The sequence below is a fragment of the Condylostylus longicornis genome, unplaced genomic scaffold (genome assembly GCF_029603195.1).
Source record: "Condylostylus longicornis isolate FDR11 unplaced genomic scaffold, ASM2960319v2 ptg000072l, whole genome shotgun sequence".
NCBI lineage: Eukaryota > Metazoa > Arthropoda > Insecta > Diptera > Dolichopodidae > Condylostylus > Condylostylus longicornis.
Genome location: NW_026578040.1, coordinates 1,253,025 through 1,325,113, shown reverse-complemented (window position 1 = coordinate 1,325,113; position 72,089 = coordinate 1,253,025). Strand labels below are relative to the sequence as shown.

At 26.7% G+C, this 72,089-nt stretch overlaps 1 protein-coding gene across 10 annotated transcripts; it reads left to right on the top strand.

Annotated features, from left to right (window-relative positions):
* The first annotated feature begins 42,454 nt into the window (after positions 1–42,454).
* On the top strand, positions 42,455–71,405 carry LOC129612492 (sodium/potassium-transporting ATPase subunit beta-2). 10 transcript variants are annotated; one of them, XM_055526126.1, is made up of 8 exons: positions 56,934–57,278; positions 58,902–58,980; positions 59,100–59,267; positions 68,004–68,144; positions 68,276–68,395; positions 68,474–68,766; positions 68,862–69,030; positions 69,122–71,405. In XM_055526126.1, exons 3-8 carry the CDS (start codon positions 59,126–59,128, stop codon positions 69,223–69,225), a joined length of 969 nt encoding a protein of 322 aa, XP_055382101.1. In that variant the 5' UTR covers positions 56,934–57,278; positions 58,902–58,980; positions 59,100–59,125; the 3' UTR covers positions 69,226–71,405. The 10 variants fall into 10 exon arrangements, with proteins under 10 accessions (XP_055382092.1, XP_055382093.1, XP_055382101.1 ...); XM_055526127.1 differs by lacking the exon at positions 56,934–57,278 and adding an exon at positions 57,318–57,475; XM_055526117.1 differs by lacking the exons at positions 56,934–57,278; positions 58,902–58,980; positions 59,100–59,267 and adding exons at positions 42,455–42,595; positions 43,578–43,792.
* The last annotated feature ends 684 nt before the right edge of the window (positions 71,406–72,089 follow it).

The following is a 72,089-nucleotide window of genomic DNA, read 5'->3' as shown; positions in this document are numbered from 1 at the left end:
TTTTTGTGAAGTTTTGATGGAATTGCTTGACAGGTTCAGGTACTTGCCATAAAACTCCAAAAGCTTATTTTACATATTTGGAAAAATAATAAAGTCAGATTCATGAAACTTGGCAGTTGTGTGTCCGATAATAGATCAGATATATTTGTGAAGTTTTAGTGAAATTGCTTGACAGGTTCGGGTGCTTGCCATACAACTCCAAAAGCTTATTTTACATATTTGGAAAAATAATAAAGTCAGATTCATGAAACTTGGCAGTTGTATGTTGAGTTATAGGTCACATATATTTCTGAAGTTTTGGTGGAATTGCTTAACAGGTTCGAGTAGATCCCATACAAGTCTAAAAGCTTATTCTTAATATTTGGAAAAATAATAAAGTCAGATTCATGAAACTTGGCAGTTGTTTGTCCGATTATAGATCAGATATATTTGTGAAGGTTTGGTGGAACTGCTTGGCAGGTTCAGGTACTTACCATACAACTCCAAAAGCTAATTTTAAATATTTGGGAAAATTATAAGGTCAGATTCATGAAACTTGGCAGTCGTATGTCCAATTATAGGTCAGACATGTCCGTGAAGTTTCTATAGAATGATTTTAGAGGTTCAAGTAATTGCTACACAATAACGAAAGGTGCAGGGTATAATTCAATCGGTTTATACCGACTGAAACGTTTTTACTTGTTTTAATAATAATTGTCCTATGTGTCAAATAATATCAGTATAGAAACTGAAACACGAAAACAAAACTATGAAAATGTTTTACACAAAATAGCATTCCAAATAGCACCGATGATGATTACAACACCAATGACGACAACAACAGTAGCAACACTGTGTGTATATTTATGTGTATTTATGTTTCAAGTGGGTTATAAATGTATATAAGTGGATGCTTTTTATTGCTGAATGCTAAAAATATTTCTTGTTCGCGTTGAGTTCCCAATTTAAAAAGAAAAAAAAATGCTTAGTTCTGTTTCATATCTGCATCTAGAGCAATATATTAAGAAGTCAATATTCTGTAAGTTATCAGGTTATTCTTTTGATATTTATAACTAGATAAGGATGGTTTTTTATTTTTCAGTTCATTCTTTATAACAGCTAACAGCTATTTAATAGTTTAAACAATTTTGTTTTTTTTTCTTGCTTTTTTTACGATATACTTTTCTTTATCAAGATCAACGAGTTAAATCGTTTTATATGTACACATGTATAAACGTAAAGCAAAAACGAGAAAGCAGGGGAACAGACATTTATAAGTAAAAATGGTTTTTCAAATATGTGAATAGGAAATGAAATGAAAAAATAATTTAGAATTTTAAAATAAATTTTTATAAGCAAGAAAAACTCAAGATTTTAAATTCAAGCATCTTTGCAAATTCAATATACTCCTTGCTAATGATGTATACATGCACATAAAATAAAGTTTATAAGGATATAAGATTGATCCAAAATTTCTATAAGTTGTAGTATATAATATGATTATAAAAAATATTTAATAACATAAAAAAACAAAATGCCACGATAAAACTTTTAAGTAAGTTAATGCTGTTTACATAAAAAATTTTTCTATATGAATTGCATTGTAAAAGATGGTAAGTAATTGTTCAAAGTAATTTCAAAGTTAAAATAATAAATAATTTTTAAACTGCAGCAAAAAATATGAATTCATCATCAATCTCAAACAAAAAAGGGAGCAAACTCAGCTAGACTTTTAGGAAACCTGTTTTGTGCAATTTTTTTTAGTATAATTATCCTTTCCACTTTATAAATCTCCGGTTACATTTTGGTTTCCAGAGTTGAATTATAATTTTTTGTAAATTATAAGTCTTGTTTAAAGTGCAAGAATTAACAATATAATAAAGTTGGGTGAAACCAGGTTTGTAATGCAGCACTTTTCCCTTCAACAAGTGAAAATACTGTTTTTAAAAACAATCTAGCGATGTGCTACATTATTAAAATTACTTTCATTGATACACGAATATATTTCAAAGTTGCATATATTTAAGATGAATGATTTATGCAGCCTTTGAAATAAAACAAAAAAAAATTTCCAGAGGTGTTAACGTAATGCTTGATTTTAAGGGTTAATTGCGTGAGTTAAGAAAAACAATTACATTTTTTAATGGAATGGCTTTTACCGTTAGCTTTTTGCATTTATAGGCATTTGAAAAAGCTTACAGTTTTGGATATATAAGGGGTCAAAAATTCAAATTTTACAAATTTCAAGAGGCGATAACTTGAGAAGGGGTGGGGATGGAAATAAATTTTCTTTTAACGATATAAACTGTTTATTAATTTTTAAAAGCTGGTAAAATTTCAGACTCATACAACCTGAGCAAATATAAACGTTTTTCATCTATGGAATTTCATAAAATTCTTACTTTTTCTTCGTGCCACGTGCAATACCGTATAATTAGCATGTATTTCAACATACAAATTTTTATTATATATCTGTTGGATGGTTGCAAATCCGGACATTTGCACTGCGGGATGGTGACTATCAACAGTAATCTTAAGTTTAACAAAAAAAAAGAAACTGCCACAAAACGCCCTAAAATATTTATATAACGTCCTAATTGTTTTGAAGGTTATGTTTTTTTCTCAAATTTTCTTTTATTTTATTGATCAACTAAACTAAAATAAAATAAACTATATACATTTTGTTTTTTTATTACCCATCTCATCTCATTATATGTCACATCTGTCTTTGCAATAACCCCTTACTATTTTAAAAATTGCAAGTTAAATGTTTTCTCATACGACACAACAATATGCAACCGCAATCTAAATTCTTTTTTAATTCAAAGCAAATAAATAAAGTCTAACATACATTTGTACTACGAAAACACGGCATGCATATTTTTTTTTTTTGTAGAAAATGCTTGTGTAAATGGAAATTTAATGTAATGATTCTGACGTAAATGTACTATATTCTATTATATTTCCTCAAATTCCACACTTACATATTTAAATGTAGTATAAGAGACCATATCTGAAACTAATCAAAAGCTTTTTAATAGAAAATTAATTATTCCTATATTTTAATCATAAACAGTTATATTAACTTATAATATAAACAAATACCCATAGATAGAGATAAGAACAAGCATATTCATATTTGTAGCTATGAGCACGTGTACAATACTTCAAGAATTGTATATTTACATTAAAAAGAAAAATTTTATATTTTTCTCTTTTTAGTAATACTTTAGTTTTGAAATTTGTATAAATCTCTCACATTTGTATAAATATATGAATTAAAATTTTTTTATAAAGAAGAGATGAATGCTTTTCTATTTTTTGATATATTTGCTTTTTTAAATTTTTAACCCATTAAATAAAATTTCCAAGTTATGCTTAATAAATTTTCTTTACATTTCGAAACGAAAAAAAAAACAAAAACCAAATCTTTTTTGTCATTTTCCTCTTTTTTTCGTTTTCCTTTTTGTTGTTTTATTCTAGGAACATTTAATAGTCCCTTTAATGGATTTTCGATATTTACGGAAAATAAAACAAAAGCATAAAATTAAAAAAATATATATATACAATAAATACAATATGGGTATATACAACTTTTTATACTTAATTACTTTACTCCATAGACGTATAGAAATATTTAATGTTTGCTTACGTAGATATATAAATCAATATATAAAAGTAAAACTACCTATATAAAATAAAAATAATAAATTATTATTGTTGTTATTGCATAGAAATCAGACAGAGAAAAAGAGATGAATTGATTTTACAGTTGATTTTGTTTTATTTATATTGGTAATAATTGTGTTAATAAAGACATATTTTATTTGCATACAACTAGGAGTCACTTATTATGAAATATACTAGGAATTCAGAATAAAAGCTGTTTATAGTGAAGAGGCGATTAATTAAAGATCAATATGGTTATGATTCCCATAAAAAATAAATTATTGTATTTACGATTTTCTGAATTTCTGAGAGATAGTCGTACTGTCGTAATAACAATAATTAAATTTGTATTAAACTTTTCATATATCTTTCTAAAATAATTATAATTTAAAATCTCGATATAAACCGGTTGATTAAAATAAACGATTAAATGGAATAAAGGCGGTCAGTCAGTAGGTCATACTGGGATGAAATGATGTTTTAGAATGCAAATCATAGTTGAACCATATAAATAGATTTAATAAAGTATTAATACATGTCGTTAGTATAAATTATTATAAATGCGTTAATGCATGACTTATAAGGAACATTAGAAATTACAATATAAAATTTAATCACCATAGCCATACGTGAACTATAGAATAAATAAATTTATTATAGGTAATAATTTTGTAATTATTAGAGTAATATAATAAGCTTGTTGTCTTGAAAATATAAAACACATCACAAATTTTTTACCACTCTATAGAATTTCAATAGAACGTTTTGTTTTAAAAGCAATAAAACGCTAATTAATGGCAACTCATAAAAATTTTTATTTACTCTTTTTTTTTTTATTTGTTACAGTTCTCGCTTTTTATATTTCAGCTTATCGGGTTTTTTCATTTTACGGGTATTTTTAGCATTTTTCCACAAATATTTTTAAAACAAGTAAAAACGTTTCAGTCGGTATAAACCGATTGAATTATACCCTGCACCTTTCGTTATTGTGTAGCAATTACTTGAACCTCTAAAATCATTCTATAGAAACTTCACGGACATGTCTGACCTATAATTGGACATACGACTGCCAAGTTTCATGAATCTGACCTTATAATTTTCCCAAATATTTAAAATTAGCTTTTGGAGTTGTATGGTAAGTACCTGAACCTGCCAAGCAGTTCCACCAAACCTTCACAAATATATCTGATCTATAATCGGACAAACAACTGCCAAGTTTCATGAATCTGACTTTATTATTTTTCCAAATATTAAGAATAAGCTTTTAGACTTGTATGGGATCTACTCGAACCTGTTAAGCAATTCCACCAAAACTTCAGAAATATATGTGACCTATAACTCAACATACAACTGCCAAGTTTCATGAATCTGACTTTATTATTTTTCCAAATATGTAAAATAAGCTTTTGGAGTTTTATGGCAAGTACCTGAACCTGTCAAGCAATTCCATCAAAACTTCACAAAAATATCTGATCTATAATCGGACACACAACTGCCAAGTTTCATGAATCTGACTTTATTATTTTTCCAAATATTAAGAATAAGCTTTTAGACTTGCATGGGAGCTACTCGAACCTGTCAAGCAATCGCACCAAAACTTTAGAAATATGTCGGACCTATAATTGGACACACGACTGCCAAGTCTAATGAATTTGACTTTATTATTTTTCCAAATATTTAAAATAAGCTTTTAGACTTGTATGGGAGCTACTCGAACCTGTCGAGCAATTCCACCAAAACTTCAGAAATGTATTTGAGCCATAATTGGACACATGATTGCCAAGTTTCATGAATCTGACTTTATTATTTTTCCAAATATTTAAAATTAGCTTCTGGAGTTGTATGGCAGGTACTCGAACCTGTCAAGCGATTCCTCTAAAACTTCAAAAATATATTTGACCTATAATTGGACACATGACTGCCAAGTTTCATGAATCTGACTTTATTATTTTGCCGAATATAAAAAATTTGCTGTTGAAGTTGTATGGCAGCCACCCGAACCAGTGCAGTTATCCCATTATAATTTTTATAGCATGTGTAGAATATAATTGGACACATGTGTACAAAATTTTATATTTATACCTTTATTAGTTTTTGAAATATTTAAAATAAACTCTTTGAGTTGTATGGCAGCTACCCGAACCCGTTGTCCGAATTAATCCAATAACAATAGGGCTCGTCCTTGGCACAAAAGAAAAAACTTGTGAAAGTTTGGTGTCGATTGCATTATTCGTTTTTGAGTTATCGTGCGATCGGACGGACGGACGGACGGACGGACGGACGGACGGACGGACGGACGGACGGACGGACGGACGGACGGACGGACGGACGGACGGACGGACGGACAGACGGACATGTCTAAATCGACTCAGAATTTTACGCTGAGCAAGAATATATATATATGTCCATACCGCAGATGACTCCTTCAAGTAGTTACAAACTCCATACCAAAGTTAATATACCCTTCACGAAGTGCAGGGTATAAAAAGGTGCTTATTAGTTTAACTCTGTCCGTCTGTCCGCCCGCCTGTCTGTCCGTCCGTCCATCCGTGGACATGTTTGCAAAACTTCTACATCTTTGAAGATAGAAAGCTGAAATTTTATATGTGCATAGATCTATACCAAAAACTTATTCCCGTATAGAAGAAAATTTTTACCTATCTCTCCGCCTCTAAAAATTATATCCCTCAAATCCCTAAAAATGTCATTTTTTAAATTTTTATTACAATGAAACCATAAGCATTTTTCAAATTTTGCAAACGCAGAAAAATTGTGTCTGACTTCTTCTATCGCGCATATCTGAACTTTAAAAAAAACAAAATGGCCGTTAAAATTTACCGCTATCTAAAATCCGATAGATTTTTAAAAAGTCTTTTTTTCGCAAGCTTTTTCAAATTTCTATAAACGCAGAAAACTAACGGTAAATGCCATGACAATAAAAAATATAATTATTTTTCTTAAGTCACGCAATTAACCCTTAAAATCAAGTATTATGTTAACACCTCTTTAAATTTTTTTTGCTTTATTTCAAAGTTACATAAATCACTCATCATAAATTTATGCAATCTTTATTAAAATAGTTTCGTATACGAATAAAAGTAATTTTAATAGTGTAGTAGGTATACCTAGATTATTTTTAGAAGCAGTATTTTAATTTGTTGAAAGGAAAAGTGCTACAGTACAAACCATTGGTTTGACCCAACTTTATTTCACTTCACTACAATAAATCTACATAAACCGATTTTATTCTTTCGTTTTTTGTTATTTTTTGTTTTATATCAGTATAGATGTATAGTGTGAAGCGATATCCCATTCCAAAATATAATATACATGTATATATAATAAAGAGGTTTCGATAAAAGATCTATTCTAAGAACATTGAAAATTGTGACGAAATAATTTGAAAAAAGATTTTTTTCAATGAATCGGAACAAAACTTGTCAAGGTTTTTATAAGAATGTATTGGAAAATACGCAAACCACAACAGCACAAAATTAATAAAACAATAAATTCGGAACGAACCTATGTTTGGTAAAATAGCACTTTTCCTTTCAAAAAGTAAAAACGCTTTTTCTTTAAAACATTCTGTCGCTAAATTATTCTCCTTAACATACATACAAAAAAATCATTGCGCACTTTTCGGAGAAGGAAGCAGTAATAAATAGTCGAAACTCACGGTCATTAAGGTGAATTAAGAGAACAAATAGTATGTTTTGATGACATGACATATTCCGTTTGCTTTAATAGATACATATTTGCAAAGTTTTTTAATTATAACGCGCTAAAAATTGAAAATTTATCAATGACGCAGGCTAAAACTGGGAAGGATAGAAAAAAATTTCTTTTTAAAATTATTAAATAAAATAAGTTATTCACTACGTCCAAAAAAATCCTAAAACTTCGGACTTTTACAGCTTAATATTTATAAAATAGATTTGTCAAAAAACAATATTCTTATAATTTTAAGGGGCTGACTTTCAGGATATTTACGTATAAAATTTTAGCTTTCTATCTTAAAGGATCTCAACATTTGTTGACTGAGTAATTAAGCACAAATGCAAGAACGGATGAAAACAAAAAAATTAATAATTATTCTTTTTTTCAATTTCGTTGAAAAAGTGCTAAGTAAGAATAAGAAATTTTAAAAATTGATACGAGTTAAATATAATTCACTTCTTCTCCTTATACAATAATATTGAAGAGACGATAAAAAGAATTTAAAGATCATGATTCGACTTTTCATTTTTGGTTTATTTTTAACAATATTTTTTGGTTTCAATTTTAATTTTATTTTGTTTTACCTCAGTTTTTGTTTTTGATTTTTTGCTTCTTTTAAGGATTAATGTTAAAAGCTTGTACTAGATTTTTCTTATTCAACCTAATCGAATAAAGATATTAGTGTTTTTTTCTGTCTTTTTGTTTCGTTTTTATTTATTTATTTTTGATTCCTCTATTTTATGTATAAATAAAATGGAATATTGTTTGTTCTAAATTATAATTTTCCTTCTTGGGTAAAAAAACCCTTAAAAAGGGCATCTTCCATATATAGCCATTACTTTTAATGTAAGAAGAAATTTTCTTAAATAAATTTTTGATTGGAATGAAAATTTTACATTTCAAAGGAAAGATTTATTATTTTGCAAGAGTGATGATAATGGTGGGTTCTGATGCTAAAAGAAAATTTAGAAGAAAATTTAGATTTATTTTTCTTTTATTTTTTTGGAAATTTTTGTCTTTTATATTTTTTTTGGTTTTTTTTTATTTTTTTGAATAAATCACTAAGAGAAAATTAATTGCAATTACAATTTTATTTCAAAACTTTCAACTTCCTACGTTCTCGTTTTCTCTCTATATTTATAAGTTTTTTTTTCATTTTATAATTAAATAAAATTTTCCTTTCATCTTTGAAGTAAATAATTTAGAAAGTTATAGAATAATAAATTTTCAATTTAGGTTAGCTTTCATATAATAAAAAATGTTCTCTTAGCTAATTGCATTGCTCAAATTCTTAATTAAAATATAGTTTATTATTTTATATATGAAAAATTCGTTTAAAAAAACAAGCAAATAACTATAAACCTTGTAGGTATATAACTTTTATCTATAATGTACAAAAAAACCTGAATGGCACACACATATAAAAATAATTACAGTAGGTGCCTTTTAAAATAAACAGAATAGTTTAATGTTAATTCCAGTTTAATCCAGACTTTTTTCTAAAATCATGAAAAGCATGACTTTAAACTTATTACAAAAAAATCAGATATTAAAGTAACAAAAACTTTTTACTAGAACCATTTCCGGAGTTTTAATAATTTTCATTTAAAATACATTTTAGTTTTCAATACGCACTTTCAAATTAATTGCATAGAATTCATGGCTTCTATCTCATTATAATTTCATAAATTTTAAGTTATAATTTATAAATTTTAAATACAGACCTTATTACACTAGCAAAGTTTTAAGCCTTTTCAAAGGTTTTGTTTTAAGTTAAATGGCTAGTATTTGAATGAATAATATTAATTTGGGATAGTTTTCTAAAAGAATCTCATACGAAAATAAATAGAAATTTGCTAGATATTTATCAATGGTTCTTACTTAGCATTGATTAAGCTCTTATCATTGATTAAATTACAAGAGAGAACTTGTAACTGAATTTATAGAATTAAGCAAATTAACCTATATAATATGAACATGAGATTAAAAAAATGGCAAATAAACTAATATTTATAAATGTTCAATTTTGGTAGTGATAAATTATTAAATAAAAGATTTAACTTGAAATATTTTAAAAGAAATTAGATTCATTTTCATGAAATGATCAATCCTTTCTTCCACAAATTAATAAAAAGAAAAAGTATATCAGTTTCAAAACTGATTTCCATCACTGGTTATTTATTCATATTGCACTCTTCTAAACAAAAATAAAAAAAAAAATTAATGAAATCTTTTTTCACATTTTCAAACCTTTAATTGATAGTGGATTCCAGATTATATCTGAACCTATCAAAACCATCAGAAAGAAAAAAAATAACCACAATGACATAAAAATACACAAATTTTGAATTTGAATCAAAAAAAAATTATAATTAAAAGAAAAAAATTCATTGAAAACTTTTTTCATTAAAACTGAATTAATTATTTTATCAACTTTCCTCGCATAATATAATAAAAACAATCAAAATAAAAATAATAATTATAACAACAGTTGTTATAATTCTATAATAGTAAAATGAATAACGACGAGAAAATTGAATTTTGTGCCACCATTGTAAAATGCAGCATTTCAATTCATTTAAATCATTCATTTGTATCATCAGTCCTACCTCCACTCCACATACTTGCCTCTTCAAAATAGCTTTAAAAGTGGAGTTACCTCACTTTATACACATATAATATATATACAAGGTGATTCAGAAAGGTATACAATAAAATATACTATTGGTTAGAGGGAAATTGGGTAAAAGTTTTGTGCCGGACTAGGTGCGAAATCTCAACGGTTTCCGAAATAAAGGGATTTTAACGAATTTTCACGAAATTTCTACTTATCCGGGCTTTTTTGATTATAACTTCTATTCTGAAAAAGGTAGGAGCTTCAAACAAACAAATTCAGAAAAGCCTAGTAAAGGGCTTAAAATAGACATGGTGGTTAATTCTGTATTTTATGTATCTTCGGAAAACAAAACATTCGAACTTTAGGGAAAATTAAATTTCAAAAATCGTTTCAAAAACTGTTTGTTTGAAGCTTCTATCTTTTTCAGCACCGACGTTATAATCAAAAAAAACTTGGATAAGTAAAAATTTCGTGAAAATTCGTTAAGATTCCTGGAACTCGGAAACCCTTGAGATTTGGTAGCCAGTCTGGGACAAAAGTTTTACCCATTTTCAATCTTCTATCCAATGACATAGGTTGTTGTATAACTTTCTGAATCACCCTATATATACATGTATATATTAAATACGTTTATTACATACACAATAATTACTTCATTTCTATATTGTATAAAATAAGGAACGGAAGTTTTTTTCTTAATTTAATACCTCCTTTTTTTATTCTGAAAATACTACGTTTTTTTAACTAATTCTATTTACAAGGATATGAAAGTTATAGAATGGCAAAAACCTCATCATTTGAATCACAGATTCTCTCCTTTTATTATAATATTATTCTCATAATTTTATTCTCACTCTCTCTTTTCTCTTTCTTCCATTTCTTTTATATTTATTTGTGTATAATACTATACTTAGTACTATAGTTTTAAATATATTTATAAAGTTTTTGTCTGAAATTAGATTTTGAATTTCATATTTGAATTCTTATACATAATATAATAATTTATTATATTATATAAAATGACCTTTTTATGCACTCGTATTGCGATAAATTCTTATGCTCTAATAGCACAATGTGAACACCTAAAGAACAAAAGAAGGTGTAAATGAAACAGGTAATAAAAAAATTTTTTAATATGTATCATGTAAATGTAAATACATCTATATATTACTAAAGGCATAGATGCTGTACAACAAACTGTTTTGTATGCAACTCAAAATGTAGTATATTATCAAAAAAGGACTTTTTTATGCAAATTTTTTTAATGAAAATTTATATGTAAAGCTATTAGTCCATAGAATAAGTTTAATTATGTAAAATTTAATTATCATATAAAAATAATATGTATGTTTGTAAATTTTTTATGTATGAAGTTCGATTTTTATGAAGAATATAGAGAAATTTCTGAATACCACAATCTCTTTAAACTAATTTCTCATAATATGAATTTTGTCCGTCTCAGAAAAGACTTCCTTTATTTCAAAATTTCTTTAAACCTTAACTTGATAATCACAACTATTCATTATTTTTTATAGTATACCTATATAAAATTTTTATATGAATGTAAAATTTTGAATGAGTTTTTAGTAATTTTATTAGATCCCGTCTTTGCACCAATCTGTTTACGAAATCTTCTGCAAATTTGAGAATAAAAAACTGTAATTTCATACACAAAATGCTTTTTGAATTTTTTCAAAACAAAATTTTACCCTACCCCAAAAGTCCTGCATCAAAGTGCTATTATTGTTGTAGTGAAATCACAAACACCAGAAAACTCAGGAACAGAACAGAAATTAAGCACTATCTTAAATTTTTTTTTTCTAAATATTTGACATAATTTTTGTTTTAAATAAAAGTACAGTTTGTAAAATAATAATTGCTTTCCGCATCCCACCCGTTCCAAATTAGCGTCTGGCAAAATTAGATAAATTTCAATACCCCTCACCGTATTTTTTCGAAACTGTAAGCTTTTCTAAATTTCTAAAAAATCAAAAAACTAAATTTACTTTCAATTAAACATAAATCTTTTGTCATCTTAACTCCGTCATAGCCGTCAAAATAAACTACCATACTTATGCTTCCTTATTTTTTTTTCTCATCCTGAAAGTATGCACTAATTTCGGTGTATTAAGAAGAGTAACATAATCAGAATATTATCTTTTTTAAAAAAAATTTTTTGCATTTATTCAAGAGAAATGCGCTACTTTACGAAACATTGGTTCAATCTAAATTTCTATTTTAAAATATCTACTCTTTATTTATAATTTTGTTATACATACTACATGTACAACTAATTATACCCGCACGAATGTATGTTCGAAAGGGTATACTTAATTTGCCTTACCGTTTGTAACGCTAAGAAATAATGGTCTAAGATGTAGGCTTAAGTGTATGTTTTTGATCAGCGTCGAATTCTGAGTCGATTTGTCTTTGACTATTCGTCTGTCCGTCTGCCCGTCCATCTATCCGTCCACTAAATTTTCACAAATGAAATTACAATTTCAAAATTTATTTATCTATATTTTAGAAACTATAAAAGCTATGGTATTGAAATTTCGCACAAGTAAGTATATTAGTAGGGTCAATGTGTTTGATAAAAGTCGTTGAAATTGTTTGGCTCCTTCTAGTAGCTGCCATACAGCTTCAAGAGTTATTTGGCCATATCTCAGAAACTATCAAAGCTATGATGTTGAAATATTGCACAAGCGATTATATTAGCAGGGCCAATGTGCTTGATAAAAGTCGTTGAAATTGCTTGATCGTTTCTCGGAACTGCTATATACCTTCAAAAATTATTTGGTTACATCTCAGAAACTGTAAAAGCTATAATATTAAAATTTCGCACAAGTAAATATATAAAACGGCCGATGTGTTTGATAAAGCTCGTTGAAATTGGCTGAGTCTGAATTGCAAGAAAACAACTATAACTTTAAAATAAAATATACAAACAAGTTGAAATTATTTAACCATTTTTAAACAGCAATATTATACCCAAATCTCGTAATAAAAAAACCTCTTACTCTAAAATTTATTTCATTTGTATTTAATATTAAAAATGTTGAACGTTATGTATATATATCAGCTATAGAAAGCTTTCGTTAATTGGTTACATACAAAATCTTCTAAAATTGTAATTTATAGCTCACTTTATAAGCACATGAAGACTATATCCAGTTAATTCAAATTTCATATACAACATACATATGTATTTATGCCACAAACAAAACTTTTTTTATATTGGAAACATTTTAGGAACTTGAAACGTTATACTGGAAGGTACTTTCGCGCACATATTGAACTTTTATGTTCTATCTTTATGTTACTCACAATTATATATGGTACTTAATCATTTTTACGTTTTTGATTTAAAATAGAAGCTCTGCAACATTTCAAACTTCTTACTTCAAACATTTTATTTGAGGCAAATATTGAACTAATTTAGAAGGATCATAAAAATGAAATTAAACAACTACATGCAAATAGGATTCAACTACATGCAAATAGAAATTTACAATATTTTGCGTCTGAAGAACAAAAATTTGGAATTTCTCCATTTGCAGTTATATTTTCTTTTAATTTATTATTCCCTCCTTCTAAAATTTATTACAAAATCCAAGTTCAATTATCGTTTATATATGAGATAAAAAGAAAAAGGAAACAGGGTAGATTTTTAAGGGAGCTGAGTGGGGCAGGCCAACCCCCGGCCATTCGCGGCCTATTCTAACCTCCCCAAACTCCCACAGCTTATGCAGGTGATACTTCACTGAGAAGTTCCCATCCACAATAATTGTGCGTTGAACTTTCTCAAGCATGATGGAAGAAACACCTTTGCATGCCGACCATCCAAGCTCCGGACCAACTTAAATGTAACATGAGTTGATTAAAGTGCTGCCCTGCAGTGTTGTTATTTTCACTACAATTGTAGTATTTTACTACATTTCGGCCGTTTATACTACTATACTACTCCCAAGCCATTTTTACTACTATTTTGCATTTATACTGAAAAATGTCATTATTTCTGCTTGTTTATGAAAATGTTATTTGTATTTTTCTTAAAATGTCATCTGCATTATTACAATTAAAAAAAACTTCTATTGTACTACAAAAAATTAAATTTAAAGCTTTTTATTAAAAACGTTACCGCGACGACGCGTCCAAAATTGAAATTTCATATTGCTGAAATCTCGGAAATGTTAATATCATGGAATTTACCTTTAGCTTTTTGCATTTATAGAAATTTGATTTGGAAAAAAAGGACTTTAGATAACGGTAAATTTGAACGGCCATTTTGTTTTTCTAAAGTTTAACTATAGTATACCGCGCTAAGAGGAGAGAGCCGCTGCCTTTCTGCTTTTGCAAAATTTCAAAAATGCTTAGGATTTCATTGTAACAAATATTTAAAAAAGTCCATTTTTAGAGTTTTTGGGGGGTATAACTTCTAGAGGGGGGAGATAAGTAAAAAAAATTCAGAGTCCGTATATTAACGACTAAGCTCCCTCTTAGCCACGCAGTCGTCGACATATGTGGTTCCACCTTGACTTGGGACGCCTGCTGTTAGCTGACTTACAAATATCAAGTTTTTTAAACTCGCAAAGAACTGGATTCGCCGCTAGACATAGCCACGACAGGAATGTGGATGTTACGGTGCAATTTTGAGTCCAAGTAAATGAAGCAAAAGAATAATGAACAGTTTACTTTCAATCACACTGTAGTTCACGCTTTTGTCGTACTGATTTGTTAAGAATATATAAAATTGAAATATATCTTAACAATTTTTGAATAATATTTTTTAATTTTATTACGGAACACCAATTTATTTTAACTTCGAAAATCTCTTCTTAAGCAAATGGTATTATGAAGTACCAGCAATCCCATCATTGATATGCTTACTATGCATAGAACTGTACTTATCATGTCTTTTTTTAAGTCTCTTTACCCGAGGTCTAACAGAATAGACTTTGTTGTTTTTTAATTGTTTTTCTTTAACCATTGCTGGATTTTTTCAAACTGTTCCCTAAAGTTTCTTTAAGAAACTTCATTAAATTGCGCATTTATATGAGATTTTGTTATTAAGATTCTACGTAAGTCTATTGAAAGAAAAATTTTAAGATAAATAAAATTTATTCTAAATTTAATTTTGTAAATATATTATAAAAAATGTATTCGGTTGAACCCATAGTTTAGAATATTTCTATCTAATTGATTACCTTTAGAAGTTCAGATACTCAGATCTAATGATAAAATCAATATTCTATTGAAATAAGGCTGAAAGTTGAATTTCAATCTCTTAATTAATGTGTGCCAAATAAAAAAACTTTAATACAAATTTTTGGCAGTATATGTACCAAAAATTATTTTTTGTGTCTCTGAGAAGTTCGTTCCTTATTGTTAACATATTATTTATGTTTATTTATTGGATTGAAAAATTCTTCTTTCTTACTTTATCACTATAGATATAAGGTGTTTGCTGAGAATAATTTCATTTTCCTCATTCAAAAGAAACACTTTAATTTTACACACTAATACAAGTAACTGCATTGGTTTTGCAAAATCAAATCTTTTCCTTAAAAAATATCAATTACACCAATTTATAAATGCGCAAAAATAGTAATATACATATCTATTTCTATTTAACATATCGAATTATTGATTCCAAAAAAAAAAAGTCCTGCAGTACCTAAGCGTTTGATTCCTTCTAATAAAAGGTAATTTCAAATACTTGGAATGTAACCAACCCAAAACATAATCGACACGACACACTTTTTAGATGTTGCGCTGATATATAATAACCATGCGTCCAACCAATGGCTTGTAAAGTGGCACTTTTCCCTTCACCAAGTGAAAATACTGCTTTTGAAAACAATTTACATTCAAATTGCGTTTAATATCAACTTTGTTTGAAATCACAACTCGGTTATATTCACAAAATTTTTTGACAAGAAAAATCTCCATATACTTTTACACACATTCGAACTCGCTTAGTGGAAATTCTTTTAAAATCATTTTCGATAATTCTCGATATCAAAATAACTAATTTCATTCAATTTCGTTCGCTTTAAATCACAAAGTTAGAGCTTAACTTAATTCCACAAAAAGTTACAAAAAAATTCCACAGAAACAGCTGTTACTTTTTGAAGCAAAAACTGTGAATCTTTTTGTCAACAATAAAATTTATTCAAACATCACTTAATTCCACAAATCGCTTAAAATCACAAATTCTTTGACATTTTTCTATATGATTTTAAGCGTGTTCGACTTATTACATTATCACCGACCGCCTTGCATACAAATTTGAAATTTAATATTTAAATTTCTCCAGCAGAAATTTAATATTTAAATTCAGGAACAATGATTCTATGAAATTTTTCTGAAAGATCAAGGCTCAAAATCGGAACTGGGAGCCGATTTTAACAATTTTACCATATCTACAAATTGCTGGAATTTCTCAAAATTTGATATTTGATTTCTGGTGAGCTTTTGAGAGAAGCCAAATTTATACTTTTCTAGATATGTTAAGCTTTTAGGCTTGCTTCTTCAAATTGCAAAAAAGTGTTTAAAAAGCATTTTCATAATCTTCTGTAACACTTCCATTAAAATAAGCAATATACGTCAGGTTTTTCTTTTACTTTCATTAAAGCGCCAGAACATGATACAGAAAAAAATATCAGAAATGATACAAGAAAAATAATTAAAAGAGCGTTAACATAATTTTGATGACATATCCGGTTAGCTTTCTACCATTTATAAAAATTTGGAAAAACTCGCATTTTCGAAATAACTTGAGAAGCCATCATGGTAGAAAATATCTGAAAACTGCTTATATATCAGGCTCCTACTAGTTGGCGTTTAGAAGCAAAAAGATATCAAAACTTTAGGAAAAACGGATTTTAGATAAAAGTTAATTTTAACGACGATTTTTTTAAAGTTCAACTGCGGTAGAAAAAGTGCACCAGTACATTTCAGCGTTAATGGAATTAAAAAATATTTGTGCCTTCGCTTCCGTAAGTAATCAAAAAATGCCATTTTAAAAGCTTTGATGAGCTATTAATTTTAGAGGGGAGAGACACATAAAAATTTCTTGTATATGGAAATAATTTTCTAGTAAAAATGAATTTGCACATTTAAAAATTTTATTTTCTATCAAAAAGTTTCTACCAAAAAAGAAGTTTTCAAATTTTTTTTGAAAAAGTGTTGAGTAGATATACTCCGTACTACTTTATATTTCACACTCTTATAGCGCGATGCATTATTAAATATTCATATAATATTTATTCCATATTGAAGGAAAAAAGTATACATGTTTTACTTTTGTTCAAATTTTAGAACAATTACCCTCATTCTGTATCAAGAAGAAAATCGATCGACTATACCATTTCCTCATTCTAACTTAAAAATCAAAATTTTTGAAAAATCAACAGGAACAAATTAAAAATTACATTTAAAGAAAGAAAGCAACAAATACAATAAAATGACAGCAAAGTAAAAAAAAAGAAGGAAAACGGAATTCAGGTGTTATATAGGAGCACTTAGCCGTTTAATATCCTAATATATTATTACTTAGCATATAACGTACAAACGACTAAGACGAAAATAATAAAATACTACCATAGTTATAGTAGATTTCATTTATATAATAAAATACTTCATGATTCTCTCTCTATATAATATTTGTATAGCAGAATACAATAATGAACATTATAATAGTGTTCATTCGTTGCAATATGTATGTGTATGTCCTACCATGGTTTGACTTGTCGAGAAAAATAAAGCCGTTCAATTTGGTATATAAAAGTTTTATTCAAAACGAAAAAACTATGCAAACTTACTTAATACATATATATGATCTTATACTTACATATATACAATATAAGTATATAAGCAATATTGATGAATAATATATTATTTGTTCAATATATACAATAATTATGTAAGTAGTAAGAGTACATAAGTTTGTTTTGTTCACACATTTACACTGATATACTGTATAAGTTTTTTTTTGTATTTATTTTTATGTATGTACATAAAAATTGAACAAAAAAATCGTGGAAACAAAAATTAGGATAATATTAAAATATTAATGAAACAATTTCACAAAGTAGACAAATTATTTATTCATCAACAGATGCATTTTAAAATCAGTTTTATATGCAGTGACATTTACATTTTAATGCATAGAGGATACATAGAATAACGTCTATTGTGATGTCAGTCACAGAAGGCACAGTCATATTAAAACAACAAAAAAAATATTTGTACGATCTTGCCTTAATAGAAATTCAACCATTAATAAAAGACCGGAAAATCTTGTCAATTAGCTGTGAATGAGTTGGTAGTTGAAGATCGTGGTATAAAATTTAAATGTTATTTATAGAGATTAATATATTTATGCCTAAAAATATTAATCTCTAAATAGCAGCTTATGTAATTGTGATGCACACGTCACAAATGTCAAAAATTTTTTTTACCTCCTTATGGAGCTTTTGAATTCTTAAAAGCTTTAGATCAGTGTTTCTCAGCCTTTTTAATGTGAAAATACACTCGTCGCACATCTCTGAAAATTAGATTCTTTTTTTACATAGAAAACAAAAATTAATTCAAAATTCAGTAAATGTACATATATTTATTTATTAAGGTAAATAAAACCGAAATATTAAAAAGAATATAAAAAAAAAAAGTTAGTTTTTGCTGAAAATTTAAAAACGTTTTTCGCACACCTGAAGTCGCCCGCACGCTGAGATGATCGTGTATCTGAAAATAAAACGAAAAAGATAATATGCAAAACCGCCAAATGAGGTAGCACTGTCTGGATTTTAGACATGAAAATTTTAGAGACTCGCTTTTTGTATTATTGAGTTTTGTATTTTAAGTGTACTTATTACATAAATTTTTAAATTAATAAAATTGAAAAATGAAGATATTACATTTCGTTAACGCCTTTAAAATATTAACATAGAAATAATTTTTTTGCTATATTTCCTTTACATAAAAGCTTTTTTAAATTTAAGGAACTAAAAATTTCATACGAAGTTGCCAAAAAAGAAAATTAAATAAAGTTGGGTCAAACCACTGGTTTGTATTGTAGCACTTTTCCCTTCAACAAGTAAAAATTCTGCTTTTTAATTCAATCTATGTATACCTATCACACTATTAAAATTATTTTCGTTCATATACAAAGTTATTTCTAGGATTGCATATATTTAGGATGATGTATACATGCAGTCTTTGAAATAAAGCAAAAATTAATATAAAAAGGGGTTAACATAATGTTCTATTTTAAGGGTTAATTGTGTGAGTTAAGAAAAATAATTATAGTTTTTAATGTCATGGAATATACCGTTAGCTTTCTGTGTTTATAGAAATTTGAAAAAGCTTGCGGTTTCGGAAACAAAAGGTGTCAAAAATTCAAATTTTACAAATTTCAAGAGACGATAACTTGAGAGGGGGTGGACATGGAAAAAAATTTTCTTCTAACAAAATGAACTATTTGTTAGTGTCTAAAAGCCCCTAAAATTTCAAGCTTCTACAGGTTGGGGTCTAGAAGAAAAACGAAATCAAAAATTTGGAAAAAAAAAGACTTTAGAAAACGGTAAATTTGAACGGCCATTTTGTTTTCCTAAAGTTTAATTATAGTATACCGCGCTAGGGGAAGCAAGTCGCTGCCTTTTTGTTTTTGCAAAATTTCAAAAATGCTTATGGTTTCATTGCAACAAATAGTTAAAAAAGGCCATTTTAAGGGTTTTTGGGGGGGTATAACTTCTAGAGGAGGGGAGATAGGTAAAAATTTTGTTCTACGGAAATAAGTTTCTAGCAGAGATCTATGTACACACAAAATTTCAGCTTTCTACTTCAAGGGTGTAGAAGTTTTGTAAACAGACACACGGACGGACGGACGGACAGAGTGAAACTAATAAGCAATTTTTTTTAAAAAATTTTTTGGAAAAGTGCTAAAAACTACAAAATAGAAAAAATTGGAATTTTGCTCAGGTTCGAATGCTTGTATTTCCTAAGCACATAAAATTTGTGTGAACAAAAACAAACCTTGGACTAGTATAGAAATTTCACAATTTTAATATAAAAATGCGTTAAAACCTCTGCATCTTAGAAACCGTTGAGATTTGACACCTATAGCTCTAAATATTTTAAATATTTTTGATGCTTTAAACAATTATACATTTTAAGGTACTGATTACTGAAACACCCTGTTTATAATAATGTTGGCGTTAATAGCGTTAAATTTAAATGTGAAAAAAAAATCAATTTCGCATTCGAATATAAATGTTGTTGAATTTTAAAATTTTCGATGTCAAATATAAACACAATTAAAAATAAAAATTATCAAATTTCTCTTCGAGTATATTCTTATTTTATTTTTCTTCATCAATTCTTATTTAATCATATCTTCATCATTAGTCTGCATCAAATTATTTTACCAAATTCTACTAAAAAATTTAAGTTTTTTTCTATATTTAGCTCTCATTTACCGATTTACATATTTTGACTAAAATTATAAAAACTGAATTGAATATCAAATAAAGTTCTGCCAAAACGCTGGTATACTTTTTACATATAGAAAAGGTAATATTATATAAATGCATTTTGTATCAAATCATAATATGCACATTTAATTTCTTAGAAAATTATTAAACAGTAGAAGAAATAATGTATTTAAAATTGTAACAAAGTTCTACTTTCAGTTATAATTTAGTACTCGTATTACACGTAAATTTAAAATGAGCCAAAACATTAATTGAGCCCCATTCAACGAAATACTATAACAGCAACTGAAGCAACATCAACAAAAAGAAAAACTAATTTTACAATCATGTGAAAGAGAGTAAATAAAGAAAATAATAACAAAAAACACAAGAAAAATCCAACATACCATATGTAATTAATTTTCCCTAAATTAAAAAAATAATAATAACAATAAAATGAAAAAAGTATAAAAAAGAGGATGTGAAAATCTCAGTATAAAGGCAGGTAAAAAAAAGTTTTTTTTCTGCCAGTTAATTTTTGCTCTATTTTTTGTTTTACTTCTATTTTAGGATAAAAAAAAACGGTGTTCTTAAAGTTACATATATTTGCTTGGCCTGAAATATATAACGTACAGCCACATAAACCATCTAAATAAACTTTTTCAACAATTTTCTTCCACACATTTCTATTCTCTCTACTTGTGCAAGTTTATACGCTGTTGCAGCTCGCCTTCAATCCATAAATAAATGAAAACCTCATATCATTTCTTTTTGTTTTTCTTTTTAGTTTACTTTAATTTCTTTTTTTTTTTACTTTGTAAATATGTTTAGATATAAGAAGTTTTCGAATACTATAAATTACCTTAACATGAAAATGTACATAGCGTAAGTTAATATGTATGTTTATTAACCCAGCTACCTACTGACTGCTTTTTGCATGCAACTGCACATATAAACATTTGTCTAAAAACTAAAATGTAATAAAAATTTACTTATGTTTTTTTTTGGAAATTCCTTTTTCTATCCTTTTAATTTTAATGCTATATTATTGTGTACAATATCATACAAGTATATGTAGAAGTGTACGAAGTATAGAATACAGAAAAATTTAACTTTTCTACTCTTGCATCTTTATTTTCGTTTATTCAACTTTCAGAAACTTGTGAATTTATACTTCTTATAATATTAAGATTTATTTAAAAAAACAACAAAAAAGGAAAGGGAAGCATTAAAATTCTTATCAACTTTGTTTGATTTTCAATAAAATGAATAGTGATGATTAATTTTATATTTATAAAATAAATTTCCTAATTTACTGTGAATTAAATTGAATTCGAATGTGATAACTGTTTTTAGAAGTGGAAATCTATTAAATTTTAATTTTAAAGTAATTTTCAAGTAAATTATAATAAATTACATTTACAATTTTATTTTATAATCGGATATGATATGTTTACTTTCATAAAAAATACTACATTTCTGATAAATTTTTTAAAATTGAACACCAAATGCTCTCATTGAGGCAAATATGCAATAATATTAATATATATTATTCAGAAAGGTGATTCAGAAAGGTATACAACGACATATAACATTGGCTCAAAGGTCGAAAATGGGCAAAACTTTTATTCCGGACTAAGTGCGAAATCTCAAGGGTTTCCTATATACAGGGATTTTAATGAATTTTCACGAAATTTTTACTTGCTCAAGCTTTTTTGCTAATAACTTCCCTTCCAAAAAAGATAACGGCTTCAAATGAATCGTTTCTTAAAGGGCTAGTAAAGGGATTAAAAACAGCATACTACTTGATTTTATATTTTATGTAATTTCGGAGTATTTATGTAATGCATTCGAACTTTGGAAAAAAAGCAATTTTTCCCATTTTGTATTTTTTTAATTTTTTTCATCCCTACAATTTTATGTGAAAGTTTCAGAATTTTCAAACTTTTTTGTTACAGAATTTTGGCCACTTCCCTAACCTTTAATTTAAATACTCAAAGGATGCAAAATATTTTACGGTACAGGAAATATAGCATAAAAACCATTTCTATGTCAAAATTTTAAGGGCACTAATAAAATTTAAAAATTTAAAAAATGGTCGCACCTTTTTATTTTCATTGATTTTAAGTGCCGTAATTATCAACTATTACTAATTTTTGATCACAATAGTCACCATAAAAAGCAATTGTTAGCAGCAGCAGTTTTTTTTTTTTATTTTTATATTTATTTATTTCTCATATACATAAATGTTATGACAAATACATTATGACTCTTGATAACTTGATCTATGAGCCAACGAATCAAAGTAAATTATAATATTCAAACATTTACAATTAAGGCTTATCGTACAAAAATAACTTCTTTTTTTTAAATATAAATTACTATTTAAGGGTAAAGACAAAATTATATTTCAATTAATTAACAAAATGAATAAAAAACCAATTTTTTTCTATTTTTCATAATAAATTAAAAAAAAAAAGTAAATCAAATTAAGGAGTAATCAATTCATTATAATCATAAATTTCTAAAATGTTACTTGCTATGAAAACTATTAAACAAGTACAAAACAATTAATATTAGTAACCTTTCTCCTGAATATATGCAAAATTTACTATTTGGGATCGATATTATAATGATAATAAAAATTAATCAGTTCTTCTATCTACGAAATCTATGAAAGCTACGAAAACTAATTACGATAAAAATTTATTTTTCAGTAAAATTCTAAGTTATGAAAATTAGCTGATTCAAATTTTATTCCACAATCCATGAATTATCAATAGCCACTTTAACATTTTTCTGTCTTCAATGGAGTCATTTATAAATGCCTTGGTAAGGGTTTTGAAGTGAAAAAAAATAGGCCAAAAATCTTTTGTAATTTCACATTCTGATAAAATGTGCTTGATTGATAGCCTCACATCTACTACAATTTTCTGGCTCAATATCTCTAAAGTGATATCCATGAGTAAATAAAGCACGGCCTAGTCTCAACCTGTTATATTTGATTGCATCTGATCTAATATTTTCTTTGCTGCAACATGTATCTTCCCTATCTAATCACATCAGACTTAAATGTTGTCAAATGGAATCCCAATGATTTTTTCTGGATTCCTTAATAAATTTTTTTTATTTGAGATTTAGCATAGGTATAAGATGCTGGTAAGGGTATTATCGACTCCATTGGAAAATTAAGAGTCAACTTTTCTTCTGCATCAGCCTTTCCATTCCCAGGCAATTCTTATTCGTCCATTGTTTTTAAGAAGATTCTGAATAATTAAATTTGTGGTTTTTGATTCTGATCTTGTATTTTTTAATTGATTGACAAAGGCTAGTCAGTACAAATAATGAATTCATCATTTTCAAAGTTTTCTGTTAAGTCGATTGCCATTAGGACAGCCAACCTCTCAGCCACAAGAACTGGCACGTCAGGAGGAAGGACGTAACTTCTCATTAGGGAGTTGTCGTTAACTACAGCAATGGCAACGCCATTATAATTCTTAGTAGCATCCGTAAATATAAACTTTTTGCTAATAAAATTGTTTCTATAATTTAGAAATCTTTTTCTGTGTACTCCAGGGTGAAGATCGTTTTTTCCAAAGTTCGCCAATTCATCATCGATTAAAGATTAAGCGTTGCACCATGGTTTTCTTTTACTAGAGAAATCCATAGTTCCAACCTTTATCTCTACCTTCTCAAAGGTTTTTATCGCCATACAAACATTTGCTTTATTTACTACTGATAAACTGTTTTCAAATAACTCATGTAGCGGATTATTTACATCTATAAATGCTTTAGAGGCCAAGCTTAAAGCCAATTCTTCAGTTCTATGTTCCAATAAAGGAAATCCTGATAATAATAGTAATGAATTTAATCTTGTTGGACTTAATGCACCCAACGATATTCTGACACTATGATTCAAAGCTGCTTGAAGCTTTTGTAAATTGGATTTAACTAAAAAACCATAGAAATTCAATCCAAAATCAATTGTACCCATAACTAGCGACCTAGCTATTCTCAGGGCTGTTTCTGGAGGCGGCCCACATCTTCTGCTACATAGAAATTTTAGCAAACCATTAGATTTCTTCACTTTGTTAATAACATTGATAGTATGTACATTGTACTTAATTCTGGAATCAACAACTATGCCTAAAATTCTTATATTGCTCTTGAAAGTTATTAATTTGTTGCTGTGGATAATTTCTGGTTTCACGCAAGCACGTTTTTGACAAAAATGAATAGCTTCTGTTCTATCGTTAGGAAAGCTAGAGCCATTTTCTTTCACCCAATCATCTAAACATTGAAGGGCCCGGTTCATGCTTCTCTCTCTTGTCAATCTATCACCTGCACAGCACATCAATACATTATCAGCGTAGATAAAAAGTTTAATTTCTGGAAAATTTATCATGTGGTTGGGTAAAGTGCTCATTAAAAAGTGTAACAGACAAAGGAGAACCTTGAGGAATTTCCATCCTTATTTTAATCTTACTGGACAGACAGCCCATAACTTCAACTACTGCTACTATATTTGTCATAAAATTATAAATATATTTTGTACATTTAACACCCACTCTCCAATTTTTTAGAACTTCTAAAATTCTTCTTTTGTGCACGAAATCGAAAGCCTGATGAAGATCACAACTCACTAAATCCATGTGGCCTTTGTTCTTAAGTTCTAGGTTTGCAATATAATCGATCTTCTGCATAATTGTTTGAGGACCTCCATTTTCTGAAACCGTGAATTGAATCACTGAGAATGTTCTCTGCTACATAATTAAGTCTTTTAGAAATAATTTTTTCTAATAATTTTCCCATGGTATTAAGTAAAGATATATTTCTGTAGTTATTTATGTGATGTGGAAGTTGAACAATTTTTCCAAACTTGTGGAATAATACCATTATCAAGGATTTCATTATACAAATTTAAAAGCCGTGATTGAAAAGGAGTTCCGGATTCTTCTATCATCTTATACGTTATCCCATCAGGACCAGGAGATGATCTTTTGAAAGATTTAATAGTTGCTATTAATTCATCCCATGAAATTTTTTCCTCCAGTGAATTTCCCAAATTTGAATAAAAATCGCTTTTAACAAATTCATAAGACTCATCTTCAAGGTTTAAAACTTGATGCTTTGACTGAATATAGTCTGCAAAAACACTTGCTATCTTTGCCGCGTCAGTTAGAAGTTCTCCATTTACCTCAATATAGATTTTATTAGAAGATTTTTCTTTTTTTAAAAAATTCTTGGACTTTTTTCAAGTGCTAAAAAGATTGCAGTTCTTTAAACTATTAGCAAATTCTTCCCATTTCGTTTTTGTGACCTGTTCTATTGCTCTACGAAAAATTGCATTATTTCTTTTTAGATTTGTTAAAGTATTTATACACAGATTTCTACTGAATGCGCTATATGCTTGATCCTTTTGTTTTTCTAAAACCCCAATGCAGTTGTTATACCAAAAGGGATTATTCAAAGTTTTTTTATTTCCTGTAAGCGGAATTGACTTATTAGCTGCTGTCCTAATAACTTTTGTTAAATTTTAAACTTCAGTATTAATATTTCTTGATTGTGGTTTCCTTCCTGATTCTTTTGTTATTTCTAAGCCGAATTTTCTCCAGTTAGCTTTTTTCATTATAAATCTACATTTAGTTTTTGGTAATATTTCACTTCTTTCTATTGTTTGAATAATTATAGGAATATGATCATAACACTTTACATTATCAGTCAAACTCCAGCGAAGTTTATCAGCTATATCTTTGTGCGCAAAAGATAAATCTATTATGCTATAGTATCTCATATTTGAAAGAAAAGTTAGTGAGCCATCATTAAGAATACATATTTCGTCATGATCTTCAAGCCATTTTTCCACTATTTTTTCTCTCCTTTTACATATTCGATCTCCCCATAGTTTATTTCTACAGTTAAAATCGCCCAAATGAGACCAGGTACAGGGGCTCTTTCATAAATTCTTTGTAGCACTTGCTTATTAAAAGCTATTTTTAGGCCGAAAATACGCATTAATAATTGTGGTTCGGTTGGAAACGCCTGGCAATGCAACCTCAACCCCTATTGCTACCGCTCCAACTCCCAAATCAATTTTATTGAAATCTAGGGCAGTATCTATTAAAAAGCCAACGCCTCCAGAAGAATGAAAAGAATTTTTAAAATAACAATTATAATTTCGATATTAGCTAGGCATATTGGATTCCTTTAAATTTTTTAGGTTTCTTGAAGAGCCAAGATCAGAGGCCTATATTTATCAATAATGAGATCCAAATAAGGTTTATTAGAAAAATTTTTTCAATGGTTGATAATTTTTCCGAAATATAATTTTTTTTTATTGGTATGAAAAGAAAACTTCCTTTTATTCGGAATAAAATACTTCTCTTCTCAGAAAATCAGCTTTGATAAAGTGCGTAAGTAGCGCACGAAATATATTAGCAAAAAAATAAAAAAGTATTTTATTCCGAATAAAAGGAAGTTTTCTTTTCATACCAATAAAAAAAAAAAAGGTTTATTAGTTTGAAATCCTTGTATATTCCACTGTATAATTTTAGTAGAAAAACCGAGAGATTTTTTTATATTATCCGTAAAATTTACCATACTTTTATTAAACATAAGAATTACTTATTATTGTTGAAATAATGGCTAATTGTTATTTTGTTTTTAATGGAAAAATTATTTTTCTTTTAATGTTGAATAATATTCTTTTTTTAATTTTTTTTAATAAGTTTTCTTTTAATTAAATTATCTTCAATATCTGAGTTTCCCGAAGAAAAATATCGCTAGCCGAATTTAAAATATTTTAAGATTTATTATTTTTAAAATTTGAAACAGAAGAATTAACAGCATGTGATTTAAGTAAAGAAAAAAGGTCCTTATTTTTTTCGCAGCTTTCAATAACTGCCCGTGTTATTTTGTTAAGAGCAGCTTGCTTATCAAATGTACTTATTATATCTACATTTACATATCATTGAGGAATCAATAGCTTTATTTGTTTCAGTGTGATTATTTGATTCTTTAGATTTAATTGATGCAATAGTTTCTTTACTATTATTTACTAATTCAGAAAATGAAGAGTTATTCGTAGAAGAAGTGAGTTTTATTGGAGTTTTAAGTTGTGAAAATTTGTTAAATTCATTATATTTCTTGATAGCTTCTTTGCGTGTTATTCTATTGTCTGTGATTAATTTAAGGATATTCTTTTCTTTGATAAATGAAGGACAATCTTTTGAATCTACTGAATGCCTATCCTCGAAGGAAGAACTAATACAATTTACACATTAAATGGGCTCGCACTTTGTAGCATGTTCTTCAGGTCTACCTTTTATGTCTTTAGAGCATCTACTGCAGCGAGGAGTGGTTGTCTTGCAAAATTTTAAATTGTGTCCAATCCTGTGGCACAACTTGCATTTCAGCGGGGTTAGGTAAAATTTTCTAACATTAATGGTCAAAACATCACCTTCACTTCCTTAGGAGGTTCCGTGGTATCAAAGGTGACTTGCACTAGTCCTGAGTAATTTTCTTTGATAATACCATCAAAAGAAAATCTCTTTTTATACCTATAAATGCTGATAACATCTTTGCTTTTTTTCCATAAGCCCTTCCAAGACTTCGTTGTCAGTCAAACTTAAAAAATCTCCTTGAATAAAAGGTCCCTTTCGATTGATTTAAATTGTTATTGTGTTCCAACATTTTATTTGGTACCTCTATGATCATGTTCCCGTCCTTATTAAAATTCGGCTTAGCCTGGGAGCTAATACCACTAATGAGTTTTGAAACAATAAAAATATTGAATGAACGCATAGGCTTATCAGAATCAATTGACTTCATTGTTACGAATCTTTTTTGACACAATTTTTTAAAACTAATCTCACTCGAACCTAATGTAGAAAATTCTTCAAAGTCATTTTCAAAATTAATTTTTTCCGACCACTTCCTTTTCTTAAGTTTACCCGGCGAGTTATGGGAATAATCCAGAGCAGCCAAAGGCCCGAAGAAATTACCCGAAGGACCCATTTCAGGGCCCGCCATTGCGAATTTCGCTCAGAGTACTTTTAATTTAATAAATATTTAGTTACTTTAAATAGAAGATAAATAGAAATTTTATTTTCTATTCAAGGGGGAATTTACATATATTTTTTATTAATATTTTTAAATTATTATTTAAAATTGAATGACAGTAAGCTGTAATCTATAAAAAATAAATTCAAATAAAATTATTAAAAAATGTAATGTTGCTATGGTAACCACTGTATATCATATATATAAACAATATTTTTTCCTAATATCAATATAACAATAGTTAATTTTAATGCAAAAATTATATCACTACTTTAAATTATAATGTTCTAATTCACGAAGTAAGTTAATTGTTATTATAAAATCACTACACTAATATTATAATGTTTTCAAGTCACCAACAATATTATTAACAAATTTATTTACACCAAAAAAAAATTTTTTTTTTTAAAACATTGATCACAAAGAACGTCTTTACCCCATGAGCGACCTACTACGAATAGTTAGAGGAAAAACAGTTAATTCGTATAAACGAATTTCTTTAATATTACGCAAATTTTCCACAAATCTGGTTACATTTGTTTGATTACTTGTCCCACTCTATGATTACTATATCGTACTCTATGCATATAACTCAATTATTTTGACAGCCATTCGGAGGCATAGCGGGCCTCTTTTAACATCATAAATCTTCCACAAGGTCAACTTTTTTCAAATTTTTAGTTAGAGAAAGCTGAAATTCAATCTTTAATTTACTATTGCTTACATTCTTGTAGTTTTGTGTTACAAAAACATCACAAAATTGATTTGAAAAACCTCCATCATATTAATTTTTTTAAGATTTCACTAAAATGCTACACTACAGGCAAAACAAAATTAGACATATTGGGTCTGTCTGGGATGAAACTTGCAAAAACTTTAAAAAGAGAAACAATGGCCAAATTTCTCTGAAAAAGAAAAAGAATTCTCACTTAAAAAAAAAAATAAACCAGACAGAAAACTTGAAAAAATTTTTAAAAAACTTTATGGATAGGTGATAAACGTCAAATTTCAAAGTATTTATCAAATACTTCCCAATAAGTATTAAATGATAAGCAAATATTTTTTGGTTATACCAAGAACCGAAAATTTTGATTTTGGATTATATAAATGCCAAACTTAGAAAAAACCATTTGTGAACCCTTTTTAGTTATTTTAATTTATTTTTAATTGAAATGTTTTGAAATGTTTTTTTTCAAAAGTAAAACCATCTGACATAACTAAGAAAAACATATGTTTCGACAGCTGTAAGATTTTAAAAGTTTTTAAAATATTAAATTTTACTTTACATAACTTGAAAAAACTTTAATTAATATTGAGAAAACGAGACACTTTGCATACAAAAACTTTATACAACAAGACTTATTTCAGACAGGACCTATTATGTATATTGCGGATAAATCATAAAGCAGAAGCATATTCAACATTATTAGTTGCGAAAAAATTTTTAAACAAAATGGTTTATGCCTCTACTACATACACTTACTATTTTCTTTTTTTCGAAAATATTTAATTTTTATCGATGGTTGTGATATTTGATTACGTTAAAAGTACACAAATAAGAAAAGTAATAATGAAACATTCTTGAAAAGGAACACTTTAATTTGAAAACAGCAATTCACAATTTGTTGTTATAAAACTATTGTGAATTTATTTAATAGCACAAAACAGAAATTTTTTAGTTGGCAATAACATTCAACCACATAAAATATGGAAATTTGTTAGAGGTGAAAATAAAAAATGTTCTTTTTTCTTTTGGAAGTAAAATAAACATAAAAACAATAAAAACAAAATAAGGATAGAAAAGATCCGTATACAGGGTGAGCGTGCATATTAATTTTTTTAAATTGGGAAGTTATAACCTTTTTGTCGAAACCAAAAACTTTCAATTGCAATTTTGGAGATTAAATATTCATTTCCCTCCTAGGAGCGATTTTTTTCATCCCAAAAGTTCAATTTTTAGACTATTTTTAAAAATAATATTGATTTTCATGATATTGATAATTTCAATATGTATAGTCACAAACTAACATTGTTTACGCCTGTTACTGTATGTGGAAAATTGATTAATGCAATAATTATCTGAGAGTAAGAAATGTTAAACGACTACGTAGCTTATTTACAGAGCCAAAACAAGAAACTAAAATTATAGACGTTTTTTCCTTTTTGGCTATTTTCGTAAAGATAATCACGAAAATTTTTTAAAATTTGATATTTAAGATTTGCTTGACAATACAACAAGTCAGAAAACTTTTTGAGAAACTCAGGTACCAGGAAGGGAACTTTACTTTTAACCGAATTCACATTTTTGCTCATACTCGTATGCAGTAAAATAATCAACCAGTCTATTTGAAATTTCTTAATTATCTGGTTAGTAAAACAATGAACCGTTGTTTTTGCAAACATCGGAGCTTCAAAACGGAAAGGCTTATTTTACTTATTTAACCATATCTCAGAAACAAAGTGACGAAATTTCTTAAAACATAACATTATTGAATTTTCTTTGTTAGCGAAATTATATAAAACACTTTGCAGGGAAAGCAGATGACGGAAAATTAATCTTTACTAAGAATCAAATTTACATTTTTCTAGGTATGTTAACTAAATTCTAATTCCCATTTTTAATAGAATTTGTAATAAATATTTTAATAAAATGCTCCTAATTTTATGCAACACTTTAACAATACGGTTGGTTTTGTGTTGCTCATTGCTCGTATCAGTTTTTCAGTTTTTTTATCATATCAAAAGAGGAATATAAAAGAGATACTAAATTGAAACATTTTTTGGTTAGATGTCGCTACGTACACCGAAATAAAATTTTTCAGAAACTGAAAATTAAAAAGGAACTTTTTTTCTTTTAGGCAGAAAATAAACAATAAAAACAAAACGTAAAAAAAAAAAAACAATAAGAAAAATATAAAAATTTTAATATTTTGAGGATTTTAAAAAATGATGTTGATAAATTTGCTGCTAATGATATTGATCATTTTGTCTTTCATTTACATATTTTCATTTCATTTTTATACCCTGCACTTCGTGAAGGGTATATTAACATTGGTATGGATTTTGTAACTACTTGAAGGAGTCATCTGCGGTATGGACATATATACATATTCTTGCTCAGCGTAAAATTCTGCGTCGATTTAGACATGTCCGTCCGATCGCACGATAACTCAAAAACGAATAATGCAATCGACACCAAACTTTCACAAGTTGCTTCTTTTGTGCCAAGGACGAACCCTATTGTTATTGGACTAAGTCGGACAACGGGTTCGGGTAGCTGCCATACAACTCCAAGAATTTATTTTAAATATTTCAAAAACTAATAAAGCTACAAATATAAAATTTTGTATACATGTGTCCACTTACACTGAAGAGCAATACTGAGTCAATAAAATTAAAACAAAGAAAAGTTTAAATTTTTCAGACTTTTTAATTTTTTTTTTCATATGATTAAAAAATGCTTAATTCTAAACAAAATAAAATTGTTTTTGAAAAAGATCCGTTATGTAACAAGAAAAAAAAACAAAAATTATGTATATTCTACACATGCTCTAAAAATTATAATGGGATAGCTGCACCGGTTCGGGTGGCTGCCATACAACTACAACAGCAAATTTTTTATATTCGGCAAAATAATAAAGTCAGATTCATGAAACTTGGCAGTCATGTATCCAATTATAGGTCAAATATATTTCTGAAGTTTTAGAGGAATCGCTTGACAGGTTCGGGTACCTGCCATACAACTCCAGAAGCTCATTTTACATATTTGGAAAAATAATAAATCAGATTCATGAAACTTTGCAGTTGTATGTCGAGTTATAGGTCACATATATTTCTGAAGTTTTGGTGGAATTGCTTAACAGGTTCGAGTAGATCCCATACAAGTCTAAAAGCTTATTCTTAATATTTGGAAAAATAATAAAGTCAGATTCATGAACTTGCCAGTTGTGTGTCCGATTATAGATCAGATATATTTGTGAAGTTTTGGTGGAATTGCTTGGCAGGTTCAGGTACTTACCATACAACTCCAAAAGCTAATTTTAAATATTTGGAAAAATTATAAGGTCAGATTCATGAAACTTGGCAGTCGGATGTCCAATTATAGCTCAGACATGTCCGTGAAGTTTCTATAGAATGATTTTAGAGGTTCGAGTAATTGCTACACAATAACCAAAGATGCAGGGTATAATTCAATCGGGTTATACCGACTGAAACGTTTTTACTTGTTTTTAGGATTCTTCAAAAATTTTGAAAATAAATGCTTATAGTTTCCCTCTGTTCGTGTACCCGTTTGCAAAACTTCTACACCCTTGAAGAAAGAAAGCTGAAATTTCACAATATATAAATGGATCTTTACTAGCAACTTACTTCCGTAAAAGAAAAATCTTAACTATCTTCCTATTTCCTCTAAAAGTTATAACCTATCAAAGAACCATTTTAAAGAAACCATAAACATTCAAAATAACCATCATTAGCAGCAAAAAAATTGCGGCTGGCATTTTTTACAGTGGGAAAAAGACATTTCTTTTTTTAAAAAAAAAATGTTTGCTAAAATTAACTTTTACCTAAAGCCCGTTCATTTTCAAGTTTTTGATATAAGTTTGCTTCTATAAAATAGGTTGTAGAAGTCTGAAACTTTTCTAGCCTTTAGGTACTACTAAAAAATTTTCTCATATATCTAGCATATATTTTCGAAACTGCAAGTTTTTACAAATTTCTATGAATGAACGCTAACAATAAATGATGCAATGAGCCCCTGAATTCAAGCATTATGTTAACTCTAGTTTTTTTTAAACAGTATTCTAACTAGGAAAATTGCTACTTTACAAACCATTTAAAGATTGAACCAACTTTATTAATTTTCTTACCCAGCATTTACACATACAAGTTACTTGCAAGCAAGTTTGTATAATATTAATTGTCAATTAGTTTTTCGAAATGTCAAATTACTTGCTATTATGACGTAGGCGTTTAGCAAGTTAATTTTTGAAAATGTCTTTGAGAAGAAAACAACTAGCAATATATATAATTGTTTATAAATTTTAGAAACCATAAGTTTGCTAAGTTTAATTTTTTTAAAAGAAAATTCAAAAATTTTAAATTAAAAAAAAAAAAAAATCAAAACAACAAATTTTTTTTTGTTAATTTCTCAATATGTCAAATTACTTGCTCAAATTACTGGCAGCAAAATTTTCTTGCAAGTTGAACTGCAAGTAAACAAGCAAGTAGAAATATTTCAATGTGTTAGTAAAATTTTTGTATGTATTGCAACTTTCTTGCAAGTAACTTGTACGTGTAAATGCTGGGTTAGCTACTTTTATAATAAGAAATCATAAACAACAAATATCTATGTGAGGTTCTACATATACTAGAACAAAATGTTTACATATTAATGCAGTCAGTGCTTTTTAAAAAAACATAGTGTCCTTTTGAAAAAAAATGTTGAAAATCAATTCAAATGAATCGAATAATGTGATTTCAAGATTTTAAAAATTTTTAAATTTTTGAAAAATTTTTGAATTGTATATGTATGTATTTATTGTAAGTATGTGAGAATGTATATTTCTAACAGTGTTCCCGTTGTGACACCTTTGTGCAAAAAATTGCATTTATTTTTAATTTTACAAAAAAAGATTTATACTAATTCATTTACCTATAACAAATATTACAAAACTAATTTTATTTACAAATAAGTTTTAACTGATAAACTTTCAAATAAGTTTTGAGAAGAATATATCAACACAAGCGATGCGTTATATTTCGCTCTAATCTGCATCGTTTACAGAATTTATATTATAATTATGACTTATGAGTTTTTAACCATTTTAATAACTTAATCAATTGTAATAATTTTATACCCACTTTCTGTTAGATGTTCAAAAGTTTTTAAGTTTTCAGACCAAAGTCATATTTTTTGAATAAACAATTCAATATTGTATATTGAATATACATATGTAATTATAATTTGACATTATATACTGAAAACAAAAAAACCTGAAGAATATCCTATCGCGTCCCCTCATACGTCTTACAAAAAGTGTGTGATAATCTTTGAATAATTTTTTGAAAATAAAAGCTTTACTGAAAATGATTGCATTATTTTTTTGCAAACAATTAAAATAAAAAAAAATATTAACATTTTATTTATCTCGGTTTTATTTTACAAAGTTACAAAAGTGAAATTTTGCACTTTTCATTTTTGGAAATTGCACTTTTTTTGCACCTTTTGAAATTTCCCAACGAGAACACTGATTTGTAACAAAAATATTTGTATTTGTGTTTGTATAAAAACGCTTTTTATTATATTTTTTTAAGGGAAATTTCCATTTTTCAGTTTTTTAAAAAGAATATTGGTTTACGTCAGAGATTATAATTTAAATATTTGGTTTTTGTACCTACTTGAATATTTTCATATATTTTATAATTTTCAGCATATTTTTCTAACATGTTCGTGGACGCTAAAAATTTCAGGGAGCTGCAAAAATGTACAGGTAATTATTTTTGAAACTAGTTGTAATATTTGAAATCTGATTAGACATGTATTATAAGAACAGTCATATTGTATTTTAGCCATTATATTAAATCAATGTTATAGCATGCACTACAATATAGATAATATTTTTCAACTAGAGTGACATGAATTAAATGAATTAAAAAAAGTTTTTTAAGATCTGAGTGCTATAGTATTCACGTCATTTTGCATCACTATGAAAATGAATGCTATAGCATTCGCTTCCGCAAACGTGTTAAAAACTAAAAAATAAAAATTTCCTATCCAAAAAACCTGAAAGGTAGAATTTAAAATGCCGAAAAGTAGAAAAATAATAAGTTCGCGTTTTTTTGTATAAATTTCTAAGTCTATAAAAAAAAGTGTCTAGAAATACATTCATAATATTTTTCAGTTTTTATACCCTGCACTTCTTGAAGGGTATATTCACTTTGGTATAGAGTTTGTAACCACTTGAAGGAGCCAGCTCCGGTATGGACATATATATATATTCTTGCTCAGCGTAAAATTCTGCGTTGATTTAGCCATGTCTGTCCGTCCGATCGCACGATAACACAAAAACGAATAAAGCAATCGGCACAAAACTTTTAAAAGTTGTTTTTTTTTGCGCAAACGACGGCTGCTATTATAATCGAGTCAATTCGGACAGCGGGTTCGGGTAGCTGCCATACAACTCAAAGGGGTTTTTTCAAATATTTCAAAAACTAATTAAGGTAACAATACCAAATTTTGCAAAGATGTGTCCAATTACCCTCTACATATGTTCTGAAAGTTTTGATGGAATGACTGCACTGGTACGGGTAGCTGCCATACAACTCCAAAAGCTAATTTTACATATTCGGAAAAATAATAAAGCTAGATTCATGAAACTTGGCAGTCGTATTTTCAATTATAGGTCAGACATATCAGTGAAGTTTTGATGGAATGGCCTAACAGGTTTGAGTAGCCGCTATGGAACTCCAAAAGCTAATTTAAAATTTTCAAAAAAATAATAGAGTTAGATTCATGAAACTTGGGAATTGTGTGTCCAATTATAGTTCAGACATATTCATGCAGTTTCTATAGAATGGTTTTTCAGATTCAAATACTTGGTATATAACAATGAGAGCTATTCTATAACAATGAGATATTTCAAAAACAAATTTTAATCTCAAATTGCTAACGTGCAGGGTATAATTCGGTCGGTTTATACCGACTGAAAGGTTTTTACTTGTTAATATTGGTTAAGTCAAAACTTATAATTTTACTATTTCATTTTTGTACCTACTGCAATATCTTGCAGTCTTCAATATTTTTCTTAAAAACTAAAAAGTACAAATTTCTGATCCAAGAAATTAAAAATTAAAATTTAAAAAGCTTAAAGATCGAAAAATAATCTAAACTTTTTTTTAAATCTATATGATTTTCTCTTAAAATAAACAGATTCCGCTGAATTTACATTTATAGAATTTAAAGTATTTGAGATACCCAACCAATATTTAAAACCAATACATTAATTTTTTCATAGAATTTCAATATTATAATATAGCAGTACAAAGATCAATTAAAGTATTAGAACTTTTTGTAGAAATTTTCATTTTTTATACAATGAACAATTTTAAAATCTTTTAAGTTTAATTCTCTATTCATATGAATATTTAATTCATTCAATAAAACAAATTGTCGCGACACATTCATTATCCACGATCAAAAGTAAAAAGAAGAACACAATATACTTTTGCTAAAATAGCAAACATTTCCTATAACAACAACAAAAAACAGCAGCAAGAAATGAAGACACAAAAAAATATATTTAACCTTTAATATAAATCATAGTAAATGCTCATTAAGTTCTTCTTAAAAAATCTAATTTTATCTCACTCTTCTAATGAAAAATAGCAGAAAAAAATTTTATTAAAACAAAAAAATGACAAATATGAGCTTCATATCCTGAGAGCTTAAGTTATTGTGTTTCTTGGTCATCTTCATTAAAAAGCAAAAATTAATTTTTGTATGAAACAAAGTATTTTGTCTAGAGAGTGTAATCTATTTGTAAAAATTAATAAAAAAGAAAAACTAAATTTGATATTTTTTATTTTTTAAATTCATGACCATATCAAAATATTTTTAGTGAGGTCTAAAACATTTTCTGTACATAACATAATATAACATTTTGTAAAAATTTTCTATTATATTATTCTATTATTATAATTTTCATGGATGAAGTATAGATTTCATTAAAGATTAACTCTCATAATATATCTCAGTTCAAATTCTTTAGAAACTCACTATAACGTCAAAAATTAGTAACTCAGTATTATGGCAATTTTTGAATAGGACCTCATTTTGTTTTGTATTTTGAGAATAGAAAACTCGCAAAGTAACCTCACTATATTTTGACACAATTACGAGTTTATAGTTTGCTCTCAATTTCTATTATTAACTTAAATTGATAAAAATTTACAGTTTTCGCCAATTTTCAAAGAGTTTAAGGATAAATTTAGATCAAATCAATAATGAACTTGAATTCAACAATTAATTGTCATGGAAACTTTTACGTACAGAACTGTACACCCAGATTTTTTGTTTTTTTTACGAAAACAATATAATTTGAATTAAAGCTTATCAGAAATTTAAAAAAATTTATGAGATTTCTTAATATTAAGTATTTTCGAAAAGGCTCTCGTTAGCGCATTTCCAAAAAATTTCATAAACAAAATGGTTTTTTGTTAATTTCCACCGTAATCTTCCTACAAGAAAGCAACTCGGATTAGTTTCAAATTTTAAATGTTTAGATAAAATATCGAAAAAATATGTATGTATATTTGTTAGAAAAAAAAATTATTTGAACTGCGTCCCATCCGACTTAACGCGTTTCAAAGATTACAAAGTATTATTTTTCAATTACTCCGAAAGCATATACTCTTTTAAAAAGAAAAAATGAAATTGCAATCCTCTTACAAAATATACCTCTATAACTTAACTAAATTAGGAATGTTTAGTATAATGCAATTATATATAAGTAAGCATTACAATTACATAATATGAATTTTTAAAAAATTATTTTATTAGATTTTTCCTAAATTTATGCAAAATAATATAATAATGGAAATTTTTTAAAAGATCGTTTTTTATTAGTTAGACAGACGTGCCTCTAGTCTTAAGTTGCTATTAAAGAGATTAATATTCTATTTGTAAATCATGCATACATTTTTAAATTTTAAAATTAGAAATTTAATTCAGTACCTATAGTAAAATGTAAGAGTATAATAGAAAATATTTTTAATCCACACTAATGTCACATGCTCAGGATGCCTCCACACGATTCAGTTCAATAAATAAAAAAAAGAATATTCTTGTTTTGTTTTTGTTAGTTTTTACTTTTTTTACAAAATTTTTAAATTAACTATTTCCTGCCTAAATATAAATGGCAAAGAGTACATTTGTATGTATCGTACATAATGTTAATGACTATCACAACACTATAATCTAGATATTTTTTTACCGACCGCATTGCATACAATAAGAGAAGTTATGTGATGGCATCAGGTTCCGAATATCGAGTTTTCAATGGGAACGCACAAGCAGAGAAGCGTAAAAAAAAGTATTTTTAGAGGGATGTCGATCTATAGGTCTGTGTTTTCTCACGTGTATCTCAAATTCGGCTGAACAGATTTTCACTAAATTTTATATGTGAGTTTATTTTGACTATGGCAAGGATTGATCAACTTTTGGGATGCATCAGACCTCGAGAACTGGACCTTTTTGCAACCAATTTTCCCTTTTTATATAAAGAGGAATTATAAAGCAATGCACATTGCTTGATCATTTGAATTGAATTGAGACTAAAGTAGGCAATGCACATTGCGGTCTGTTATGTGCTGATTAAATCAAATTTTTATCTTCTTCAAACATTTAAACTATTTATGTAAGTATATACACATTTTAAATTTAATATAAGTACACATATACATAATATATAAGCATATAAATATTTTTTTACATGTTACATAAAAACCGATCTGATTTCAGAAATTTAAATGAACAAAATATGTACAAAAAAAAACTGGTGCTGTGTAAAAAAAACTTACTATATTTACTAAAACGGTAAATGACTTAAAACATAAGAAATTTTCAAGAAAGCTTAGTACAAAATTTGAAAAAATTTAATAGTTTTCTAACGTGACCAATTTTTCATTATTAATTTTTTTTTACCATATTCATACCAATAAAATTATAAAGAATTTCACTTTGATTATGGAAACAGAATGAATTTTGCAATGATATATTACGGTACTTACACATTCATAAAAATAATGATTACAAACTTTATAATGATATTTGTAATGATATTTATACATACATAAGTAAGTATATTACAAACAAACAAAACATTTTTTGGAATTATAGATAAAATTCATAATACTCAGTCCAGAAATGTTTATGATGATTTCGCTAATTTGTCAATTCAGGGTAAAAATCACAAGTATGCATTTTTATAGCAAGGGTGATTAAATTAGATTTATTACCGACGAACGTCATAATATTTTTCTATTTATTTTCTATTTTTTTTTTTTCATTTTTTGCATTTTGAAATTTACTTTTTTGCTCTGAATTTTCTTTTTATATTATTTAGCTGAGTACTTATTTTAATATTCTATTTTCAAAGCATTTTTTAAAATTCAAGAAATTAATATATAAATTTTTTATATATTTATTCTAGAACTTCTATCGGTCTATCTTCATCTGCTTATACATATGTAAGAATGTAATAATGTCGTAATATAGCAATCATATTAATATTGCGCGTTAAAATGATGACACTGGTGTAAATGTTGTTCTCCAAATGTTGTTAACTGAGTTTTCTAAAAGGAAGAATGTAATGCAAAAAAATTAGTGAACAAAACCAATCGCTACAACAGTGCATCTCGGAAATGCGCTGGTAAATATTAATAGCGGCAAACATAAAATAATAAGTTTAATAATTAAATAAACTCATGAAATCAACTGTTTTACGGAAAAGTAAAATGCTGGTCCTATAAGAAAAAAAAGATCTACTGAATCAAATGCAATTAAAAGTTATATTAGCAACTATCGGGGGATCATTTTAAAAATTATTGAATTTCAGATAGCTATGTCACCACTTTGTAAAAGTACAGAAAAAATGCTAGCTTTCAAGTTTTTTTAAATTCGAATTTTCACTTTTCCAAAAAAGGACATCATAAGCAGATTTTTTTATCAGTTTTGTCAAAATACTCTGTGATGTTTTTTGGAAAGCTTGAACAATTAATTTCCATAATAAGATCATTAAAGAAGTGGTTTTTATAAAATAAAAATTTCCAAAACAAAAAAGATATAAGAATAGTATACTACTGTATGAAGATTATATAAATTATTAAGAAATTCAAGATTAGGTTGACCCGGCTATCAAAGAATACACTTAGGCCAGATAAGCCCGTGGCGATACCGCTGGATCGTCATACCACCAAAATCAATTCAATCAGACCAAACAATTTAGATCCATAGCATTTTTATTCTCTTGTTTGTAACTCCCAAAATGAAGTGCGACTCAGTGCATCTCCGCCTTCCCCGCCCTAAAGTTTGATGTGAGAACAAAAGATAAGCCACCGTCTACTTTTCCTAGCGCGGCGTTCTATCCTTGGAACACTCGTCAACCAGACATAGCCCAATTGCAGCCCTCCCCGAAGGGAGACAAATATTAAGTTGGACTCCAAAAGTTATTCCAAACCTCGCGAGTTCCGGTCAATTTCGAACGATCACGCCATCTCATTGAGAAATGACACTGATTCGAATAAAGTGCCAAAGTCCTTCGCGAATTAAAGAACAAGGAAAACATGTTCAGCCAGCTGCGCCACATGTAAACTTGTTTAAACTATTTCTTTACAATCTGGAAGTAGGACTGCAATAAATCAATCGTATATAAATGTTTTAAATAATAAATATAAATCGTGTATCCAACACATCCCTCTGCTCTTTTATCATTGACATTTTTTTGATTTTTATATCAATTTCAAGGGAAATGCGATTTTTACAATTCCTTTTTTCGACACTAATTTTTTCTCATATACATATAAGTACATACATATGTTTACATTTATGACTTGGAATTATTGTAAGTTATACATTAAAATAATTTTTATGAGTGGTTTTGATTAATGAAAGCCTTGAATTAGGTATGCATTATGACATAAAAATATATTTAAATTACACATAAATATCATAGACTCATCGTTAGTAAATTTGCATAATGTAACGTACATTTTTGCGTAAATATATGCACACTTCGTTTTTCTATGCTGATTTTGTTTTTTGTCGTTTTTTAATAAATTTAATCGAAACTCCATAGGACGCTTCTTGAAACAGTAGAAAAAACATTCAATAATTTACGCTAGAGTAAAAACAATTTTTTGAAGTGAATAAAATTTTGTTCTTTTTTATTTTGCTGTTTTATTATTAATGAAAATTTTTATCTATATTTTTTTCAGTTTAGATGGTTGGAAAATGAATCTTAGTATCATGAAATGTAAGAAAAAATAATATTTTGCTTTAATTCAGATGGCATAATGCCATAGTGTTGTAGATAAATTTTTGTATTTGAAAAACAAAAAGAGAATATTATAAGAAAGTTATAGTTACTAATGAAAAGAATGCAATAAAGTAAAATTCAAACAATTTCCATTTAATTTGGCAATCGTAGGAATTGTTGCATTTAATTTCCAGGTGTTTTTAATTGGAGTACACTTACAGTTATGCTCTTCTATAATTTATGTAACACGTTGTGCATCTATAATATGTAGAAGGCATCCGCCGCCTCCTCATGAAATTGTTCACACTATTTTTTTCTTTCCTAGATACAATATGAATGCGCACTTGCTTTATTATTGCTTTCGTTTTGTATATGTATATGTATAAGTATGAATGAAATGGAAAAATATAATAACATAATAAAATTAAATAAAGAAGTAAAAGAACGGCAAAAAAGATAGATAAGAATAAAAAAAAACATTCTTTTTTATCGTTTTTGATGCCTCAAATTAGTTTTGATTAGAGCATGACTTACATGTTCGCACACATAGTTACTACACATATATTTGATTAAACGTATACATAATGTTTTATATATATATATATGGACGAATATAAATGTGAAATTGTACTTTTTAAATTTAAAAAATGCGGGGGTGTCTAAAGGAAATTCTAGAATTGTAATATTAAAAGTAATTTTTATTTTTTTCTTTTTTATTGTGTTAAATTTTGTATGGACGCGTATATAAATTGTGTGTACGTGTACGTACAAAATATAATTTACAAATTAAATGTTTATATATACATATATATATAAACTATATGTACAGAACATACATTTAATTCGAGATGATTTTATTAAACAAGATCATTTTCATTTTCAAAAAAAAAAGAACACACAGCTTCAAAATCGTGAGATTTGATACGATTAACTTCAGTTTTAGATTATCTGTCATTCTGGAATCGTTCGGGATAAAAATTATACTTGTTGAATAATAAAGAAGAAAAAAATACAAATTTTAACGTTATATCCGTGGCAATAAAGTAATTCAAATAAATTTTTTTTTTCATTTATAAAAATCCTTTGTCAAATACTTTCTCTTCTCCGAAATTCTTTAAAATTGGGAATCATCAATAAAAAATAGTCGTGATCTCAATAAAATATTTTTATAAGTAATTTAAAACTATTTAATATTGCACATATATGTAAATGTATAACTTTTTTAAACTACATAAATTACATATGAGTACTTATATGCTATGTGATATTATGTATGCAAATTTACATATAAATATTTTTAGGAATTATTTTATAAGAAAATTTGAACCGGAAATAAATTGAACATGAGTTGTTTTTTATGTACATATATATATATAAATTATATCAAATAAAAAAATTTCTGAATTTCTAAGAAGAGAAATTGCATTTCATAAAAAAAAATCGTAGCGAAATTTTAATGAAAAAACTAAACTGATTTTATAATGTGCATAGTTTTTAAAAAAGTTAATTTAAAAAAATATTTTACTTGTAAAGTAGATACAGATCTACATACATTACTACATTAATAAAATTTTTATAAAGGTCTATAAGTAAAGCTTTTCCTGTTCAAATTATGATCAAAAGTGTAATTTTTAAATTAATATTATAGACTGTTAAGTAACGGACCTTGTCTCTTAAGAAAGTGTAATAAAAAAAGAGAAAATGATTAAAATCTTTAAATTTAAAATTTTTTTTCTTAAGCCAACCGAACTGCATTGATGCATTGTTATTGTTTTATTAAATTGAACAACTTGGGTGCATTTAGAGGCTGCACCCACCTTTATGAGCAAAAATACATAGTTTATTCATTTTAAAATATTCTATTTTTTATTCTATTCCTTTTTTTGTTTTAAGTTAATAATGCGCACAGTGGAATTGTAATGTTTAGAATATACATATGTACATACATATACATATACAAAAAAAAATAAAAAAATTAAATTTATTTTTTCTTTATTTTTCTTTTTCGACTTTTTAATTTAAAAGTTCAATTTTTAAATTTAGTATTTTCATTATATAAATAAAAAATTAAAAAAAAGAAACAACTATGCAACATCAACATACAGAAGCTGAAGATGCAATTGATGCCTTCCAAAAATATTATGCTAGGCCGCCGGTTATCGCTAAGAAGAAAGCTTTAAAAAACCTTTTTTGGAATCCCACCGATAAAAGTGTATTTGGAAGGACAGCTGAAAGTTGGAGTAAGTATATATAATAATACATAATTTTGATGAAACACTGTTAAGTTGTCACCAGTCGAGTAAAATCTGTCCTATTTGTATACTGAAGCATGTTATTCACTTCAACGCATTCAATGTATAAATTTCATTTTAAATGTGAAAATAAATTTTCACATAAAAAACATTAATAATTAAAATAAACTTAAAATCACACAATAATTTTACTTAAACAAAGAATTTCTATTTCTTTTAATTCGAATAAATTTTTAAAACAAATTATTATGCAATTAAAGTGCAAATAACTGTGTCTTGCGCTTATCCAGATTGCATGCCTTTAAACGTTTTTGTTTTATATGAAAAATCCAAAAAAAGGACACATGCAGAATTTAAAAATTTTGTTAATTTATGAGTGAAATTGATGCGTTTGCAACTTTACTTGCGAAATCTTATATTTAAATGCAACTTAAATATATCTGAAACCATTGTTAAATTTTCTCTATACAATATATAATTTCATTAATCAATAGTCAAAATCCAAAAAAAAGTCCTAAATTATAATAATATTAGAAAAAAATAAGAAGGTCAATCATTTTCGTAAATTACCTAATATTGCAGTGTTTTTACTTTGCCCAAAGGTATACGCTTATTCAAATTACCACACAGTTGCTTTGGGGCCACCAGCATAACTACATTTGTAAATATAATTTAAAAAGTATATAACAATTTCATTTATAAGAACAATTTCATAAATAATTATTCATAATTGAAACAATGTTCTCACTTAATGATATTTTTAAGTACATGCCACCTGTCATTGAGTTATAAATATATATTGGCCATTATAACGTAAATAGTAATAAATTTACGTTTTACTTATTCCATTTTCCATTTCATATAAATTTAATCTCTTTACATAATTTGGACTTACAATAGAAATTACATACCAGATGTTCATAAATTTAATAACAAAAACTTTTGACTTTCTTTTTTCGATCGATTTTTTTATTTTAATAATTAATATTTCAAATATACGAACTCTCGCAAATGAATGTATTATAGACACAGTATCATCGGATCTATGTCAAAATCGTTGTATGTGAAAAAATATCATTTTTAGTCTAATCAATTTCCCATACCTGCAACTCCTAAAACATGTTAAGTTGTCTTAAGTTAATACCGAATTAAAAAAAACTCTCTATATTAATAAACATCAACTGGATAATTTTTTGAAATTTATTACAATACAAAAATCGTCTTATGTTATTTTTTGTGAAAGTTATGTTACGCGTTAATCTTCTAGACTATTCACACATATTCAATTTTGGTTGATTATTTAAGACGTTTTAGTTTGTAGATATAATTTTGTTTGTCTTTGAAAAACAACATGAAACGACAGATATTTGATTGCGATATATTTGAATTCAAGAGCTAGTCACTGCGAAAAGAAATCAAAATTCATATAAATTGCAAAAAATATTGCATATCGAGTACTCGGTATGAACGCAGTTTTCCATGGTGGGGAAGTGTAAATAAACTATTTTTAGCAACCTGTCCGTCTGTCGGTCTGTCTGTCTGTCTGTCTCTATGTGCACGCGTGTATCTCAAGTTCGGTTCAACCGACTATGATCAAATCTTATATGTAAGTTTATTTTGACTATGGCATGGATCGATTAACATTTGGAACACATCAGGTTTCGGGAACTGGACTTTCTTCAACAGATTTTCTTGAATTTTCATATATAAGCTTCATTGTATCATCCGCGAAATCTCCTAACTTTTGGAAGAAATAAGACGTTAGCAACTGGACGTTTACTACAGGCTAATTATACATTTTTGCGTATATAAAAAGAAATAACCAACCGATTTCATTGAAATTTAATTTTTAAATTTGTATTAAAACAATGAATCTGTAGATTTTTTGGAAAGATCAGAGCTCGGAAAGTGATCTGACGGCATATTTTACATTTTTTATCATATCTTCGGAACGAATTGATGGTATTTCTTGAAATTTAATATTTGAGCTCTGGTTGTTACTGACGAACTTTTCATATGATTCGGACGGCACAAGATGAAACTCTACTATATTATATTTTAAATGCTGATGTCCAATGGGTAAAATTCATACAATTATGACAGAGTTTTTTTAAATACTTTAATTATACTTGAAAATATTCGCAACCTTTGTAAAAATAAAAGTTTATTGTAGGCATTATTTACTTAGGCTTTTTTAAAAAGATAAGTAGCTAACTGTATGCAAAATAAAATTTTTTTAGAGATGATAAAATTTTGGTAGCATTTTGATTTTTGCATAATTTTGCATTATTTACATAAGAAATTGAAAAACTGAAAAATCTAATAGTAAAATACAAAAGAAAGACTAAGAAATAGGGTTGCGGAATGAGACTCCTGAAAATTTCGTTAAACATGAATGAAGGATGATTTCTTCATTCATTAAAAGCAAATTGAAAAACACTGATCCCGAAAGTATATTACATTTTCTCCTTTTTTATTAAAAATTAATTCCCAAACTCATTTAAAATTTTCCAAAATTTATTTTGCCCATTGCTTTTTTTATAAGAAACTTCGTTTTTGGTTCTTTAAAAACAAACCAGTGCATCTTTTTAGCACTTTTCCAAAAATTTTTTGAAAAAAAGTGCTTATTAGTTTCACTCTGTCCGTCCGTGGACACTGTTTTTGTTTACAAAACTTCTACACCCTTGAAGATAGAAAGCTGAAATTTGATACGTATGTATACATAGATCTTTACTAGAAACTTCTTTCCGTAGAACAAAATTTTTACCTATCTCCCTCTCCCTAGAAATTATACCCCCCAAAACCCTTTTGGATGGCCTTTTTTAAATATTTGTTGCAACAAAACCATAAGCATTTTTAAAATTTCTCAAGCGCGGAAAGGCAGCGGCTTGCTTTCCCTAGCGCAGTATACTATAGTTCAACTTTAGAAAAACAAAATGGCTGTTCAAATTTACCGTTATCTAAAGTTCTTTTTTTCTAAATTTTTTAAGTCGTTTTTCTTCTAGACCCCAGCCTGCAGAAGCTTGAAATTTTAGGGGCTTTTAGACATTAACAAATAGTTCATTTCGTTAGAAGAAAATTCATTTCCATCTTCACCCCCTCTCAAGTTATCTCTTGAAATTTGTAAAATTTGAATTTTTGACGCCTTATATTTCCGAAATCGCAAGTTTTTTCAAATTTCTATAAACGCAAAAAGCTAACGGTAACTTTAATAACATTCAAAAATATAATTATTTTTCTTAACTCACACAATTAACGCTTAAAATTGAGCATTATGTTAAGCCCTCTTTATATAAATTTTTGCTTTATTTCAAAGACTGCATGAATGCATCATCCTAAATATATGCAATCCTAGAAATAGTTAAATATGAATGAAAATAATTTTAATAGTGAGATAGGTATGCATAGACCAGTGGTCGGCAAACTTTTTTGGTCGTGGGTAAAATTGGTCAAAAATCAGATTTTTTTAAACTCATAGCGGGTCAGCGGCAATTTTATAAAAAAGCAATTAAAAAGAATAGTTAAACGAAAAGTTAATTCATTTATTATATATTAAAATAAATAGAAACATAACAGAAATAAATTCAATACACATACGAGTATAATAAAAATAAATCAAAAAATAACAAAACCAATATTTAATATTATAAGTTCAAAATCAGTGACTTCCATGATGCTGTGCTGTTGCAGTTAATTTGGACAAGTTTGGTTCATATGTTGATACCTTAAGTCGGACACATTCATCAGAATGCTCCGTAGTCAAACTACTCCTGTTTTTATTTAATATATACTTCATTTGTGAAAATGTTTGTTCACAATTATAACTTGATCCAAATGCAGATAAAAGAGCAAATGCAACTTTTTTTAGGCATGTAAACTTTTTTGGAAGAGATGCCCAGCATGTGGATATTATATGATTGACAAGATGATTGTCTTCAGTTTTTTCTAAATCGCGACGTAAAGTTTCAAATTTATCAGTCCATAAAGTGAAACTTTTCAAATCAATCAGTTCTAAGCTGAAATTGGTGATTTCGAGGAACTCAAAATATTGTAATTCTAAAATAGTTTCATCAACTACATCCGGCTTCGTTATAAACGTAAACATTGGGCCGTGCGTTTTCAAAGTTTGAAATCTATTTTCAAATTCGTCTTTCATGCTATTAATATAAGACTCAAATGTCTTTACGTCGGAATCATCAATAGTGCCTTTTTCTTCTTGACTTTTAAGATGTAAGAAATAGTTAAACTTACGAGTTTTTACATCTGTTTCAAATAAAACTATTTTTGAGCAAAAACTCTTCCATTCTTCAAATAATTTTAAAATTGTATGACCGTTACCTTGAAGTCGTTTGTTGAATTCATTATAATGGTTAATTATATCCGTTAAGAACAAAAGTTTTAAGAACCATTTCTTATCATCAAGTTCGGGATAATTTTCTCCGATTTCAACCAGAAATATTTGTATTGCATCAAAGCAATCTATAAATCTATTAAGTACCTTCCCTCTGCTTAACCAACGAACTTCAGAGTGCAACAGCAAACAATTTTTTTTCAATTTTTTGTTATTTTTCTTACATAGATTTGGAAAGTTACTTTAAAAACTCGAAGCGGGTAACATAAAATCATGCTTCGGGTCACTCCATGACCCGCGGGTCATAGTTTGCCGGGTGCTGGCATAGACTGTATTTAAAAGCAGAATTTTCACTTGTTGAAGGGAAAAGTGCTACAATACAAACCATTGGTTTGACCCAACTTTATGTTTTATCCATTGAAATAAATTTAAGGAATCCGAAATTATCCAATGCAAGAGTAATTAGTTAATACAAATTTTTATGAATGGTCTTATAGAATTCTTATTATCAACCCTATATAAGTATATACATGACGTATGTCTGGTGGGTATAACCATACATAAACATATATGTATATGTATATATGAGTATATTATAGCATTTTCAGATTAAATTAACCCTTTTGCGAATTAAATTAACCTTTTTGCGAGTGGAATTAAACTTTTTGCGAATTGATTAATCCTTTTGCGAAATAAATTAAAATTTTTTTTTTTTAAATTAAACCTTTTTCAAATAAAATTAAACCTGAAAAAAAAATGTGAAAATCATGAAAGTGAAAATCAATAAAATTTAAACGACTTATTAAAAAAATCATGCTTTTCATATTTCTGCATATAATATTATACGAGTATGTGTATATATGTATATGGGGACATATGTATGTATGAAATTAAATTACATTAATTTTAATTTTACATTTATTCTTTCATAAAATAAAAAATAATTAATATCCATAATTTTATATGTGATTAAAATGCATTAATGTAATGTTTACATTTAAAATATTTTAATATATAAAATTTCTGATTTGAAAAATTGGAAATGGACATGAATAATCTGCTCTAACCTTTCAAAAATAAGATAATCGTAAAACTCTTTTAATTTTGATAAGAAAAGCGATCGGTACAAAATTAAAGAAAAGCAAAAAAAAAAATTCCTTGATGAAAAAAACAGTATTTGTAAAATACTCGTATAAACACATACTCGTATAATATTATATGCAGAAATATGAAAAGCATGATTTTTTTAATAAGTCGTTAAAATTTTATTGATTTTCACTTTCATGATTTTCACATCTTTTTTCAGGTTTAATTTTATTTGAAAAAGGTTTAATTTCAAAAAAAAAAGTTTAATTTATTTCGCAAAAGGATTAATTCAATTCGCAAATGGTTTAATTCAATTCGCAAAAGGGTTAATTCTATTCGCAAAAGGGTTAATTCTATTCGCAAAAGGGTTAATTCTATTCGCAAAAGGGTTAATTCTATTCGCAAAAAGTTTAATTCCACTCGCAAAAAGGTTAATTTAATTCGCAAAAGGGTTAATTTAATCTGAAAATGCTATATATATTAGGTCTGTCTTGTATAAGATAGATTTTAAAAACTCTATAAAACTTAAAAAACTTTATAAAATTTTTGCATGCCAAACGTCTGGGATATTACTTTTAGAGCAAAAATTAGAGGAAACTATGACGTTTTCATTTTCTCAATGTCAAAATATGTTTTTCTTGGTTATGTTAGAAGATTTTATTTTTCAAATAATATATTTTTTTATCAACAATAACTTTTTCAAAACTTTTTAATCAAAAATAAAGTAAAATAGTCAAAATGGATTCACAAATGAATTTTTCTTAGTTTTTTTACACTTTTGTAATCCAAAATTAAAATTTTCGGTTTTTTTTTTGATTATAAATTATACCAAAAAATATTTATTTATGTTTGACAAATTTGACGTTTAACGCCGATTTATAAAGCTTTTTAAGAACTTTTCAACTTTTCCGTCTAGTAAAATTTTTTTCTTTTTGCGAGAAATTACGAGTACGTTATTGTTTCTCGTTTTAAAGTTTTTTCAAGTTGTATACCAAACATACCAACTATTTAATATGTTTCATTTAAATTTAATATTTTGAAGAGCTTAAAAATTCTTAATTTTTTCTGTTAACTGTAAAATAATTCCACTTTTTACCAACTCCATTGTATTCAATGAGGTAGGTGATGTGATAGCATCAAATATCGGTCTGTCGATATGTCAGTTTGTGTGTGCACGCGTGTATCTCTAGTTTGGTTGAACTGATTTTGATTAAATTTTATATGTGAGTTTATTTTGGCTATGACACGGATTGATCAGCTTTTGAGATCAGACCTCAGAAACTGGACCTTTCTGAGGGCCAATTTTACATTTTTGCGTTATAAAGAGAAATAATCAACCAATTTCCTTCAAATTCAGGATGTTAAAACAAAGAACATATACATTTTTTGGAATGATCAGGATTGATGGGAATTCTTGAAATTTGATGTTTGATTTCGGGTTGTTAGCGAAACTAACTGGTGAACTTTTGAAGGAATTCGAATGCCACAAAGCGAAACTCTACAAAGAATCAAATTTACATTTTTCTAGGTATGCTAACTAAAAGCTTGCTAACTTCCTCAAAATTGAGAGGAAGTTTTCAAAAGGCATTTTCATAATCTTCTGTAGCACTTTCACTAAACTAGGAAATATACATTGCGGTCGGTTATGTGCTGGCCACATCAGGTTTTTTCGTCTGTTTATATTTACGTCCAAACATACATATAAAGAAATCATTTTTTGCTTAGTTATTAAAATTTTATAAAATGAAATTGTAATTGGTTTAAACAACTTTCTAGTAAACTGTTATTTTTACAGATGTCCATCTCCTTTTTGTTTTCAACTCATACATTGAAACACTCTTTTCAACTGTCTAGGTTATGTTTGTATAATTGATTTTTTTACTCATAGTTACTGTGTTAATGACTTTTAGTATTATTATTATTATTATGACTTATTTTTATTTATTTCAAGGTTTACAAGAGCGTTTTAAAAAGAGGTAAATATTATAAGAAAACCCACAGAACTTTCTATTTTTAATGCGCATGAATGGCAAGGCCATCATGCCCTTATATCTTTAGGTTCCTTTTTTTTCTTATATTATAGTACAAAAATTTATAGTATTATAACGATTTCTTTAATTGTGTCCTTTCTGTCTTTCCTTTGTTTTTAATTACCCAACCTAATTTAATTCATAATTATCAAGAATATTTTTGAAATTAATAAAATATGTTACGTATGTGTATGTTAAAATAATTAAAAGTTATTTTCAAATTTGGAAGATATCTATATAAAAATTACTGTGCTAGTAAATGAATTAGTATGACTGGTCAAAAATGATATAAATATTTGAAATGAATTCATTCAAAAAACATTATTGAAATAAAAATATATTGTATCCATATGTAAGAATGAAAATTTTAAATTCATACATACATAATGTATGTATTTATGAATATCATAGCGAATCAAGAACAGTTTTAGTACCGGATATTCTAATTAACAGAAGCAAAAAATAAGTAAACTATAGAACAAACAAAAAACGGGATAACAAATATTTTATTTCAAAAAATAATTGTAAGATGCCGATGTTTAAAGAAATTGAAGAGCTTAAAACTTAATTTAATTTAAGTTTGATCGGTTGATGTTGGTGTTTGTTCTTAAGAGATGGAATGTGTATAAATAACTTTTAAAAGGTTTCCACTGGAAAAGAAGAGAAAAGAAGTTGTGGTAAAAATACCGTGAACTTCAAAATAAATGCGAAATGAAAAACTATTTTAAAAACGATCTTATTTTTTTTCAATTTATTCAATAATTGAATGATATTGAGTGGGAATGAAATTTTCAAAAATTTAACAAATTCTTAATTCTTGTCATTTCTTAAAGAAAAAATATTTTATGTGGCCAACGCATAATCGGAAGCAGGTTGTATTGTTTTACAAAATATTACGTTGAAATGTTCTTCAAATGTACTTTCAAATTTCAAAGGTGCGGAAATTAGTTCTTGTAGCAAAAAGAATTTAAATATTAAATTTCAAGAAATGTTCAGTTTCCCCAAAAAATTTCATAAGTTCATTGTTTTAACACCCTGAACTTAAATATTAAATTTTAAAGAAAATGGCTATTTCTTTCTCCGTATAAGGCTGACTTGATTTCTGCGAAAAGTTAAAGGGCTTGTCGTTCCAAGCCATTATATAAAATTCCAACTTGATTTGTTAAGCATTTTCATAAAAATGATTAAAAATATGGTCTCGGGGCCGGTATTAAAGATATTTTTTTTAATGAGATTTGGGGTATTACACAGGTTGATCAAATCGTTTCGTCCTCGATATTTACACTTACGTACCATTGAAAAACTAAAGTTAAGATTTTTTTTTGATGGGTCATTTAAAAATTAATTTTTCATGCTTATTAGTGATCCTCGCTCAAAATATATTGTTTTTATTCATGTCCCATTATGATTATATTCCGGCTCCCTTAAAAGTCTATAAAATATTGAAGTTCTATAAAGTTATCGGATAAAAATATGAACTGTGTATTAAATATATTGTCTGTAATCTACGGACAAATGCTGTTTTCAAATTTAATATCATTGTTGTTTCGTTTGAACTTGTACATTACATGCTGAAATATTAAGTTTAAACAATCTACAATGATATTTTCATATTAATTTGTATTCATATTCTATGATAAATCCTATAGCTATATTTTGTTCTTAAATTCATTTAAACATCCTAAATTTTTTATTGGTGTAAAAGCAGTAAAAATTTTAGACCAAGTTCAAAAATTATTGAATGCAGTTGTTTAAATTTCATCTAATAATTTATTTTACTTAATTGCATTATCCGAGATCTGAAATTTAATAAAAGTTAGATTGGACTATTTTTTGTTACATAATTTTTAAATTAAATAAATCGAAATAAATGGAGCTGTATTTTGGTAGCATTTAATTAAAAAAATTCCCAACATTTATACATCTAAATGTTTACATGTACGTCCAAAAAGTGTATTATTATATCAATTTTTTAAGTGAACATTTTACTACTAGGGAGACATTTAGCTTAAATGGGACTATCTAGCATCACCCACAACACAATTTGAATATTAGAAATGGTAAAGATTTTTTGTTCCATTTATTGTTTTTGCGTTTTTATTTAAATGAATGCATTTTTCTTGTTTAACATTGAATCAAATTGCAAAATTTTAATTGACCTTTATATTTTATATACTAATATATGATATATGTATCTCATTACTAATATGTGATGTATGCATATGCATTATTTTAATTTCAAAATATCATTCATAAAATTTTACCGGTATATTTTTCAATATTCGTATAGATTAAACAAAATTTTTTTCGTTTTAATATCTAACAGTTGAATGAAAACAAAACGATTCATTGTTAAATACATACATAGCTACACCTATAGTGTACCCGATTATAGCACCACATTAATGCAAATTCTTATTATAAGACATTTAAAGTGTGCTTCTCAACTTTTTCATTACAGTATTAAAGTTTTTAACATTAATTTTTATTTTATTGGTTTCTATAATTAATCTGTATATAATAATATATAATAACTGAAACTAGTATTTAACGATCATCTTACATACATACACAGTTACATTACAAAACGATATATGGCTCTTGTAAAATAAACAAAAATTAAATCTCAATTTTTTTACTCTCTACGATCATATTAACATGAAACTCAAATTTATATTTTGAGTAATTTTAATTATTAATTTCACTCAAAATTCTGCCACAATCTCGGTTTTTCTGCTTTCACCTTATATATCCACAAGAATAATTATATATTCTTAATTTTAAGAAGAAAAACTCAAGCTAATTTTTAAAACTACTCTTCAATACAACGAAACAAATTTTCTATAAAATAACTTTTTTTAATTCATATTCTTTCTATTTTTTTTTTGTTTTTTTTTTTTTGAAGTATTCGTTTTTGACTTGTTTGTATTAGCCTTTCTCGTGCATATTATACAATCTGAATGAAATCACATATTACATGTATACTTATGAAAAATTATTAACATTCAAGTAATTGAAAAATAGATTGTTATAATCATTTTTTGCTAGTGAATTCTACTTTTTCTATTCAGTCCACAATAAAGATAACCAAATGCACAGCAATTGTTCTTTCATTTTTAAAGAAAAATAATAATTTTGTTTACACCAAGTGCATTTACTGCATAAATAAATTAAAATAAAATATTTATTCTAAAACCTAACATGTTTGCCATCAACTTATCAACTTTACCCCGAAATACTCACACTGGGGTCCGTTTGACCACAACATAATTTAATTTATTGATTTTTCTTTCAAAATTAGTGTAAACGATTCTAGACGTATATGTAAAGTTTCTTTTTTATTATTAATCTACGAGGAGAAGTTTAAAAGTATACTTAGTTTTCATATAAAAAGTATACTTTAAAAGTATACCTCTTCACGAAAATATTCAAAAGAATAACCTTAAAGTTACTTTGGTGTTTTAGAGACCTCAGTGTGAATAATGTGTAATGTGTACTGATTATCTTAGGGACGTACGCCAATTGCATAAAGTAAACAAACCTTTAGGAGCAAGCAAAGTCCCGAAATTTATACTCTCCATTTCAATACTTCATTTTGTAAGTTTTGATAGTAAAACTGATAGTTTCTTTTTGTAATTCTGCTAAAGCACGAAACTAAAGTTTTTAAACACATTGAAAAAATGAATTTTTTAAGAAAAACAAAATCTTTGAAAAAAATTAATTAATGAAATCGAAAAAAGTAATAATGCTTTAAGATAAACATGTAGTAACATTTTGCGACAACAGCAAAAAAAGCCAGAGTTAAATATCCAAATTTATATCTTTCTTATATTTAAATAAGCATATATGTATAAATTTTTGTAATATTTCCTCAAAATCCATTTTAGTTTTGTTTTAATATTGTAGTTATATAATATCATAATTTTGTAATTTATTGGTATCAGTTTTTTTAAAACTAGTGACAGCTGGCAAAGCGCCCAAATAAACTTCGCATTAGGTCTATAACTATTTTGCTCACTTTCAATTTATTTGCTTTGATGAGAAAGCTTTCGAAGTAAAGCAAGCGAGATTATCACCCTAACGGTCGAAATTAAATTTTCATACTTTCATACTCGAATTCAACAATTTCAAAATGACAATTTAAAATATTTGAAAACATTTTTGTATTCGTTGAATTATTTTTTTTTATTTATTTATTATTTCTCAAAGGAGCTCTAATGTGCTCATTCAGAGTATCATTTATAACAATATTTAAAAATTATTAACATATAAAACAATTCAGCCCTTTTCCCACTCACCACGATTCGTTAATCGACCTTATTCACTACTTAAAAAAAAATAATCGCGATCGATACTCGAAAATATTTCACTAGTTTATAGCACGCATTCAAAAACCTGCAAGGTTGAATTGAAGTACGCCAAGCTAAAAAAGTTTTACTTTTTCCCGCTTAATAACTATCTTGCAACCAATTTCCACGTTTGTTTGCAGGTGTTACTTAAAATAATATCCGACTATTGAATTCCAAAACGTATACATATACATATTTCTACTATTATGATTCCATTCGATCCCTGAATCAACAAAATTTAGCACTACGAGTACAAGTACACTCGTTTTTTGACCGTATGTTCAGTAAATAAAGTTAAAATTTTAAACTAGATCAGTTCAATATTTTTTAAGTTTTACGGCAACAAATGGAATCTAGATCTTCAATTTCCATTTGTTCTACATACATTCATTAAACATATATATAATTTTACATTATATATAATTATACATACATATGTATATTATATATTGTAGAATAATGGAATTTACGTTCAACTTTATAGTTCTACATAGTTGTGTAATGAATACAAACTTATGTAAAACTATGAAAATAGAAGGAGGCTATTTTATTTAAATAAATGACCAAACTTATTTTTTTTAATAAAATAGTACTTCTATTTAAATAGCTATTAAACTCGTAGAAATCTTGTAGCCGCAATTAATTATGAATTACGTGTGCAACTGCTAATCAACGACTCAATGTACAAATTTCCAATTTTATTAATTCATCCTAAACTAAACAAGTGCAACTGCATTTTCTCTCAATTCTATAATAATATGAAATTAAAACAAAAAAAGAACAAATTGTTCTTTATTCTCCCCAGTGAATTTCGTTCACTTTTAATTTTTCTCTCCGCTCTTACAAATTATTTTATAGCATGTACAGTCATTTTAGTTATCATTATTACTTTTTCTCATACATTTATTGTAATATAACATAGCTAACTAGTTACCTTACGTATTTATTTAACAGACTTAAAGCCTCTTAAAACATTCTATCGAATACATTATTTTGTGAGAGCATATTATAACTAAAATTGAAACAAAAACAGAAAAAAAAAAACAATAAAAATAATTTAGTAAACGTAATACAATCCCATATAGAGGTAGCTAGTGAACTGTTTGAACTGCTTGCTTCAGTTGTTTATTTTCAATGTATTCGATATAACAATGAAATGACAATGAGAGTATTGTAATAACACACAACAAAAATGTTAAAATACTAAAACCTATACTGAAATTTTACACAACACTGTATACCAAAGAGTTTGATTTAATTTACAAAAAATTTTAAGCTAAAATATCAGCAATCAGTATCGTTTGGTTAGTTAGTTGTCCATAGAAACTACTACTATTAGGTTCGGTTCAAAATAAAGTAATATAATGTCGACGTTAGAACAATTTTACTAAATTTTTTTGGTTAAAAAAATAGTAATAAAAATTTTATTTAAAGAAAAAGAAACAACAACAATAAGTTATACTAATATTTTTTTAACCTGTTCAAAAAAAAAAAGTACAAACATTAAGTGTCGTTTGAAAAAGACGGGCGTCGTCTCTAGTCAATTTTAAATATTGTATTAAAGTTTTGTAATTTAATGAAAAAGAAATCTTGTGTATTAAGAAAACAAAATTATGCTTAAGTATAATTATTCAAAAATTTAATAAATATAATAAATTGTTAGTTTTAAAAATATTTTTTCTCTATTACGAGTATAGTATAAAATTATTAGAAAGTGAATTCTTTTTATATATTTATGATCACTATTGATCATACAGTACAAATTTTAAAGAAAAAGAAGAGAAGAAAAAGACAAAAGAAAAAACTAAATTCCATACCTTTAAAAAAATATACCTGAATATACCTGTTTGATAATGTATGGGTGAAATATAATATAAATATACAATACATAAATAATAAATAAAAACAGACTGAAAATAAATGTTTTGTATTGGTTCTCAATTTTTTAGAGGCATGAATTGGAAACAATTTTTTTTAACTTTTGAATTTCAACAATATAATATTGCAAATTAATAACAAGTGAATTTTAAAGGAATCTTATTTAAACAAAAAATAATCTATAATCTCTAAAGATCAAATTTTGGTTTTAATTTTGCATAAAAATGTACACATATGTATTTTTTAGTGCTTGCTGTTTTAAATCGGTCAAATTAAGCCAAGAATATATGAAATTATACTAATTGTTTAATAATTATCAAAATATTAAAAATAATTTGTAGTAATATTAAAAATAATAGCTGCTTTTATAAATTTCAATTGGCTAGTTATCCACATTAAAAAGAAATGAAAGTATACTGTTCCTAAAACGCTAAAGGCTAAACCAACATTTTCCTATATATTTTTAAAAAAACGTTTTATTTATTTTCTTCTGTTCCAGATTTTGGTTATTCATATTTATATAAAATATTTCATTTTAGTATACTTACATATATACATAAACACTAAGAAAAATGTTATAAGGAAATATTAATTCTTTGATTGCAATAAATGCAGCTTAAGACGATAAGACGAAATTGTCATTTCACCATTATTAAATTAGTGTTGTTTTCCTTTTCATACTTATAGAATATATGGACATAGCTATCTATTAATATTCCCAGTTTGAATCGAATTTCCATTTTGATCGAAAAAAAAATCGAATGTTGAATCAAAAACATCGAGTCTCACAAATATTTAAAATTTCGTAGGATTCAAAAAGTTTTACATTTTTTTTTTCTTTAAATTTTATTCTCTGTTTCTTTTAAAATAAATATAAACTAAACCAACCCTAATAAAACATAAAAATTTAATTAATTATGTATATTATATATGTTGTATAGTGTACTTGTTTCACATATTGCATTTTTATTTAATTCAATTATATACAGCTGTGAATTTATTAAAAGACTTTAATTTTATGTCCGAATCAGTTGCCAAAAAATTGCACTTTTTTTATTTTCGTTTTTTTCTATATTTCCGAAACCGTACAAGATCGACCACAGTACAACGCGGTCACTTGTCTTGAAATTGTGCGTCTACTCGGTTGACCCAAATCTGAATCTATAACTTTTCTTTTGTGGTTCGTCGTATACGAAATTGCTTATTTTTTCTTTTTATTTTTTGTAAATTGTTTCACAATCAAAATTTTTGTTTTTTTTTTATGTTTTATGATTTGATGTTGTAAAATACTTAATTTTATTTTATAAAATATAATTGAAAAAAATTATTACATAAGAATTTATTATGAAATAAAATATTGAAAGTCGTAAAAATTTTTTGAAGCAATAAATTTTATAATTTAGAAATTATTAGGAAAGTCAAAAGGGTTTAACAAAAAAGAAGGAGTAAAAATTGAAAAAAAAGCATTTTAATAAAAAAAAAGTAATTATATTTACTTATAATTAACATACTTATATTAATGTACATAAAAGTTAAATAGTGTTTAAAAAGTTAAAATAAATACAATTAATTATAAAATTTATTTAAAAAAATTATTTTAGTTTAATAAAAAATTTCAAAGAAAAAAATGTCAAAAGCATATCATTCACCTTCGGCACCACAAGACGATCAATTTTTTGTAAGGCAAAAACCACAACCATTTAATTTAAGTAGATTTATTTATAACAAAGCTGAAGGTACCTATCTCGGGCGGAATGGTACTTCATGGGGTAAGAAATTCTTAGATTTAGATAATATACATATTTATTTTTTAAAATATAATACATATATTTACGTAGTTGATAGTGTATTAAAATATGGAACTAAAAACATAATTTCTTTGATCCACCTTAAAATTCGAAATTTAAGAAAGAAAAATTCAAAATGGAAAAAGTTTTCCATATAAGAAACAAACTCAAGTATTTAAACACGATTTGTAAAATAAGTTTTCAAGAAAGCATCAAGTTAGTATGGAGAGTTCGAATAAGGGAAGTTTGACTGTATGTGACAAAATTTTTATAATTCCATGTCGTATTTGTTGTAAGAATTCATAAAAATTTTATTTACTTTATAAATAACATACAATTATTACATATAACATATTGTATGAAAGTTGAAAAATTATCAACCTTCATGCAATATGCATAGTCAAGTATCATAATGAACATCTCGTGTGCACTAAACTTTACTGAAAACAACATTAACTTCTTACAAAAAATTATGAAATTTAAGTAAACAATAAACAAGTAAATACATAAAGTAAGTGTGTCGATTAACTACAAAATAATTTTTTTCTGTTTTCAATTCACTTAAATACAAATTCAAAAAAAATAAACATTTACAAATTTTTGTTTTAATTATGAAATCACGAACAAATTGAGCAAACGAATGCATTTTTCCAATTAGAAATATTGCCGGCATACAATTATAAAATAATCTCATCACCGATTAATATTAGTAGGTATCTAAAACATATAATAAATCAAATCATCTTTGTGCATACATACAAATGTAAAATAGTTGTGTCTGTAATTATTTACTATATTCGTATAAGAAGAAACGGTTTAAGAAAAGCATAGTTCAATGTACATATGTAAACAAATATTCTATTGAATTTGAACTAAACACTAAGTTCATCTTAGGGAATAGAAAAAATTAAACAAATGGTTGCACATTTATATGGAAAATTCTCAGATTACAATATAAAATTTACCTGATTCTAATATTTTTATTTTCTTTAGTAAATAATCATCAAATATGTGCATTTGTATTGAACTAGAAAACACATTAATACATAACACATAAATAAATTTTGAGAATTCTAAATTTTTAGTTTTAGAAAAATATATATTTATATGTGCATGTATGTGTATGACCATATTATTCACTTTTATACAACAGCTTTTATTAACACGACCACTCATCAATAACGAATGTTATTAGCATACAATATGATAGTGTAATACTGTATTTAATAAAAGTACTAATTATTAATAAAGTTAATCCAGTCAAAGGTTTGTAAAGTAAGTCCATTCCCTTGAACAAGCAAAAATATTGGTCTTAATAAAGTTGGGTCAAACCAATGGTTTGTATTATAGCACTTTTTCCTTCAACAAGTGAAAATACTGCTTTGCAAAACAGTCGATGTATACCTACCACACTATTAAAATTATTTTCATTCATATACAAAACTATTTCTGGGATTGCATATATTTAGGATAAACAATTTATGCAGTTTTTAAAATAAAGCAAAAATTAATTTAATGAGGGGTTAACATAATGCTCAATTTTAAGGGTTAATTGCGTGAGTTAAGAAAAAAAATAATATTTTTTAGTTAGCTTTTATTATATATAAAAGCTGCTAAATTCACATTTCAGGCTCCTACATCATGGGGTCTAGAAGAAAAACAACATCAAAAATTTGAAAAAAAACGGATTTTATGTAACGGTAAATTTTAACGGCCATTTTGTTTTTTTAAAGTTCAAGTATAGTATGCCGTGATAAAAGAAGCATCCCACTGCTTTTCTGCGTTTGTAAAATTTGACAAATGCATATGGTTCACTATAGTAAACAGTTGAAAAATGGCATTTTTAGGGTTTTGGGGGGGTATAACCTTTAGAGGGGAGGAGATAGGTAAAAGTTATGTTCTAGGAAAATTAGTTTCTATGTACATATAAAATTTTAGGTTTCTATCTTCAAGGGTTTAGAAGTTTTGTAGACACACGGACGGACGAACGGACGGACTGAGTGAAACTAATAAGCACTTTTTTTCAAAAATTTTTTGGAAAAGTGCTAAAAACAAATTACTACATTATTTCAACTACGTTTATTCATATGCCAAAATGTGCAAATGATATAAATTTATTGCATATGTTAAGGATGAGAACAAAAATGGAAAGAAGGGTTAACTTAATGTTGAATTGGATGATTAAGTAAGTGAATTAAGTAAGATAAGTAATTATATGTATTATTTGATGGCATTCAACTTTTATGTACAAATTCGGAAGTGCTTCGGAAGTGGAAATATGAGACACCGAACACTCAAATTCTTCGAATTTCGCGTTGCGATAACTTGGGGGGGCCGCGGTTTATTTTAGAACAACATTTTCCTCTAACGAAATAAATTATTTATTCATATCTAAATGCTACTAAAACTTAAGACTTGCACAAGTTGCCGATATTCAACATTTAAGAAAAATGGGTTTTATATAACGATTAAATTCAACGCCCATTTTGTTATCGTAATATTTGACCGTGTTGTATCGCGCTAGAAGAAGCCAGGCAAATCAGGCACTATTGTGCATTTGCAAAATTTAAAAAAACTGTGGTTAAATGTGTAACGATTTATCGATTGACTATAATCTGCAATAAAAAATGTACAAAATAACGACAATAAGAATAAATCTTAGAATTTGCGTAATGCAGTTTTATTTAAAATAAATTAAATTTGTTGCAAGAACTATTTTAAGTATAGTATTAAACCAATTAAATGCTTATTACAAATGCTACAAAAGAATAAAAGAAACAAAATCAAATATCAAAAGTTCATTATTGAAATGTTTGTAATCCCTTTAAATACATTCGTAACAACAATTTAAAATTGAAAATAATAAAATTCCAAGAAAATCTGATACGATCCTACTATTGATTGATATTAATGCATAATGTGAAATGTTTAAAAACTGGAATATAACTATATACATGTATGTGTACATATATTTCTTTAAGAAGAAAAAGTAAAATTTTATTAAAATCTTTAATATTATTAAATACTTAAGTAATATTATAACACCTGAATTGTACTGTATTACTTAGGTTTTTAATTATTCGATTCATGTAGACAATCGTAAATACAAATAATTTTGTAAATATGGTAATATAATATACATGTTTACATTTTTCTCTGGCTTTAAAAATATTCCCCCATTTTTAACTTTAAATTTTGAATAATTAAGTTATGAATCATATTACTTATAAAATTGAAAGAAAAATTTATTACTGTTAATACAGAGTTCAAACTTACGAATCCATTATGTATGTGTGTGTGTACATAATTCACATGTTTTTAATAAGTTCTTTTTCTGAAAATCCACGTTTTACTACTACAAAATGCACAGCTATGCGTACATAGTACATATACTCATATGTATGAACTCGTCCATACATTTACTCACGCACACTTATTTGCCTCTTTCTTGTATATATATACATATATATTACTCTCAAATAAAATTTGCCTTTGTTTAAGAAATAACAGTAGCTACCTAACACATATACATTCTAACATAGTTGGGCGTAGGCTCTTTTTATGTTTTTCTCGTAATTTAATAAATAAACAATAAAAAAAATAATGCGTCAAGGAATTGAGCGATGCTCATCAATATTTCCTCTTATGTTCCAAAAAACTTATGTATTTAAATTTTATGAAGTGTATAAAATTTATTAAATAAAATCATAATATACAATAATAAAATCAATTCGAAATAACAAAATTAATTTAACTCCAGATGAAATGTCAACAATTAATGTATTGGTTGTATTAGAACAATATTTTTCATTTGATCAGAGGAATATTTTTAATATTCTGTGAACATGCTGAATTTACATACATACATACATAAATAAATTTCAATTTAACTCATATGTATGCATGTATGTATATATTATATGTATAAATTGTCAGAATTTATTAACTCAAAATTGGAGAAAGACCTGATTAAAAAAAAAACGCACTGAATAATAAACAATGCAATGAAAGACATGTATGTTAGAAGTAAAGCGCAAGCCCAGTTCGAGTTACAAAATTAGTTATAAATCGAATTATAAAATTTTTTAGCAATGTCCAGGAATAAAGAGATACGCCTGTCTCATTTTCAACGACCAATCCCAACACTCCTGCTGTCGCTATTTCATTTGTTTGAAAAATCCGCCTTTTCACTACCATATATGCACATATGCTGCGGGACGCACAATAGGCCAACCCTATTTCAACTACCAAATTCCACTAGCTCCTGTAGACACTCCCACACCAAATTCGATTTAATTTGGTAAGAGTCTAGTACCCGAGTCACTGTTTGACTATCCGAGAATACATTAATGGTTTTGCTCAGATATCCACTACGAATGTTTTCAAATACACAAAGACCTGTTCGTATGCCATTCGATATCCGCCTATCCTGAATTCCCAGACTTTAACTGGCAAATATAAATAACATGATAAGTAAACGATTACGTATGACAAACTCAATGTTTTCTATTTGAAAAATAAAACTTTTGCTAGCATTTTTGTTGAGAATTTTTTTTGCATTTCATTGGCAACATAATTTGTAATTTTAATGTCTTTTATGCACATGTATTTATGCCTTCTTCTTCTGCCTTAGCCTCCATTCGTCACGATCTCTAGTTTTTTCTTACCGTCGCGTTATTTTTTTTTATCCAAACTTCGGTCTACCTCTGTATCGGGAATGTAATGATTTTGCCTAGTAGATATTCTTTGTTGCTCTATTTGCTTTCATTCTGGTTAAGTTTCCCAGTCATCTTAACCTTTGTGCTTTAATGTATTTTGCAATACTTTCATTATTTATGAAATCCATTATTTGTCGATTTGACTAGTATTTTCCTTTCAAATATTCTTAATGTATTAATATTACATGGTGTTGGTGTCCTTTTTTGTGCATTATAAGTTACTATAGGACATAGGTTGTAACACTGTTTTATATACTGTCATCTTGCATAATATCGACAAAATTTTAGAACTGAATGGCTTCGCGACAGAATGGTAAGCTCTGTTAGCTGACATAATTGACACCTTCAAATTTATATTATTTATTGTTATTGACTGTTAAATTTTGGGTCGTTCTCCTAGTGTTAGACCTTAATTATCATGTACTCTCTTATTTTCATGTATATGCAGACCAACTCGTTTTGTTGATTTTTCAACTTCTACAAATTTCTGTTATCAGCACTATGCGTAAAGTTGATGTGATCTCGTAAAAATATTTCAAACACATTTACAACGTTGTGCAAACGTTTGATGTCATAATAATACCATTTTATTAATAATGCTTTATACTCGACCTAGCATCAAAAGTACTTACAACGCTGTTCTCAACTAAAACTTTGACTTTTGTATTCTTAAGAGTCATCATTATAAGATTTACCAGTTTTGATGGAATTTTTAAATCATCAAAAATACTTTTTATTTTACATCTCTTAAGAGAATCAAAACCTGGTTTGAAATCTATGAACAGCACGTGAAGATCTTTGTTATATTCTGCGAACTTGTTTCCATAGAAGATTTGATCGATTGTTGACCGATTTTCTCTAAAACCACTTTGATAATCTGAGATTAATTTTTCCATGTAGTGTTTAAATCGGTCCGCAATGATGGCAGCAAGAACTTATGTGACACGTTCAGGAGAGTTATGCTTCTATAATTCGAGCAACTCGTTTTCGGACCTTTTTTATGCAGCGGTATTATTATTCCCACTCACAGGCATTTTTACGCTGTTCCAAACCAAAATGACCCTATTGTTTCAGGTTACCAGAATAATACAAATTATAATTTTTTCTTTCTATTTTTCATTATCCTTTCTATCGGATTTCTTGAAGTGCGCCAATATCAAAAACAAATTTTATCAATTCTTCCATTTTTTCAGCATGTAAAAGTGTTCTCACGTTCCATGTTCCTAAGTTCAATTTTTTATCCAAATAATTATTCCTGTATATATTACCATTAATTCCATGTGTAACTGAGGTTGGCATTCGGGTGGAGAGGCTATTTCTTCGCATCACATATCCCCCATATGTATGTACATATGAATATACATATTAAATAAAACTTTATATTATCACAATTCGACATCAAACTACATATTATTTTCTGAACATTCCGTGTTAATTCTTTATTAAATTTTAAAATTAAAACGCGCTTTATGTTGAACTTGAACAATTAAAAGTTGTTGATTTTATTAAATAATAACGTTAGTACTGAACAGTTTAATTAAAAAAAAATTTTGTTTCAGATAACTTAGCGTATACATATCTATATGTATATAAATGAGAGCAAATTTAATTTTAAAATACGGGTCAAGTGGTTAATTCACTTAACAATGCTCTTTATTTTTTAAAAATTTTTTCAGTTAATTGAAGTTTTTTCTTCTCTATATTGTTTTCTTTCTTCTTTATTCTCTATTTGTTTTAATGAACATACAATTCGTATAAGAAACATACTCAAGAGAATATGCCTGGCGTAATATTAAAAACGAAATTCTTATTTTTTTGAAAATGTCACTAATTTTTCAAGAGATAGCCTAGTCTGTATAACATATCCATATAGGTACATAATGTACATATGCTACATACATTACGTTATGATGACCAGACGTTCCTCATTCGTTGGGACTACTCTCAATCTGCAATCTTTGTCTTATATCAGATAATAATCTGATTAGATTTTAAGAAACATGTAGAAAAAGGTTTGAGAACTTAAACAAACTTATTTTGCTTATAATAGCATGTTAAAAAAGTTTGTGTTAGTCAATATCTTAACAATACAGAAGGCAAGGAATTTTAACAAAATTTTACAAACTGTTTTTTATTACAGAGTTAAAAAAATGAGTTTTTCCAAAAAGTAGAACTTACTCCTCGAAAAAAGAGAAATATAAGTACGTACTTCTTCTAAAAAACAATTTTTTACTTGGCTTCCAGTTAAATCGATTTTTTTCACTAAAATACAAAATTATTTAATATAATAAGAATTATTGCACACCTTCGGATAAGCGAAAGTTAAGATTCACGGCAATAATATAACAACGGTCCATAAGGTGAATTAAGAGAGATTTTTATTTTTTGATAATAAGACATTCGTTACCTCTCAAGGTAATTTTTTTTTTAAAGCAATAAATTTCTAGTAAAGATTTTTTTTCAAAAGTATTTTAAAAAACTGCTCTTTCATGCAATATCAAAAACATCTGGCCACTATACGTTATGCATATACACTGTGCATACACAAATTAAATTCATCATCTGTATTAATAAAATACGTTACTTAATATCTTATTTTGAATTATATTATCCTGTCTCCATCATTGTAATCATTATAACATTAAAATAGTAACAAAAAAAAAGAACCTTATAGAAGATGAACAAAAAAAAATCTTAATCACATTACGTAATGAGGCAGAGTATATAAAAATAAAGCGTATAATTTTGTAATACTAACTTCTCCAAAACTTTTTTAATTGTGCATACCTATTACATATTGTACATAATTATGTCAAAAACAGATTTTAATTCGAATGTTCTAAACAAAACGATCAATTATTTATTCAGTTTCTTTTATAATATATTTTATAATACTGCAGAAATACTAAAAGTGTTTAAATAAAAAGGTGCCTTATACCTATTTATCCAACATATTTCAAATAATCCCAATATTATGCTAGGAAAAAGAAAAACCAAAATATTTATGTACACATAGAATTATCTAAAATTAAAAACAAAAGAAAAATTCTGTAATAAGTAAAAATTTTTAGTTTATTTTTAAATTAAAAGGTCAGAAACTTGGCAAACTTTATTAATTTTCAATTTGACATTTTAAATTTAAAAATAATATAAAAAAGAAATAATTAAAACTTTACGTGTTTCCCACGAAAAAAAGCTTATAAAATATTTTGTTTTGTCTTTTTCATAATACAAGGAGGGAAGCTTTTTTCAAAATTTTTCTATTTAATTTAATCACAGCCGTTTTACACAACTACTTATACTTTTTGCAAGTTCATTTTATCTAAAATTTTTATTGTAAAAAACTTTCAAATATCAATTTCAAAATCTAAAATATTGTAAAAAGCTGTCAAATTATCTCACCTCAGTTGCAATTTGCAATACATAGTTTGAAAAAATAAATGTAATTAAATGTAACTAAATAATCACATTCAAACATACAAAATTTGGTTTCAAATTTTAGAACAATTTTAGAACAATAAGCTTTAATTGGTTATGTTCTTTATGAAAAACAAAACAGCGCAAAAAATTTCATAATAAAAACTTTAATTCATAAATTAAGCTCAAAATCCGAAAAATATTTTCAATTATAGAATTTGGCGGATAAGTTTTTGAAAACTTTAAATGAACATATATATATGCGTTTATACGTTTAAATATATGTATATAAATATTTATACGTTTTCAAGCTTGAATTCTAAAATTTTGATAAGAACTGTCATAAGAAACTAAGTTTTCTGGTTAAAGTCGAACATTATTAAATTTTATAAATACTCGTGTATTACAGGTTTAAATTTCTTGAATCAAAATGATGAAACTAGGTCAGAATTAAATTAATAGAATCCTAAGTCATTCGAATATCGAACGTAATAATATTTTATTATATTTTATATTCAAAAATTATAAAATCATTTTAAAAACAAATACTAATGGTGTATGTTTTTGTTTTTTGTTCCATTAGCTAAAATTGGAATTTTCTACACAGTATTCTATGGTGTCTTAGCAGCTTTAGTTGCCATTTGTATGTGGGCATTTTTCCAAACATTGGATCCCCGTAGACCAAAATGGACTTTAGAGAGTTCATTAATTGGAACAAACCCTGGTAATTATTATTGTTAAAGTAATAAAATAATAAATAACTATATTAAGAAAATATAAAGATATTCTTATTGTATTATACACAATATTTGTAAATTTTATTTAAAATTTATTAAAATTGTAATATAATTTTAGGTCTTGGATTTAGACCACAACCACCTGAAGAAAATATAGAGAGCACTTTAATTTGGTATAAGGGAACGGAATATGAAAATTATAAGCATTGGACAGATTCATTAACAGAATTTCTAGGAGGTATACATTACACTTACATGTAGATTAATTCTTTGTATTCCTAAATATCGTAACAATGAAAATTTTTAATGTATATAGTATACAAAACTCCTGGTATGACGGCTGGCAAAGGTCAAAATATTTTTAATTGTAATTACAATCAGTTGCCGCCATTAGGACAAGTTTGTGATGTTGATATTAAGAGTTGGGAGCCATGCACTCACGAAAACAACTATAGCTATCATAAAAGTTCACCATGCGTTTTCTTAAAACTGAATAAGATATTCGGTTGGATCCCAGAATTTTATAATAATTCAAAAGACTTACCAAGTAATATGCCAAATAATTTAAAAGAGTATATTGCTGATATGGAGAAAACTCAAAAGGAAAAAGTATATATACTTTTCAAATATTAACTCCATAAATTATAATTCTGTTTCTTTTTTTTTTTTAATTTTAATACTAAAATTAAATTTTCTCTTTATAGATGAACACAATTTGGGTATCATGTGAAGGTGAAAATCCATCAGACCAGGAATATATTGGACCAGTTGATTATATACCAATTCGTGGTTTTCCTGGGTATTACTATCCATATTTAAATTCTGAAGGCTACTTAAGTCCACTTGTCGCTGTTCATTTTCAACGACCAAAACGTATTATAACACATTAAAACAGAAAACTAAAAATATATTTAAAAGTTTCACAAATAATGTTGATATTTTAAAATTCGTTTTTTTATTTTAGGAGGAATAATTATTAACATCGAATGCAAGGCTTGGGCACGTAACATTATTCATGATCGAAAGGACAGAATAGGATCAGTACATTTCGAATTATTAATTGACTAAGAAAGTTTAGCAGAACAATTTATAATTAAATTTTTTATATTATAATTAAAATAATATAATTAATATTTTTGTTTCTATATATATGTATATGTAAAAAAAATATTTTAATTCTTTCGCTCTGTACGAAAGTTACATTACAATCCATTCAAATGAGTAACTATCATACATAAATACTTATATTTACCTTAAGAAACTCGCCCTTTTTTAATTTGACATAAAAAGCAACGATGTGTATGACATACTCGTACAAACAGAATAAAAAAAAAACAAAACCGCAACCATTTCAAGAATTTAATTTGAATAATTTTACTAAAAGATTATTTAGATATAATTTTTAAATTAAATTATTATTTTACCTTACATGCAATTAAAATTTATGATTTTATTTCTTCTTAAGGCAAGATATTTCAACTAATTTCAAAATAAAATATTTAAAATAATTTCTAAAATATACACAAGAAATTTCTGAAAACTTTAATATTATTAGTTCAATTCTGTTCAGAAACTTGACAATTTTTAATTCTGAAAATTTTTGCACTAAAAATCTGTACCTGCACCTTTTAGATTTAAACGTTATTATTTAAATTATATAAGAAAAACAATTGTTTCAACAATTCGAATAAAAAATTTAGTATATTGCAATAAAAATTAAAAAATAATTAAAATGTAGTAAAACACGTCTGAAAACATAAAATTTGAGAAACCATTTTGAAAAAGAAAAATTTTATATAATGAAAATGTGAAAATATTTTTCTGTTTTAAGCATTTTGCAACCAAAATAAATAAAAATCTTTATTAAGAATGTTTCTTTAATAAACCAAAAAAATCTAAATAAAGCTGTAATTTTACATATTTTTTAGCTTCAATTTATTCTAGAATAAGAATTAAATAATAAATTAATATAATGTGCCTTATTGATTAATCGTTCAATCAAACATATGTATTTCTAAAAATAAAAAATTAGAATTTACTCTATTTTTTACATATTTCTTTATATTGTCCCCACAATGATTAGCTCATGATTGCTCAAAATAACAATGTTTAAACCATTATTTAAATTAACTTTCGCGAGATTTTAAAATGCCATAACTTCGGTTTGGTGTTGGAATTTACATAAACACATGTTATTCTAATAATTTTAGGTAAATTAAGATAATTTTAGAGATTTGTGAGTTTACCCGTGTGGGGACGATATTTTTCAATTAAAATTTAAATACGAAAATAAGTTTTTATTCTAATTTTTTATTTCATTAGATATATACGTTCAGATCGATATTTATTTTAATATGCTCCGTATCTCATGGAAAAACCTGTTTATTATATTATAAATTATACCGTACAAAAATAAGTTGTCCAACGAAACCGGAAAGTTCTTTTCGCGGAGTGAATAATTTTGAAATACAAAGAAGAAGGAGTTGACTGTATAACTCAAGCATGAATTTATTTTCTTAAAGATTCTTTCAATTAACATTTATACATGTGTTATAGAAGATATTTTACATTCTATATACTCAAACTGCCATTTCGGGATTTTTTTATAGTTGAAAATGCTTTAATTACCTATATTTTATTTTGGATGTTCAAAAGCTTAAAATCATAATTCAAAATTTAATAAAAATCTTATAACTTCCAAAATAACAAATTTTAAAATTCTCAGGATGGGTCTTTTGGGACAACCTTTCCTCCCTTCTACTTGTAATATAAAATTGAGTAAAATATTTTAATTTTAATTATATTAGATTGTAAAATAGAAAAAGTAAATACAAAACTACAAAAAAAATTATAAAAAGCAATCAAATTTCGAATATAAATAAAATTTTTGTTGTTCATTAAAATAATTCAGTTACAATTATAAGATAAATAATAGCTAAAAGATAAAATGTTTAATAAGTCGTTAATTATTAATAATAAAATATCAATGTTGAATGACGATTATAGAATTTCATGGAAAACTTTTAAATAAAACAAAATAAAAACACATAAAAATTGTATTTGTAAATTCTAAATCTTTATGAATAACAATTAAAAGCTTAAAAATTTTATCTACATTGCACTAAAATTAATACACATTGCACTCATAGACGTGGAGAACTATCAATGTCACATCAATACATTCAATAGTTTTCAAATATCGCAACGATCGAGGTTTTTATTTCGTTAAATAAATTATTTAAAATCTTGTTAAGGTGTTATTAATTTTTTAAATGGAAAATTTAATGGGCAAGAAGGTATCAATATTCTATTAAATTCTGGTCAAAAATTTTAAATTTGAAGAAAATCAATTTATGTCTCAGTATTTTAAAATTAATTTTCATGGCACTAATGTAATGCATTATACAATGCAGTTTGTATATTACAGTACTATTGATACATAGCGATACTTTTGCAACGAAAATGTCAATGGTTTAATATATCGATTGTTCTCCAACACAACATTGCAGTAGACAACTTACTCTATATACGAAAAATAAAAAGCTCTTTAACTTGTAATAAATTTATTTAATTTCAAATATAATATATACCAAATCAATAATCTATTTTGAAAGTGAACCCATAGTCCATTTACAACATTCCAGCTTGTAGATTTAGTTCGAACATTTCATTTACAATAATATGACTTATAAAATAAACAATTCAAATATAGGTATAAGGTGTTTGTAAATTAAATTTAAACCTAAAATTTTTGTTTAACAATAAATTAAAAATACACTTAAAATAATCGCATTTAAACATAAGATGTATTCAAACATACATGTAAAAATTACAATTTTATAAAAAAAAATCTAGGGCACAAGTGCATAGATTAATAGATACATACATAAAATAGATATTTTATAAAATACATACTTCACTTCTTTACAAGT

Coding starts and splice junctions, on each gene's coding strand:
- LOC129612492 (XM_055526117.1), top strand. CDS start 43,639: ATGCAACATCAACATACAGAAGCTGAAGATGCAATTGATGCCTTCCAA. Junction 68,145..68,275: donor ATTAATTGGAACAAACCCTG/GTAATTATTATT, acceptor ATATAATTTTAG/GTCTTGGATTTAGACCACAA. Junction 69,031..69,121: donor TCATTTTCAACGACCAAAAC/GTATTATAACAC, acceptor TTTTTATTTTAG/GAGGAATAATTATTAACATC.